At 36.9% G+C, this 72,089-nt stretch overlaps 3 protein-coding genes and 1 long non-coding RNA gene across 9 annotated transcripts; 2 read left to right on the forward strand and 2 right to left on the reverse strand.

The window, feature by feature from the left end:
• Positions 1–4,771: 4,771 nt before the first annotated feature.
• Positions 4,772–8,933, forward strand: LOC142549392 (uncharacterized). Of its 2 annotated transcripts, none has more exons than XR_012821204.1 (3): positions 4,772–7,325; positions 7,453–7,538; positions 8,376–8,933. It is a non-coding gene; the product is annotated as an uncharacterized LOC142549392 (long non-coding RNA). The 2 variants fall into 2 exon arrangements; XR_012821203.1 differs by lacking the exon at positions 8,376–8,933 and adding an exon at positions 7,905–8,214 and having other exon boundaries at positions 4,774–7,325.
• A 498-nt stretch (positions 8,934–9,431) lies between these two features.
• On the forward strand, positions 9,432–20,476 carry LOC142549391 (transcription factor GTE8). The gene is made up of 10 exons (XM_075658318.1): positions 9,432–11,288; positions 11,525–11,573; positions 11,681–11,803; positions 18,877–18,950; positions 19,102–19,162; positions 19,245–19,319; positions 19,398–19,513; positions 19,608–19,674; positions 19,805–19,935; positions 20,023–20,476. The coding sequence occupies exons 1-10, from the start codon at positions 10,035–10,037 to the stop codon at positions 20,290–20,292; spliced, it is 2,220 nt and encodes a 739-aa protein (XP_075514433.1). The 5' UTR covers positions 9,432–10,034; the 3' UTR covers positions 20,293–20,476.
• Positions 20,477–23,294: 2,818 nt separating this feature from the next.
• LOC142549393 (uncharacterized) lies at positions 23,295–28,902 on the reverse strand. 5 transcript variants are annotated; one of them, XM_075658321.1, is made up of 8 exons: positions 28,142–28,901; positions 26,142–26,294; positions 25,819–25,926; positions 25,581–25,682; positions 25,350–25,466; positions 24,470–24,589; positions 24,046–24,378; positions 23,295–23,588 (listed from the first exon to the last, which is right to left on the reverse strand). In XM_075658321.1, exons 1-8 carry the CDS (start codon positions 28,670–28,672, stop codon positions 23,340–23,342), a joined length of 1,713 nt encoding a protein of 570 aa, XP_075514436.1. In that variant the 5' UTR covers positions 28,673–28,901; the 3' UTR covers positions 23,295–23,339. The 5 variants fall into 5 exon arrangements, with proteins under 5 accessions (XP_075514436.1, XP_075514435.1, XP_075514434.1 ...); XM_075658320.1 differs by having other exon boundaries at positions 24,470–24,607; positions 25,819–25,917; positions 28,142–28,900; XM_075658319.1 differs by having other exon boundaries at positions 24,470–24,607; positions 28,142–28,900.
• A 7,123-nt stretch (positions 28,903–36,025) lies between these two features.
• On the reverse strand, positions 36,026–39,112 carry LOC142549395 (glyceraldehyde-3-phosphate dehydrogenase, cytosolic-like). Its single transcript, XM_075658324.1, has 12 exons — positions 39,014–39,112; positions 38,879–38,902; positions 38,691–38,791; positions 38,203–38,318; positions 38,007–38,106; positions 37,590–37,736; positions 37,440–37,500; positions 37,267–37,364; positions 36,996–37,138; positions 36,791–36,874; positions 36,556–36,645; positions 36,026–36,439 (listed from the first exon to the last, which is right to left on the reverse strand). The coding sequence occupies exons 1-12, from the start codon at positions 39,015–39,017 to the stop codon at positions 36,394–36,396; spliced, it is 1,014 nt and encodes a 337-aa protein (XP_075514439.1). The 5' UTR covers positions 39,018–39,112; the 3' UTR covers positions 36,026–36,393.
• Positions 39,113–72,089: the final 32,977 nt, after the last annotated feature.

Raw genomic sequence — 72,089 nt, forward strand, 5'->3', positions numbered from 1 at the left:
ACATCAAAAAACAAAACAAAAAAAAAATCAAAATGCACGTACACATTCTTCGTGAATCAAAAAAATCAAAAAACAAAAACATAAAAACCATGATTTTCGGTGCAAAACAAAAACTAAGAAGAAAGAATCAATAATATTTGGTTTGAGAGAAAATATACAAAGAAATAATGGGATACCAAAAGTCACCCTTTCAGCCGTTTATTTTCTGTGAATTGTGTGTGGAAAAAATGAGTGCAAGTCTAGAAGCATCCACATGTATATTGACTCGATTTAGGGTTTACTTAGTTGCGTTGGGCTACTTCAATATTTTGGGTTATTTATTTGTTGTCTTCAAAATTGTGAGAAAAATAAATGAGCTATTTGAATACAATGACACTTATATATAGATGTAAGTTTATTATAATAAAAAAATTTCATATATATTTTAGATGAACTGATTTTAAATTTTATTTAATTTTTTAGGTCTAATATATTTAATTCAATGATAGTATAAAATCATAATTTTCTCTTCAATTTATCAACTTTACTCTGATAACAAAAATTCACCAATTAATTTAGATGAATAAAAAATAATCATAAGTCATTATAATTGTATTTTTATAATTAGTTCCATTTATTTTAAATATTTTATGTTGTAGATATTTAAACAGAAAATATAGATTTGATAGTCAGAGTATCTCAACAATTTAGTTTATATGGTTCAGTCAAGATGCTTATTCCAATATCAATATCTCTGTTAAGTGATATTACAAATGGTATGATTTTTTTAATTCAATAAAGTACTTTTTTGGATTTTTTTTCTAATTTATAAATTATTGTATATAATATTTATCATTTCTTTGTGCACTTAATTTATCAAACCGAATGGTCAGAAATGCTTCTTTTGAAATACCTAGCAGCTCAATTACAAATCTCTCAGAGATCATTAATCTAACAAATGGTGATGATTTTCCAATTTCTTATGTTAGGATTTTTCATAAATTGAAGTATGTTCGTCAATGTAGATATTTAATGTGAATATTTTTTTAATAATGTTTATCTTTAATTAAAAAATGTGAAAATATACGTTAAGATGTTCTAATAATTAAATAAATTTTTTTGATTTTTAAAATTCACATTTTCATTCTACATATAATAATATTAGAATATTAAAATATAATTTTTAACATATTTATTGCATTATGTCAATAATATTTATTATTATTATTTTGCAGTTGAAAAATCTGGTTCAATTCATTTTAATTCAATTTCTATATTGGACAGTCAACACGGTTGCAATAATCATGACAAAAGAATCTCAATAACATCAATCATTATAGTTAAATTTTATGTTTTTATATAATTTTCAATGAGACTAATTTTAATTGACGAGGATGGATACCCAAGTTATAGACGCAAAGATAATGGGTGAACAATTATCAAGAATGGTGTTAATCTTGATAACATATTTGTTGTTCCCCATAATCGTTATTTGTTAATTCGGTACGGAGCCCATATGAATGTTGAATGGTGCAATCAATCTCGAGCTATCAAATATTTGGTCAAGTATATAAATAAAGGACATGATCGTGTGACTGCCTCATTCTATAAGAGCTTAGATGATGATAGTTTAGGGAAAAATGTTGATGAAGTTAATATGTACTACGACTGTTGATATATTTCACCTTGTGAGGATGCATGGAGAATTTTTGGATTTGGTATTCAATACAGAGATCCACCTGTCAAGCGTCTGAGCTTTCATCTTACGAACGAACAAAATATTATTTTTCAGATTCAGATGAAATCAGTACTATTCTCGATAGACCTATTATTAACTAGAGTATGTTTCTTGCTTGGATGGAAAATAATAAGAAATATTCAGAGGCAAGAGAATTAACATATGCTGAATTACCAATGAAGTTTGTTTGGAAGCAAGAAACACGAGAATTTCATTCCTAGAAAACAGAGATTTTCAATCGGACACATTTTTTGCGTTCCTCTTGGTTGTGGGGAAATGTACTATTTAAGATGTCTTCTCAATGTAAACTGTGGCGCCACTTGCTATGATGATATAACTTTTGTTAACGGTGTTCAATACCGTTCATTTCGCGATGCTTGATATGAATTAGGGTTGTTGAATGATGACAAGGAGCATATCGACGGCATTATTGAGGCAAATCATTGTGCTTCGGCACAATCTCTGAGAGTTTTAATTGCTACTCTGTTATCATCGAATTGTATCAGTCGACCTGAAGTTGTTTGGGAGTTATGTTGGACATATTTATCTGATGATATTTTATATAAACGACGTAACTTGCCGCAACACCAAGGTGTCCATGAACTAATAAATTTTTTATATATGTGTTTTTTAAATTTATATATATATATATATATATATATATATATATATATATATATATATATATATTTGTAGAATTGGAATTAAATGAGGATGAAATTAGAAGTTATGGATTGGTTGATATTGAAAAGCTATTGCAAAGCTATGGAAAGAGTTTACGTGAATTCCAATCAATACATTTTCCCAATGATCAATATTTTAGTCTTCGCCAAATAGACTAATATATGATGAGTTGCGGTTTGACATAATATCTTTGTCGCAAGAACATGATAAACTCATTAATAATTTGAACTCCGAGCAGTGTCGTGTATATGATCCAATAATGAAAGCAATTGTTTCAAATAAGGGATGAGTATTCTTTGTATATGGATATGGAGGTACTGGAAAAACATTTGTCTGGAAGACTCTGTCTGCATACTTGAGATCGAAGGGGGAAATTGTCTTGAATGTGGCATCCAGTGGTATAGCATCTCTTCTACTGCCTGGTGGAAGAACTGCTCATTCCCGTTTTGCAATTCCATTTAATCCCAATGAAGAATCAACATGCAATATCAAACAAGGGAGTCATCTTGCAGAGCTTATTGTAAAATATAAACTTATCATTTAGGATGAGGCTCCAATGACGCATAACTTTTGTTTTGAAGCTTTGGATAAAAGCATGAAAGATATAATGAGATTTGTCAATCGTTCAAACTTTCATTTGCCTTTTGGAGGCAAAACGGTTGTTTTTGTAGCGATTTTCGACAAATATTGCATGTTATTCCAAAAGACAGTTGGCAATATATTGTTCACACCACTATCAATTCTTCATATCTTTGGAGACATTGTATAGTTTTGAGATTGACGAAAAATATGCGATTACAGAATTTAGGTTATGATTAAGAATGTGCTAAAATCAAAAAAATTTCATATTGGATTGCTAATTTCGGAGATGGAAAAATTGGAGAACAGAATGACGGTTATGCGATAATAGATATTCCTGATGAACTTTTGATCAAAGATTGCAATGATTCTATTGCAGCAATAGTTGAGAGTACGTATCCGTCTTTAGACAACAATATCAACAATAAAGCATATTTTCAGCAAAGAGCTATTTTGTCACCAACACTTGATGTCGTTCAGTCCATAAATGAATACATGATATCTCTAAACCATTCAGAGAGAAGGTTGTATTTAAATTATGATATGACGTTTCAGTCAGATAGAAATGTTGATCTGCTGAATGTTGTGCATACCACTGAATTCTTAAATGGAATAAGATGTTCTGGAGTACCGAATCACGAGTTAAATTTGAAGGTTGGAACTCTGGTTATGTTGCTGCGAAACATAAATCATTATCTTGGATTATGCAATGACACTAGATTGATCGTGACAAGGCTCGGAAACCATGTTTTGGATGTACAAATTCTAACTGGAAGTTCGTAAAGTGCTTATTCCAAGAATGTCATTGACGCCTTCTGATCCAAGACTTCCTTTTAAATTTCAACTGAGACAATATCCTTTGATTGTATCATACGTAATGACAATAAACAAAAGTCAGGGGCAATCATTGTCTCATGTAGAACTTTTTTTGAAGAACCCTATTTTTAGTCATGATCAGTTGTATGTTGCTGTATCCAGAGTTACGAATCCTAAAGATCTAAAAAATTTGATATGTGATAGTGATAACAACCCGAAAAAATCAACGACAAATGTTGTATTTAAGGAAATTTTTCAAAATTTGTAATTTGTTTTTTAACTGTATGATCTATAATCCATTTAGTTTATTACTATTTTAATTTTAGTTATTTATTCAAATGTGCATTCTTAATAATTTCAATATTTAATTATATAAACTAACATCTCGTGCATCGCATATATATATACACAAGCAAATTTGTATGCTCAATTTAGTAAAATCCCCCAAAATGAATTTGCTAAATGAGAAAATTATATATAATGTAAGTATCCGTTTAACATATTAAATATTTAATAATTAATATATAATATATATGTTATTGGACCAATTCATAATGAATATGTTATCGTATCATGTCAATTCAATGACTTTTCAAATTTCAAATTAGAATATGATCCTTTATTGAAATTAAAACCACATTATTTTTATTACAGTTACTGTTTTGTACATAGTACATAAATTTATATGTGTATATGATATAATTGATAAAACATTATGCCATTCATTGACTAATACAAACGTGATATTATTTTTTTTTTAGCCGAAATACAAAAATGACTCTTTTATTCAGTGTTTCATTGTGAAGATATATATGTATATGAAAACAATATATATTTCAGTTTGATAAACAGTCATGTTATGGAGAAAGTGAAACAGATTATCGTACTTATCATTGATTAGAAAAAATAATTGTCAGTGCGATTCCAATCCATTGTGTTTTGCAACAAGTTCTATCCATTGTGTTTTGCATTAGAACTTGTTGCCTTGCTAATCGTTGTAAAGGTTCATCCAAAGTTCTTAAATTTTATTGATCTAATGGTTCGATCAGATATATGTTGGACAGACCCGAGTCAATACAAGTCAACGAAATACTTGGATAAAGTGCGCACTCAACCTTCAATCCATAATTGCAACTTCACGCACTTTTAGTTGAGGTGATTGCTGCTTAGTGCTTCCATCCATGAATGGGATTGTTCGAATGAATTAATTTGAGGTTGTGAGAGGTGATGCATAGATGATGAACTACGATCCTTTTATTGGCAAGCAGCTTATTGTTATTTTGTAAGAATTGCTTGTGAGCGTGTCTTTTGCTTCGATAGGAACTTATTAAATCGTACAATGAAGCTAGTTCCGGACCAAGTTCTGGGGTTTGTTTTTGTTTTTACTTATTATTGGATTAATCCCTTCGTTATTTTCTTTTAAGATTATGTGCAACGACTTAACTTTTTAATGTTGGTTGCGTTCTTGTATAATTTTATAACGTTGTTAAGATATTAATTTCCTCGTCCTTTTTACTCTCTGTGTTTTTTCCCCTGAGTTGATAAGGGCTTTTGGTCGCTCTTCCTAGAGTTGGTGTATCTATTGTGTACGACTAACTGAATATTCTCAAATGAAAAAATCCCTTGTCCCTAAAACTTAATCCATGAAATTTTCTGAAGCCATTAGTTTGGTTTGGTCAGTTTGGTCTCTGAGTAAAACTTCGGGTTTTGTTTTGCATACTTGAGGATGAAAATGTTGTTTGCAGAAAGAGTTGTCGGCATCTAAGAGTAGTTGCTTTTGACTTAAGTATTATTATCATAGATAACAGCTACGGGCTAAATACACGTGTAACAGATTATGTCTTTTGCAGTTGGTTCACTCGTCAATGTTCAAATCGTTTCTGCTATTCATAGGTTGTTTAAATTAACTACTACAATGTTGTTTTCCCGTCTGAATTTTGATGCAGATGTCTGGTTTATTCGGTCTTTGTGTTAGCATTTGTTTAGCAAATTTGGTAAATTTCGGGATTGTAAGTTCTCACTTCTCAGTGGTGTGTAAGTTTATCAATTCACTCCTCGCTGAATTCTTCTCACCATAATTTGGGGCCTATTTTTAGGCATGCTACTGGTCCAGGTTGGACAAGTTCTTAACTGGTTCCAGTGCATGGATGGAAGGAACATATTCGATCTTGATTCCCACTGGATCATACTGGTTCTAGTCAGCTGGACTGACTGGACAAACCATCTCGGTTTCTGCACCTGTCATGGATCAGTGTCAAACTGAGTCAAACCATTGTCTCAAGTATAAAATATGAACATTAGAATGGGAGAATGAAGAATTAAGATTGATACAATTTTCCATACAACCTTTTAAAGGGCATAAACCACTGGACATAGCACATGAAATTTGTTACCGGTATTTTGAATTGTTTACAAGTTGTACCATTTGAAAAATATAAATATTTAAACATCAACAAATCTGGCAGTTTTCTTTCTTCGTCGGATTGTGCTCCGTAATTCATTCCTGTGAAATGATCTCTTTTTGTTGTGAAATGATCTCTTTTGGTTGGGTCCGGATCAACACACCCTCTTCGTGAGCATCCCTATATGTTTTTACATATTCAGTATGTTGGTTTCATTACTCTGTGTTTGGATGCAAGTATTGTTGCTATTGTAGCGATCGAAATATAACTTTTGAGCTGCTGTAAAATTTTAAAAAATGAATTATCCATTACGACGAACTATAATTTTTGGTGGTGTTGTAAAATTTCAGTCGTGTGATTGATACATGAGAGGTGGCATATTCGATTCTTATGAGTTGCCTCTATTGTCATGTGTGGCTGTGTTTAGATGGCACGGTGAATCGTGCTGTTACCAGTATATTATATTTTTGGTATAATGACGTCCGTTTGGTCCTAAACTGCAGTCTTTTTGTAGTTTTATACATGCAAACTACCAAATTAGTATATCTACGCTCTTGTTATCTCTTTCGGTTTCATGAACAAACTATAAATTTTTTTTGCTTTACCCCACTTTATCCTATTTTTACTTCCTATCGAGGTATGATTCTTGGTGATATAGAGCATGAACTACCCGTCTTCCTAAAAGTCTTGATTCATTGCCAATTTACACCTCTATCAAATAGCATCCATCTCTACCCGTTGATGCTTAACGCAGCTGTATTGTCTGGCCATTTTAAAAACGGCCTTCCAAAGATCCTAATTTGCCATGCTCTTGTAATTGCCAAGAATCCAGTTAGTTCAATTTGATTCTCTCTAAATGACAATGATGTTCAATGACTATGCAGGTTGTCTACGTACTCAGCTATGGCTTCCTTCAAAGCATTTTTGAACAGCCCTGTTGGTCCAAAAACAACTAACTTTTGGGGCCCTGTAGCTAACTGGGGATTTTTCCTGCCGTATGCTTCTTTTACCACGGTTCAAATGTAAAATCAGTGCAACTTTTCTCTAAAATATTGGCAAACTGGTTTTGCAGGGGATGCTAGACATGAAGAAACCTCCAGAAATGATATCCGGCAACATGACTGGAGGTTAGAAGTGAAGTTTCATAAACTGATTATTTTTTAAAATTTCGGTTCTATCTTACTTTTTTGCTTTTATGATACCGCAATGTGTATATATTCTGCTTTGTTAATGAGGTTTGCATGGATGGTACAGCCTCGCAACTATCTGCTACTTGCCTGCCATGCCTCTAACGAGTCGGTTCAACTCTATCGATTATCTCGTTGGGCTAATGGTCAAGGGTAAGTTTCCTGAATTGTAATTTGCCAAGTCTTGTTCTTGTTTGCCCTCTGCATAATCTAAATGAATCTACCCATGTACGCACCAGTTTCTTGCTCCATTTAATCTTTTTACCGATACATTTTCTGCTTGGTTAGTTTCTTTGGTAATCTTAATGCATGGTGGAACTTTCACTTGTGGCACATGGTTCTATATCTCCAGATATTTAGAATACTCCAAACCCCTTTTGGTTCCCCGCCCGGTTTCCTTTTCATTTCATTCTGTTAATTTTTCATTACTTTTTTCCCTCGCTCAAGTTTCATCGTTTATGCAATAATGGTGAAACTCTGCAGAAGAAATTTAAGCAATTTTCTTTATATTCTCCTTAGGTAGTTGGGAGAAGAGAAGAAAGAAGCAGTTTCATCTACGTGGATGGACACACTGCATTTCTGTTTAATTTTTTGGAACAATGAAAACAAACGCCCGGTTACCCTGTCATTCAAATCGATTAACAGAACTGCACAAGTAGGCGCAGCGAACAGCTGTTGATCATCTTAGTCTCTGTTTGATAAAATTTTCACCCTCATTTTCTTATTTATATCCAGCTGTGTACAAAATGCTGTGTTGTTCTAAAGATTTTGCTCCTTGAGAACCAATGATATTTTGTATTGAAAAGCTCCTGGTTGTGGCACAAGTGCTCAGTAGTGTTAGAATATATTATTGTTAGCTCTCAAAAATAGATTAGTCATTTTACTCTTTTTGTGTTTACCTAGCTATATAAAGATATTTCTTTGTATTCTTTCTTAAGTTTTATTTACTGCGACTTGAGCTTTTCGTTCACTCTCTATTTCTTGAAGCAGGACATCCCCATCGAGAATCCCTACTCAGAACCAGAACCGGTGGAGCTAAGTGGTTTTTTTCCCCAAAATTTTCATATGGTTTTGGTAGTAACTTTCATGTTCAATTTTTCCTTTCAATTTCCGGCCTTATTTTTGTTTTCTCTACCTTTCTCCAACACATGGAGACAATTTTTGTTCTAGCTAAATGACACACGCGATGAATGTGCAAGATTATTATATTTTCAACCATAACATTCAAATTCAAATAATTAGTGATGTAATTAGCTTAAAATAAACGCATGTAATTAGCTAAATGAACAAATTCAGGTAATCTACCACGGTATATTTTTGTTAATTATTATTGGTTAAAATACAAAAGGTTTTGTTAATCCACACACTTAAAAATACAATAAGGCTGCGTTTGGTAGGAGGATAAAATAAACTAATGATTAGTACGTAAATGATAAAAAAAATGATTGTGATAGAAATGTGATATATGAGGTAAAATAATATTATATTTGATACGATTTTTAAGTATGAGATAATTTTGAATTTTATGATGAAATGACAAAATTGCCCTTTTCTTTGTTTTTTCTTCTTTAATATGGCGACGGCCCGGCAACGGAAGTGGTCCGACGGCCGGCGGCGGTCAGCGGGAGGCGGCCCGACGGCGGAGGTCGGCAAGTCGGCGTCGGGAGGTGGTCCGAACATTGGATTGGTTAAATAGGAGGGATTGAGTTGGTTAAATAAAAATCTAATCATTAATAGGAGGGATTGAGTTGGTTAAATAAAAATCATACCAAACATTAAATTATGTGATTTAAAAATCATAAACTCATCTAATCACTCCAACCAAATCAAATGCACCATAAAGGGTTAGTGTATTTAGTATTATATAAAATTATATAGTGAAATAAAATTTTAATTATCAGACGATTTTTATTTATTTATGGACTTGAATATTGTTTTTTTTAGATACTGGAATTATTTGACGCGATCAACGGTACCCGTTGGATTCAGCCGCAATCAGATCAACGGCTAGATTCAATGCAACATCGCCTTTAAAGTTGAGGAGATCCACCGAGGTCTGAGCGCATCACAGATCCCAACTCCAAAATCGTAAGCACTCTCCCTCTCCTCTCTCTATAGAAATTGTTTTGTATCCATAGATTTCGTAATTTCTAGGGTTTTGTTTTTTTGGGTTTCGTCTATTTGTTCCATGCGAAATCTGTCGGACCCACCGAACACTTTTTTCACACACTGTTTCGGCCCTGAGTACGTTGTTTGATCTCTATTCTAAACCCCAGCTTTTGGGATTTGGAGCCATTTTACTTGGTTACTTCCGTGATTTTTACTTTCTTGGGCTTCGTTGTGATGTTTTGTGTCCTCGAGTCAAACTAAGATAGTTGGATTTAGGGCTTGGTCTTGGCGTTTGTGTTGTCTTGATTTGATCAATCTTTTGCTGTTAATCTTGCATTCAGAAGGATTCCAAGTAATCTTTCTGGATACGAAATTAATCACTTTGTGGGTGACTGAAAAGCCGAAACCTTTACAAGTTTTTCGTTTTGAAATTTGAAATTATTGTACTTTGTGGAGTTCCTAAAGGTTGGTCTCTCGTTGGCACCGAGTGAGATATAACTTGAATTCTCAAAGAAGTATCCGAAGACTGTGTCAGCTGACATGAATGGGAATACATGGAAAATTTCCAAGGGTTATTCCTCCAGGCCCGTTTCAGATCATCGACAAGCAGTGGAGGCAGTGGCTGAATCAGAAGGCTTTGGTAGCTCAGGTCAGGTTGCTGGGGAGTTCACTGCATCAGAGGAGTCTTCTACTCCAAAAAGAAAACGCATAAACTTGAATATGGATCCTTGTGATAGGTTGGGTCTGCAAATGCAGGTGTTGTCGGTGTCTAAGATGTCTAGTTCGGAGAGGAAAGATTTGAAGGTGAGGCTGAAAAATGATCTTGAAAAAGTTAGGATGCTTCGGATGAAGATAGATTCGTATGGAATAGGTGCCATGGTTTATGAACCCAAAACTGATAACTATATTTATGAACGTGAGTCAGTTAGAAGTGCTACGGAGGAAAAAAAGCCATCCTCTATGAATGAAATGGTTATACCATCAGGGGAAAAAAAGGCACCTTCTGGTAAAAACGGTTTTCGCGCAAAAGGTGGAGCTGTGGCATCTGCAGGAAATGAGATAGCAAAGCAGGGTGTAACACAGAATACTAAATGCATTATGTTGATGAAACAGTGTGAGACATTGTTAAATCGTTTGATGGCACAAAAGCATGCATGGGTCTTCAATGAGCCAGTTGATGTTGTAAAACTGAATATACCTGATTATCGTAGTATTATCAAGCATCCTATGGATTTGGGTACAATAAAAGGCAAGTTGTGCGCTAATCAGTATTCCAGTCCAATGGAGTTTTCAGCAGATGTGAGGCTTACCTTCGCAAATGCTTTGATTTACAATGCACGTGGGACTGAAGTCCATCGTATGGCGGAGGAGCTGAGTATATTCTTTGAAATGAGGTGGAAAGCAATTGCGAAGAAAATTCCAGCCGCGGAAAGTGAATCCAGGGCTTCAAAATCCAGTGTTATGATTGAACTGCATGTGCCGGCTTCTAAGAAGCAGAAAACCACTTCTTTAAAAAACCAGGTCAATAAAGAAATTGATAGGCCATTAATGAGTAATCTTGAGAAACAAAAACTGGGTGCAGAGTTGGAGACCTTGTTGGCAGAACTGCCCGACAATATAATCGACTTCTTGAAAGAGAGTACGATGAATGGGAATCAAGTGAATGAGGATGAGATTGAAATTGACATTGACACTCTTAGTGATGAGACGCTATTCATGTTGAGGAAGCTTCTGGATGCTTATCTGCTACAGAAACAGAAAAATCAGGCAAAAGTAGAGCAATGTGAAATAGAGGTGCTTATGTACAAGTGCTTTTGCATCTGGATACAAGTTTTATAATCTGATGCACTTATTATTATCTCCACAATGCATGCATATGATTTGTTCTTGACCACTTTTAAGTGTATCATTACAAATGTACAAGTTCTTTTGCATCTGGGTACAAGTTTTATGATCTCATGCACTTATTATTATCTCCACAATGCATGAATATGATTTGTTCTTGACCACTTTTCAGTGTATCATTACAGATGCGCAACCATTCAGGATTTAGTGATTTATCTGTACAGCCGTGCAAGGGTAATTTTTCTTCTGGACAATGTTGCATTTGATCCTGGAGTTTAGCTTCATATATTCTTGGTTTAACATCATTGTTTTTTCCCTTTGCTTTCCCTAACAAATATCAGACAATGGGCCACCTTTGTCCAGTTCCCCTGCAATGGGGATTGATAAGGATGCTGCCAGAACCGATGTCAGTAGATACAGTAACTCAAGAAGCTCCAGTAGTGAGCTAGGCTCCTCATCCAGTGGTTTGTGCTATTATGAACCCTTTACACACTGTTTTATCCCATCAGTTTATAAGTTTTTTCTATCTTGTTTGGTGTCACATGAAATTTCAATGTCCGCCCTACTATTTTTGGATGCATCATGAATGATAGACATCATAATTTCCCTTCAGACAGCCGACAGGAGATCTTTTATACAACTTACTATTGGTGTATCTGTAATTTGAAATTAACATCTGCTGCATTTTATTATACCTTAAGGCCTGGAACTTGCATTGAGATTTTGGCGAAGAACACACCAGTGGACACACTCCCTTTCTCATATCCAATTGCTCAAAGGCCTTTTGAAAATGATGAACACAGTTGCATCCCTAGCATTGTAAGAGTGAATCTCGTTAATGGTCCTAAGGCTTTGATCATAGATTAGTATGTGGAAGAAAGAAGTAAAACCGATTAAACATGAGATAAGAATATAAAGCATCACGAGTCACTATGTTGGACTTTTATTGCTAAGCATATTGCGTATTATGGTAGTCAGTTTTTTTCACATTTAATCAGCACCTGTCTAACCACCTTAAAGATATTTTGTGCCATACCCGTGGAATGCTGAATTTCGACACTGCTGATTTTCCTTTAACAATCTTTAAAAGGTATTCGGCGCTTATCATGTTAAGAAGAGTGGTTTGCTATATGCTATTCATAGCTTTACCTGCAACTGTCAAGTAACTTTCTGATTTGGTATCTGATTGAAACATGTTTGGGAAAATGATTTTTAATGGACTTGCATTTTTTTTTGATAAGAAACTAGATATTATTAATAATAGAAGTTTTACAAAGCAAGCGGATGAGTAATCCGCACGATGACTAAGAACACAACATATTATGCACTATCCTAGTAAGATCATGCCCATACATAATTCCAATCCCTAATTAATTCAGAAATAGACAAATGTTGAAATTCTTTAATAATGATTGTCCAGCTCGCGATCCTGACCTTTATCTTCTCCCAGACTTCGTCTGTCGTGTCGGAATTTTCTTGAAAAATTCTTTTGTTTCTCTCCAACCATATAGACCAAAGCGTACAGTGTATGACAATTGGCACGAAGCTCTTAAATTTTCTGTTTGTAACTCCTCCCAGCTCCATGATTATCATATCTGCCGCGTTCCTCGGAAGTATCCACTGAAAACCCAACTCTATAAAGACTTTTGTCCAAATATCTCTTGCGAAAGAGCAATGCACCAGCAAGTGGTCTTGATTTTCTTCTTGTCTCTGACGTAACACGCACCACTGAGGACACAACATACATAGGGGCCATCTTCTTTGAATGGAATCACAAGTGGGGAGTTTCCCCAGAGCTACAATCCACGCGAAAACCCGTACTTTATGAGGGATCGGTTCTTTCCTGATTCTTTCAAAGTAAGGAAAATGAGGAACAGATGAACAAGGAAAGAATGAATTGTAAAATGATCGAACTGAGAACACTCCTGACTGGTCTTCCAACCAGAGTATAAAATCCCCCACACCCCTCTCTAGTCTAACAGAATCTAGAACCCCTAAAAGGTTAGTGAACTCACCCACTTCGACCTCATTTAACTCTCTTCTAAAACGAATGTCCCAATGAAAGATATGATTGGGTCCCTCAGAATGCGATGCAAGAAAGCTGTTAACCGGTTTGTTTGGAGTTGTGCAAATCCTATAAAGTGAAGGAAAACTCTCTGAAAATGACTCCCCCCCTCCCAAACATCTTCCCAAAATCGAATGATATTATCCTCTCTTAACACCGCCCCAACCAAAGGAAGAAAAGCCGGGTAAGATCGATAGATAAATTTCCACGGGCTTCTGAAAGTTGTGTTCCTTTCCAAACCCGCATCCCACCCATTTTCTTGAGTACCATAAATGCTTATTATCACTTTTTTCCATAACGTATCTCCTTCCAATGACCCTCTCCACCACCATTTCCCCAACAATGCTTGATTTCTTAAACCTATATTCCCCACACCCAATCCACCTCTGTCCTTAGGTTTAGTAACCTGTTTCCAGCCGACGATACGACAATGCTTATCCCCATCTGCACCATCCCACAAAAAATCCCTCATCAACTTTTCCATCAAGTTCTCAACCCTTCTTGGCACTTTAAATAAAGACGTAATATGATGGCAAAGCGCTCAACACTGACTGTATCAAAACCAATCTTCCCCTCTTGAGAGGAAGGCTTTTTTCCATGAAGCTAGTTTCCTTGCCATTTTTGATAAGACCGGTTCCCAAAAGTCTATCTTCGATGGATCACCACCCATTGGAACCCCTAGGTACTTTATTGGCGAGATATCTTTTTTACATCCACTTTCCTGTGCCAAAGCATCAATTTCATCATCCGGATAGTTAATTCCCACAACCGGACTTTTTTCCAAGTTTATTTTCAAACCCGATTGAAGACCGAAGCAATTAAGTATATCTACTAATGCGACTACATGCCTCTTCGACTGAACCAAAAATAGTGTATCATCCGCAAACTGAATGTGCGATATCTCCAATTTCCTTCTCCCAACTTCGAGTCCTTTTACTTCATTCAATCCGTTGGCCTTATCAACCATTCTACCCAAAACATCAAGTACTAAATTAAACAGGAAAGGGGACAATGGATCCCCCTGTCGAAGTCCTCGCTCCCCCTTGAATTTTCCCCTCGGCCTTCCATTAATGAAAATCGAAAAAGTCACACTCGAAACACATCCCCTAATCCACATCCTCCATCTTTCCCCAAACCCTTTCATATTCATGACATAATCCAGAAATCTCCAATCAACATTGTCATATGCTTTTTCCAAATCAACTTTGAGAATCCATCCATTTTTATGTTTCCTTCGATAGTCCTCCACCACCTCATTAGCAATTAGGCAACAATCCAGAATATGTCTCCCCTTAATAAAAGCACATTGTGTCTCCTTGACAGTTTTATCCAAGACTTTCTTAATTCTGTTAGTCAACACTTTTGCCACTATCTTGTACAAACTCGTCGTGAGACTAATTGGTCTGAAATCCTTCACCTTAATCGCGTCCCGTTTCTTTGGAATTAGGCAGATATATGTTTCGTTTGTGATGCCATTAACCACCCCTCTTTCATAAAATTCCTCGAACACTCTCATCAAGTCTGCCTTAACCGTTTCCCAATTATGTTGGAAAAAAGCCATTGTGAAACCGTCAGGGCCTGGCGCTTTCTCACCGTCACAGTCAAACACCGCTCTCCTAATCTCTTCCTCTGAAAAATCAATCTCCAACTCCTCCGCCTCCATCGACTCTAAGGGACACCATTCCACTCCATCGATCACCCCTACCCCAACCCCATCCGATTTTCTGTAAAGATTCTTATAAAAGTTAAGTATATGCTTCTCAATCTGTCTCTCCCCAGTGATCATTGTTCCATCCTCCAACATTAGTTTATCTATCGTAGCCTTGTTCTTTCTGTTTGTCAATACTGAGTGGAAAAATTTTGAATTTTGGTCCCCTTCCTTTAACCATTTAATTTTCGATCTTTGTTGATCCATTCGAAATCTTCTAATTCGCACCTCACTGTTTTTCTTTCCTCGTGTAAAACTTCCGACCACCCTCCCTCGGACTCTAGCACATCTAGCCTCTTTATCATCGATGTCAACTCCTTGTACCTAACACCCACATCTTCAAAAACATCTCGGTTCCATTTTGATGCCTCAACTTTTATTCCTTTCAATTTGAGCATGAACTTATACCCCTCCCACCCCTGACAGCCTACATTACTCCACCACATCCCAACCAAGTCTTTAAATGTATGGTGTGAAAGCCAAGCATTCTCAAATCTAAACGGAGTAGGACCCCACAACACCTTAGTAGTGTCAAGTATCACCGGACAATGGTCCGATGTAATTCTGGGTGGCACTGTATGCCTGAAATTGGGAACAATTCCCTCCATCCCCCGGCGAAAAGATATCTGTCTAGTCGACAACAAATCGGATGTACCCTTAAATTTTACCATGTATACTTTGCGTTCAAGAGCGGAGGGTCATGAAGTCCCAACTCCTCTATCAATCTGTCAAAACACATCATGCTCGTAGTAATCGAATTGCTATTCAGTTTTTCTCCTGCATTTCGGACCACATTGAAATCTCCTCCCAGGCACCAATTTGCCCCACAAATAGTGCTCAGTCCAGCTAATTCATCCCATAACATTTCTCTTTCTCTTGGTTTCACTGGTCCATAGATAGCAGAAAACCACCACTTATGCTCTTCACTTCCACTAATCTCAACCGAGACCGAATGATTCCCTATCAGATTGTTGCTCACCACCACCACCCTTGGATCCCACATAACGAGTATACCCCCCGAGCTCCCAACCGAAGGCAAATAAACCCAATCAACAAATCTGGCTTTCCACAAGCTGGCCACAAATCTTTTATCAATCAACTCTTGCTTAGTTTCCAAGATAACCACTAAATCCGGAGCTTCCTTACGAATGACCGCACGAACAAGCTCTCTCCTTTTTGCCGCCCCTCCTCCTCTTATATTCCAAGTGCATATTTTCATAACAAAGATAAAGACCCCTTCGAGGTTGTTCCTCGCTCATAATTAATTCACCACTTCAACCTGCTTAATTCTCTTCTTAAAATTCCGGTTGACTTCTTTACCTCATCCCAACAATTTCCTTCTGTATTTTTTCCCCCACTGTGAACTTTAGTATCAGAACTTGTATCCATGTTAGCCCGTAAGGAAATCTCTCTCTCGTTACCCGACGTTACATTGACCTTCCCTGCCCCCCTCCTAAGTAACCAGTAGACAACCCCAACACTGTGAAGGAAGAAGGTAATAAACAATGAAGAGAAAAAGAATGATTAAGAGAAGGGAAATGATTACCGGTTAGTACCTTTCCCACATTAGGTATTTCGTTAACGCGTGTAATTGGCTCAATGATAGGCGAAGTATCCTTCGACGGTGAGAGAAGTCCCTTCAGTAGCGCCTCATCCTCCACAATATTAATTGATTCCTCTGTTTTGAATGAGAGTTGACTATCGGAATCTGAAATATAAAGCTCATTCTGCAGTAAGTCGTCACTGGAGTCATCAAAATCTGCTTCTACACTGTCATCTAAATCATGAATCCCCAACCCTCGGCCATTAGCAGCACCAAGGAAATCTTCTTCAACTTTACCATTGGCTAGTAACTCCTCGTTATCTTTGAGTCTTCTGCTGTAAACCTTCTCGTAATTTGGCATCCTTAAGCACTTATCTGTACTGCCATCCGAGGTTGTTTTCTTTTCGTCCTCATCTTTACTCATAGAATGAATCGGTGACTGTGAATTTTTGTACATCTATTGCGACTACTTTTCCCATTATCTTGGACACTTTTCCTTCCAAAGCTGTACCCAATTTCTCATTACTTGTTGAGATTCTGTGATTGTTATCTCTTACCAAAGGAGTCCTCTTCGTGCATTGTTTAGTTAATCTCGTGTGGTCGTCGTAACCAGTTTTTTCCGGAATTTCTGATCCATTTTCTTTCCTGCAGCATCACATTTTGTTTTTGCCTCATTCATCATCATATTTCTTTGAACATTTGTGTTGCCCCAACCCGCAACTATTTTCTTGCCATTCACAAGTACTTGAGCATAAGTTTGACGCTCGTACTGCTCGTAAGCTTGTGAGTCAAAGGAATCTACACGAATTCTGATATCTAAGCTCCCTCCTCCCATCTGGATCTTCATTTTTTTAGTTATGAATCCTCCAGCAGTGCCCTTCACCTTTAACTTGGCTGATTCCAGATCGCGAAATTGCAAAGTTTCCTTGCTGATCTCCAACAGACCCCCACATCGATCCCCAATAATTGCGAAGGTTTCCCTCGAACATAGGTGCCACGGTATCCCATAAATACTCAGCCAACTGTTGCAGCATCTGTCAACCGAATCAGTAGTGTTAATGTCCGGCCTCCATTCATCGAAAATCAAAGACACCCCACCGTCGAAGAATCCTTTTTTGAGCTTCAAAAAATAAGAATACTCATCCGCATTTGATGGCCACCACACTGCTTTGTTTGCTTGAAAGGGAAATAATTCGACTACTTTGTTTGCAGGTTTTCCAAGGACCGTTCGAATCAAATCCCAAGCAATATTCGCCCTGTTTCTTATAACAATGAGTGCCTCATGCCACTTCAATACCGTTTTTTCCTTATCATTGTCTTCCTTATCTGCCATCAGTCCTTTTGTAGCATCCCTTCGTCTTGTGCTATCTTCATTCTCCATTGTGCTTCTTCGATAGATTTTGTGTTCTTGATGTACAATTGGTTGACGGTCCCTTCTGGTGTAGCTCCCTGATAGTAATCTGCCCAAAGCCTCTGAAATGTTCTTCCATCCCACTGATTTGAAACCGCTCGGCACTATTGTAATTTGCTTTCGTCCCCTCGAATCGAATTTGTTCACTTCAACAAAGCTTCCACGTAGCTTCCACGTTTGTTGTTAATTCTCTGTGCTGTGAATATCACATTCTTTCCCCTATATCGATGGAAGTCCACGCTTGAATAGGTATTGTTGATGAACTCCTTGAGTTTCGAGCTTAGCCATCTGGCCTCGTCACGATCGAAATCCAACATGTAGTTTGATTTCCTAGTTCTTTCCCCTATCATCTTAAATACGTTGCGGTTTTTTTATAAAACCTAGAATAGGAAGAAAAATAATATGCATGCTTTGGGACGTGAATTTAAGTATGAGCTAGAGTATTTGACTTTGTGAATTTATACCTTCACCCTTGGTTTGTCTAAAGCCTCATAGTTGTTCTCAGCACACTTGACGTAGCAGGCTGTTCAATTCTTGTTGGTAAACATTTGCTGAATCAGTTCACAATTTGAACAGTTATGATATGTTATGATGTTACGATGTGTCACCATGTAGTATTAACACAACTTTATAGAGGTTTGTGCTTTTAATTTCTACATCAAACTTAATTGTTAGAGGTACTATTTATACTAATGTTCTCTATGGAGGTAATTTACTCATGGTGACACATGCAATGGAAGGTAGAGAACAAAACGATGATGTGAATCTATTATGTATGAATCTAATATCTCTAGGTTTTTGTTCGTTCAGATACAGATTCTGAAAGCTCTGCTCCTGGTGAATTACATGTTGCAAAGGAAGCAATTCCTTCAAGTACTGCTAATGTTAGTTTTCAGTTGCCTGTGTATTCCAATTGCTTCCTTCTCCTGTTTTCCTTTTGTTTAATTTTTCTTGTAACTGCCATTATGATGCAGTTACCTTTTGAACTTTCATTGGCTTGTGACTTATTTTCTTCCTATCCATTCATAACCCCAGGAAAATGTAGAAGTGAATGTAGATGAGAAGGAAAACAACGTTGGTTTTCTCAACGATGGAGGTAGTCACTTTTGGGTTTTGAAAAATTTTCAATAAGTTCTGTTTTCATTCTAAATTTAACATATATTTTGAGTTATCTGCAGATTTTTCGGACAGGCAAAATGAGCATAACTTATGTTTGAGATCTTCCCCTACCGGGCCTAATTGTTTGCAAGAGGGTAAGCAATGAAAAACCATGAGGAAATGTATGCTATTACAGTGCAGCATCATCTCACCAACCAGCTGTATAATTTTAGGGGAGAGTGCTCCACCAGAGAGGCAAGTCTCCCCTGATAAGCTTTATCGTGCTGCTATATTGAGAAGCCGATTTGCTGACATTATTATTAAAGCCCAAGAGAATTCCATTGAAAAAGTATGCATGTGGATTTCATAGATTTGTGAAATTGCAGCCTGCTGCATTCTATCCATCTCCAGCAGTATTACTAATAGTAGCTAAAAATTTTCAGGGAGAAAAGCCAGATCCAGAGAAGCTAAAGCTTGAGAGGGAGGAGCTTGAGAGGCGTAGAAGAGAAGGTCAGAGTCAAAAAGCAATTATGTGAATGAATATATGTGATTGAGTTGTATTCTTGCTTGGTGCATGAAATTGGAATGTTGTCATTAAATTTGCTCATGAAATGGTGTTGTGGAGTTTTTGTATTACCAGAGAAAGCACGCTTGCAAGCTGAAGCTAAGGCTGCAGAATTGGCTCGAAGAAAAGCTGAAGCAGAAGCTGCTGCAGAAGCTAGAAAGAAAATAGAACTTGACAGGGAAGCTGCACGTCAGGCTCTGCAAAAGGTTATAGTAGATAGTTCCTCGTAATTGAAAAATTATGGAAAATCCACTGTTTCATATTCTTTTATTTAATCCTTGAGCTCTCAACAGATGGAGCGGACTGTTGAAATCAATGAGAATAGCCGGTTTATGGAAGATCTCGAAATGTTTAGGGCTGCACCTGACGAGCACCTGCAGAACTTTTTGGAGGAGAGCCCTGAAAATTCTGAAAACTGCCACGGTAGTTTCAAATTTCAGGCAAGTTGTAATCCATTGGAACAACTAGGATTGTACATGAAGAACGATGAAGAGGATGAAGAAGTTGAACCCCACAGCATTCCTGATAATCCAAACGATCCAGAAGAAGGAGAGATTGATTGATCAATTTTTTTGAATTATTCAGGGTTCGATCAGAGGAGTGAACTTGAACCTAAGCTCGGTATACATCAAAACCCTTGGATTTCATGAAAATTCATGTTGGTATGCAATATATAAACAAATGTGTCCTTGTTTCTGTTTCTGTCCAAGTTGGTGCTTAATTTACTAGATCACTTGATTTGCTATCTGTTCCGTTCCTCGCGATTCTTTTCATGAAAGATCACCATTGTGGATTGGCTCGTCGTCTTCGTGCACTGTATGCGCACAATGGGTAATGTAAATTTATCAGCTAACGCAGCGCACGTAGGTTGCAACTGGTTTTGGGTTATATTGTACGCGCTTTTGCGGAGCATGAGAGTAGACTTTTTATTCTGCATCACATTTGAAACAAAAACCATACGTATTTCTCCCAGCAAGAGAGATTAATTCGAAGCTCGATTATTTTTTCAAGTTCTTAAAATCGGATGCATTAAATTTTGTGAGTTGATTTTATCTTATGTGAGCATTGCAGGTTATAATCAATCATTGATAGTTAAAGAATTTGACTGCTACAAATTTCAATACCTATAAATATTTTGATGTCCTTTTGCCGAGAATTATAAAAGTTTAATTTAATAAACAATGGCTATATATATACATACAATTTGTAAAAACAATTTAGTAACATGCGGTATGGTTCTTTACATAATGTGTAATACATTAATTTATATTTTAATAAAAAATTAGTATGATTTAATGAATAATTATATTATAATATTTTGTTAATTTAATTTCAACTACATTCTAATTATGTTAGTGATCATGCGGAATAATGTATAGAAGTTACGAAGGGAAATTGACATATTTGGAATTGCAAATTTGACTAGTAATCTTAATCAAAGGCCAAAATTTATTAGATTAGGTCTTTTGTGAGACGGTCTCATGAATATTCATCTGTGAGACGGGTCAATCCTACCGATAGTCACAATAAAAAATAATACTCTTAGCATAAAAAATGATATTTTTCATGGATTACCCAAATAAGATATATGTCTCACAAAATACGATCCGTGAGACCGTCTCACACAAGTTTATGCCTACATCTTTAATATTTTTTTGGTTATGCATCTTTTGGATTGATTTTTTTTATAAAAATGTTAGTTTTATAATTATATTTTTGTCAAACAAAATTTATTATTTATATTTATTTTAGGCCATTCTGATAATAATTCTTGATTACCCACCTGACAATTACCAAGTAATATTATGTGTAATGTAGTTGGGAAAAAAATTAAAATAAGAATCAACTTTCAATGTAACTCAGGTTAAGGAATTTTCCCAAGCAAAAAGAGATTTAAAAAACACATAAAGGTGAAGTCGGCATCCATGTTTCAGGTTTGTAATGATATTATACACCATAATATTATGCATTGTATAAAAGTTATATATTCTTTCGAGAAAGATAAAGTTGACATGTATTCATATTAAATTAGCGAAACTCAAACTCAAAATTCTACAAATTGAAAGAGAATTAAAGTCAAGGGGTACAAAAAATTGAGAAACAAATGAGTGGATTAAGACATGCAAAAGCTACTTAAATGTAAAATTTCGATTCTTTTTATTGATCTCCATCTCAATTTGCTCCTAAACAAATGAACTTAACAAATAAAACGAGATACTGATTTTAAAAAAAAAATTTCTAGACTAAGAAACAAAATCGAATGGTGTTAAGGAAGACTTGAAAAAAGAAAATTAATAAAATCGATATAAAATATACAAAAAATATCTATATTTTCAAGAAAAGAACTTATAGTCTTTGGCTTACATTATGATCTGCCTCAACGCACCAATTGGAGCTAAAATCATCAATAAATACTGACCACAATACATATCTGAAAATTTAATTTAAAATGATCATAAATTAGTTTGAACATGCCAATCTTAAAAATATACTAAAAGTGAAAATTATTATATATATACTAAAAGTAATGAGAGGCATACCCAATTGATGCACCAAGACCTGCTAAATCTTTTAGGTTTGTGCACTGCAAGCCAAGTAATACAAGGAAGCGGCAATGCAATATCAGAAATAAGATTATTATTTTTGTAGAATTTCTTTATTTGATCGGTATTGGAAATTGAACCACCATAATTATCAGAGAAACAATTATTTTATTTGATCGAATTTCATAAAATTCAATTATAATGTATAGAAACAATATTTTTTTATTTTTGTATACAATAATAACAAGATTTGAGAAGCTTACATAGTAGGTAGTTGGAGCAAAAGCAAACCCCCCGAAGAATACTGGAAGTGCAACGAAGAAAGGGAATAAAATTCCCAAAGCCATAGTGAGAGATGTGAAATACGTATGCATCAAAATGTTGTGATTTTTGGATTAGGATCAAAAGAATTTGATTCATAAACTCTACCAAATGCGGATAAATTTTTACTCTAGACAATCAAAATGTAGTTTAAATATATCATGTACCTACGTAAGTCGTAAGAGTGACAATGCGTGAAAGTCATTCGAGGTTGAACTTCATTTTCTTTACCAGGAATGATTATACCATGTCAAACACCATCATAGCAAAAACCTATAAACTCGAGAGTGACCAAAAAATGACCCTTTTACGTTTAAAAAAAAAAAAAGCCAAGAAAAAAAACCTTTTAAATTTTTAGAAAGTATGACAACAAACACATCAGCCTCCATGATAAGCCATATGAGTTTTTCTAGAGATACGAGCACGTTGTCATCTACGTGGCTTCCGAAAACGGCGTAACCGACAAATGCAGCTGGGAACTATATCGTTAATGTATTGTGCTCGCTAATGCTGTGGATTGTATGTGGTAGAATTTTGGATATGATGATATTTTTTTACTTTATTTAAATAAATTACTTACAAGCAACTGTTAGTCTCAATTATCACTCGATACAATATTTTTTAAATGGACACCCAACTACTTGACAATCAAAAACAAGATCGAAACAAATATTCCAAAAACAAAAAAGAAGAGATTCTGATGGAAAAAATAAGAGAGGAATTATCCCAATCCAGAAGTCAAGTGTTTACAGAAGTTGAGTAGAACAAATAAATAGACAACCAGAATTGATTCTGTTTTGCTGTCTATACATTTCAAACAGAATTTCACTATTGGGAAGTTCATGATACTCGGCCATATCAAAGCGCGAGTCACCAACTTTTCTAGTTTTTCCTGTGTCACCTCTTTTATTCGTCAGCCCACCGAAAAGACGACCTGAGCTCCAACTTCCTTGACTGCTAGCAGAATGACTACCGGGATCATTTAAGACGACGTCCTGCATGAAACACTGATTTCGTTAAAATTGATGAAGGATGTAAAAAACATATCGATATCCAAAAAGACAAAAGGAAAAAAAACAGAAATTCACCTCAGCAGATTGAATCATTAAGTTAAAAAATTGAAATTTTACAAGAAACATTCATTTTTTTGTAAAGCTTAGGGCCAAAATGTCAATAGGGTAAAATCACCGCTTCACAACGTAGAGAATCAAAACCTTCCACTGGTTTAGTTGTTAATAGGCAAGGTAAGTTGGACCTTCAAAAAGAAGGTTTTCCAATTACATATATGTATAACACAACTAAAGTGTTCCATAATTCACGATACTACAATAATATATGTGTTTTGAATGACTGAGATCAGGTTAATGAAATTATGAAAGTACAACAGTGAGATGGATAAATTGAAATCAATAACACGATCAAAAAAATTAGTAGCAAGACACAAAAATTAACCTTTTCTGAGTTCCAATGCAGAATTTTTGGAGTAACAGGAGTCTGTGCCTTGTTCTTGCCTGAGTGAGAAGCATCATGACCGGTTTCCCACAGCAACCAAGGCAAATTAACACCATCCATTTCAACAGGACTATAAATAGATCCTACAGTACTATAAGGTCCATTCCTATTTATTGCGGCGTCTCTTTCCTTTCCTCCTAAAGTCGAACTTCCATCGCTTCTCTCTCCATCCAATGAAGATATGTCTGTATCGACATTAGAAATGAAGCCCTCAAAATATCTTTCTGCTTGTTCACTTAATTGATTTGACATCCAATTTCTGTCGCTACTCCTCTTTAACACCAAGAAAGCATGACCGTTATAAACAATACAATTAGACTAAAACCAAACAGTTTATAGGACTAAAACCGCATGACGGAAACACCTTTCTGGCTTGTAAATGTTGCTCTTCTACAGCTGAAGTCCTTGTAACATAAAGTTCTTTGACTATCTTATGGGCATCTCGATCTCGTTGCTCCTCGAACAACATTTCAGACGAAAGATTCTGTTTGCGTTTTTCCAACTATAAATTTGAGAGAATGCTTCAATCACTTGTTTTAGGATTTCAATGCAAAGTTATTCTGTCTCGCAATAATGAGTTATTAAATTTACAACTTTGACACACCCTACAGATAACAATGCTTTTATGTTAAAAACAAAGAGTATTTTGAACTCTAGTTCTTCAGGTTTGTCTAAAATTCATCAGAAGAGTTGATTCCAGGAAACAACCCTAAGAATTAGGTTCCTTCGTTTTTTTCCCAGAATTTTTAAGTAGTTAGTTCCAACAACGTACATCGCGAAATTTAACCACAAGTTTGCGAACCATCATTCTTCCATTTGAACAGAATATTTCATGAAACTACTGTCATTTGATTCTCTAGAATCCAATCACACAACCTGAGTGTTTGGATAAAAGGCTCCAAGGATTTGAAATTAAACTGTCAGACGGAACCAAATATTTTAATATCACACTTCCACCTAGTCTATTGGGTTTGGGGGCTCTCTTTGGAAGGCCTACATCCAAACAAGTCAATGGAGTGCTAAGAAAGCACACAAATGTACAACAGACAATCTGCTTTTAAGAAACTACAATTCACAGTGCAACTCATTTCAATGTTATGCGAGCCAAACCACTTCTAGATCTGTGTTCGATAGTTTCCAGAGCCAACTTCTGCATACCCATAATTTACAAGGTAGAGTAAAAAACACTTATCTAACAGGAACCTAACCAGAAAGAGTCTAAAGTAAAAAACGAGAGCTATCACCTGCTCAAATTTCGTTGCGTATATTTTTTTGAGAACAGACAAATCTGGAAGGGTCTCGGAATTGTCTGATTGTAAGGAGTCGCCACCAGTTAAAGCCGCTTGATTTCTTCCCATTGCCTTTACATAGACAAATAGTTAAATAAGAAGAACCGATTAGTGTTTTACCCTCACAAAACCATCTAAGAACAGATATTTTGAATTATTTCAGAAAATTGATTTCTTTTAGTCCACTTGATTTAGTTCTGTTCGGATTTCTTGAACAGCGTGTCTAACTTCTTTTCGCATTGCTTCATAAAGTCCACCATTTGGAACATCTTCTGTAGGGTGCTCAGCCTGAAGCAAGAACAAATATACAAGATCAAAATATTAAAAAAACATGATATAGAACTTCAATAGTCTACCATCTTACCCACAAAATTTATATCATAAATGTATAGCAATTAAATCGAACAAGAAAGGTTAAATCAACCTTTTTCTGAGCATAAACTGTGCGGATTATCTTCTCAATTCCGTTTCTCCCAAAACAAGTGTCCTTTGATTCATCATCAGTGAGGACAGAAGATTGACTCTGACAGATCTCGGTGTAAAGTCGTAATTGGAGTTTCAGTTTGATATAATAAATTTAACAAAGCTCAATTTGAAATGCAATCACAATAAAGGGAAAAAGAGGTCAAGATTGACAAGAAACGCTCACTGAAAAATACGTGAGAAAGAACAGATGTAGAGTAGCCATCACATTAACATAAGAAGCACAATAGCAAACAACATATATACAAGGGATAAAGATCTTACAGAGTAACCATCGTGTGATAGAGAAAGATCTTTGTGGCTCCGAGATCGTCCAAGTCGCCTGTTGCTTGAACTTAAATGCATTTGGTTGTTCCCATCAGTTGAAGCCTTCACATTAGAATGTTTTCTTGAACTCCGAGTATGATCAACCTCGCTCTGGCATTCAAATGCAACGGCAATTTATCTGACCCTTTTGAGAAAAAGAACCTCATACATATTTCAGGTATGAAAGTTCAAAAGAATATCTTGCATCGATGCCTTTATCCACGATATGAAGTGGCTGAGCAAATTGTTAAACAAGCCAGGCAACATTGGTCTCACACATTGTGATGGATGTTTTTAGTTCTCATGTCAGTATGTTTATTTTAACAATCTTTTGAATGTGGAATGTTGATGCTGTAAATGTTGTTAACCATGACTGGCATGGTGTTGATATAGGTACATGATGTATACCAAAATCATTATCCATTTGCTTGAGTTTTGTTGTACTTTGCTCAAGTCTTATAGAGCCAAGATCATGGAATGGACCTGACCACGGGATCAGGAAGAACAGTAAAAGTCACCAATTTTGATTTCTCATTATGTCCCTAATAACCACTCCCAAACCCTTGATGAAGAGGACTTTTTGTGTCTAATTGTCAGATTGTAGATGCAACCCATGTTTTTATTGATAGAAAGATGCAACCTATGTTTAACACATGAAATAATATTATGTTTTGTTTAGTGCTTTAAATTTTTTTGCATTAGTTATCACTTATCGCTACAGAGGTAAAAAATAAATATATGAAATGGCCGGACACAGAATAAAGGAAACAAATTTTGCACTTGTCAAGAGTGCTGGACAAGAGGATGAAAATCTTGGATTAGTCCGATGACAAGTAGCATGCTGGATAGACCCCACGTCAAAGGATTAAGCACGTCACACAAAAATTGAAGACATGCAGGGAACAACAAAATTGAGTAATACTGATGTTCAGGCAAATGCCCAACTGGAGGCCAGAAATAGCAGCTGAAATTTTGAATGTCTTGCACGGCCCGGGTGATGCGATTTATATAACGCAACAATTCCATTAGACATGGTTCTCCTAAACAAAATAGGACGAGGTTTTGGCCAACAAAGAGAACTTCCAATCACAGATATTACACATAGTAACAAAAATATATATATTAGTAGGATATAGCATTTCTTTTTACATTCTATAATATTCTTTAGGAGATCACATTCAAGTATGCTGAGGACAGGTTTACTACTATTTTCAACATGATTTTATCTCTCAACTGCTTTTTTCACTACATCCGTAAACAAATTTTTTTCACAAGTAAATCGATGTAACACATGCAACACTATATCTCTTGAATTAATGGCTCAATTAATTTGATTTCTAGGCTCATTTTCTTATTTAAATAGTACATTTATATATTGATCAGTCACCTCTAACATTGATTTACTGATTGTTTGAGACATGGTTGTAGTAGACATCGCTTGCTAAGCCGTGTTAGCCTTTTAAATAAATAAGTCAAATCCCAACACAGACATTAAACTATCATTGTTCGTCTGTTTTTGGTAATTTAAATATCTAACTAGACTAGACCTCAGACATGATTAATCAAATAAAAAAGGGTGACTTGGCAAAATTTAGACAAACTTGTAATAAAAATGAAAGACGAACAATAGAAATTCGATTGATATATTTAAATAACAAATAGAATTATAATGCACAATGAAATCAACTTCTTAAACATCTCACACTTGGTTTCTCTCAATGATTGATTCCTTGGTTATGTTTAGCTAAAGTTTTTGAATTTCCATTTAATTCAATTAATCGTTATATTGGCATCAGTAAACTTCAAAAAATTTGAGCTATCAAAATGAATTCCAAGTATGTCATCTCTCTTCATTTAATATTCAAATTTGAGCAACCAGTGCAGTACCAATATCTCATGCAATTCTGAGTTGAAACCATGCCAAAAAAAAAAACAAAAACATGAAAATGCAAAGTCACCTCTGAATCGCTAATCTGATGGCGAGCCACAGATAAAGACCTTCGACGACGAGAACCAGCATCGGAAGAAGAAACAATTGTGTTTCCCTCGAAAGCAGAGCTATTCAAAATACTATCCCCACGGCTCCTGGATACGGAACGCCCCCTTCTTCTGGACGACGCCGTATCACTCGCCCATCGTCCAACCGAACGGCCCTCCCTCTCCTTTCTCTCCCTCAACCCTCCTCCATCGCTCTCATTTTCAGTCCTCGAAGAAGAACCGAAGAACTCAAGAGCCAGATCATCTAAGCTGATCTCCGGAAACGCCGCCGACCCCCTCAGTGTGTTGACGAACTTCCCCCTAGGCCCGGTCGTCTTGTTGTAATCAGGCACAGGCCGTCCAGCCTCACACTCGGGATGAACCGGCCGGGAAAATCGGCTGAGACTCCGAGAACGGCGGAGAGAGCGACTACCGCTGCTGGAGTCTTCGGAGCTTGAGCTACCTCGTATCGGAGTTCTCTTGGTCGTTGATTTGAATGCTGAAGTCGCCATTGTTTCTTGTCAAAACGATTCACTGACCAAAAAACTCAGCTGCCATGATACTTACACAGACGTACGCACAAATCCCATCAACGAAATTGTAGGCTCTTGAGGAGAATTACTTCGAATTTTGAGAGGAATTTGGTACGGAGCACGAATGTGAGACAGGAAGATTGATTCCTGGAAAATGGGTTTAAGAAGGGAGAGAGGGAACTTTGGCGGAGGAATCGAAGACTTGGGAAATATTTAAATTAGATGTTGTAATTATAAATTTATTTCATTAAAAGATTTTCAAGAAAAGATAAAACAAGAAATTTGACCTTAAATTTTTTTTTTTTTAAGAAAAAATCTTCCACCGCACTTAAAATAAAACTAAACAAAGGCATGACCTTTTTTCCGCAGTAATAAATTCACTTGCAAAAACTTATATGAGATGATCTCACATGTATATTTTGTTATACGGATCTCTTATTTGGGTCATCCATGAAAAGTGCTAATTTTTATGTTAAGAGTATTATTTTTTATTGTGAATATCAGCATTGTTGACCCGTCTCACAGATAAAGATTCGTGAGACCGTCTCACAAGAGACCATCAAGGGGTTCAATAAAAACATTTTTATATACTAAAAAATGAATTTAAAAATATGGAATTCAATTACATTTAAATTGTGTGTGGATTCATTTCAGATGGGGAGTTTCATCCTAATTCCGCCTCTTCTTCTTGTCTCGTGACTCGGGGTTAATTTATTATTATTTCTCTCCGTGTTCTATTATTATTACATTTTGTGAGTCTCAATATTGATGATATAAGAATAGGGATGTAAATGAACCAAATCGTTTGTGAGCTATTCGAAACTCGATTCGATAAAAGCTCGTTTGAGCTCGTTTAATGAGGCTCGTTAAGATAAACGAACCAAGTTCAAGCTCTACAATATTCGTCTCGTTAGCTCGAGAACATGTTCGTTAGTAAATTCATAAGTAATATCTTAGATAAAAAATAGTAATTTTGATATTTAATTTATTGATTTAACACATTAATTATGAAGTATATAGAAAAATCTATTAAATTTATTTATTATAAAAAATTGACAAATTTTAATAAGAATAATATATATTTTTTTAAATGTATAATTTATCTTTTAATGAATTTAATGAATATTTAAATGTACAATTCGTATTTAGTGAGCTCATTTAGGTTCGATAAAAGCTTGAATAAACTCGTGAGCCATGAATATATTTGTTAAATAAAGCTCGAGCTCGGCTCGATTATAAACAAGCCAAGCTCAAACATTCAAGAGTTCGGCTCGGCTCTACTCGATTACATCCCTATCTAAGAACTGACGTTAGACTGAGATGAGAAATATCATAAAATAGTCCCGTGACTCGTCGGTTCAGTCGATGCTAGCTAAGGGGGCAATGCTCCATTCCATTAATTTCTTGACACGTGTCAATTCATTTTCTTTTTTTAATTGCACAAACCTTCTCAACCCCTTCCATTAATATTTTGACACGTGTCAATTAAATTTTTTTTTATTCCACAAACCATGGTTGGATGATTTCAAATCTTGGCTATTCTCTCCCTCTCTCAACCGTGCTTTTTCGTTTCGAAATCTTCAATTCTTCTCTCTTTCCCTCTTCTATCTCGACGTCTACTGTTCATCTTTCACAGCAGGGAAACGAGCTCCTCTCATTGAATCAGGCAAGATGAGGTTTTTCACGTCACTGCACAGTTGTTTTTGTATAATGGATATAAATGTGTTTGTTTCTTGTAATATGATATTTGGTGCTTCTTATTTCTGTGAAATTCAAGATATATGTATTTGTTCATGGTAATATGGGATTTGGTGCTTCTTATTTCTGTGAAATTCAAGATAATGGAAAATGATTCTTATTTTGTTTTGCCTAAAGATTTTATTATTTGACTCGAAAATGTGGAAATGTGGAAATGTCTTCTCTGGCTTAGTCAATATTCAATAATATAATAAGACAGCTGAATCTTGCAAGCATCAAGCAAATATTTGAAGAATACCAAGGTAACTAAAATGCTACATACAAAGCGATCAACCGGTTTTCCATTCCACAAACAGAATGAAAGTTGGTAACGCCTTTATACTATACTCATTTGAAAGGCTGGAATATTTCTCTGAGTCAACTTTCACCATTAGGATCTTACCCTCCATTTTAGAGCTGACTTGTTCTACAACAGGAACCATAAACTGGCAAGGACCACACATAAAAATTTCAAACACAGAATCATGACAATACTTATGACATAGAACATCTGAAGTTGAAAGTAACAAAGAGACATACCAACTGCACATTTGTTTTTGTATAATGGAGATAAATGTGTTTGTTTCTTGTAATATGGGATTTGGTGCTTCTTATTTCTGTGAAATTCAAGATATATGTTTTTGTTCATGGTAATATTGGATTTGGTGCTTCTTATTTCTGTGAAATTCAAGATAATGGAAAATGATTCTTATTTTGTTTTGCCTAAAGATTTTATTACTTGACTCGAAAATACTTAAATTCATCTTTTTTTTATTTAATTGATCCAGTTGGTTTCTTGCTTGAAAATAGAAGATAACAATCAACTGTCACTTGAAGATGTGGAAGGAGATAACAATCAACAAGCTGAAAATGTTGAGGTACCAAATGAAAACTCTTTTGTCCATGTTTTGGAGAGTAAATTGGAAGTGGGGCAGGTTGTGAACAGCGTTGAAGATGCTTATTTATTGTATTGTCAATATGCGCATGCCAAGGGATTTAGTGTGAGGAAGGGTGATCAACGATATTTTTCTCATACCAATGAACTTCAATCAAAAGAATTTCATTGTTCTTGTGAAGGTTTAAAAGATGAGAAATGTTCTAGTAAAAGGATTCCAGTTTATCAAAAGCCGGTCATTAGAACACAATGTAAAGGCAAATTGAAGATTACAAGGGAAAAAGGATGTGAATGACGGGTGAATAAATTTTTTGAAGAGCATAACCATGAGATGTTTGCACCTGATCAAACTCGCTTGCTAAGATCGGCACACAATATATCACTTGTAAAAAAGTCTACTCTAGAAGCTATGGTAAATACTGGAATATCCGTCTTTAATGCTGTTTCTTTTATGGAAAATGAAGCATGTGGGCCACAAAATTTAGGTTTTATTAGAAATGATGCATATGACCATTTGAGTCGGTTGAAGAAACATACCAAAGTTGAGAATGGAGATGTCACTGCACTTATTCAATATTTTATAAATAAGGCTAATAAGGAGAATTATTTTTACTTGAATGTTCAATTGGATGATGATGATAGGGTGATGAACTTTTTCTTTAGGGACTATAGATGCGAGGTTGATTATGAATATTTTGGTGATGTCATGTCGATTGATACAACATATAGAACAAATAAGTATAATTTAATATGTGCTACATTTGTTGGTATAAATCACCATATGCAGAATGTATTGTTTGGCTTGGCCTTTATGTCAGATGAAACTCAAAGTTCTTTTGAATGGTTGGTTGCAACATTTCTTTATTCTATGAATGGACGGCAACCACAAACTATCTTTTCAGACCAATGTCAAGCCATGATGAATGCCATTGAAATAATTTTTCCACTTTGATGGTGTTTAATTGTATGGATGTCACTGTTATACCTGAATTTTATATTTTGAAGAGGTGGATGAAGAATGTAAGAAATAGAGTTACCTTTGACTTTGACAAAAGTGGAAGGGGTGGTGCTGGTCATGTATCTGAAATGGTGTTTGTCAACGAAATAATGAGATCAACCTATGATCTAACTCAACTGAGCAAATCTCATGAGGAGGCAAGAAAAATATTATATGGATTGGTTGACACTGCAAAAGATGAAATCTCTAACCTTGTATCAAAGTTAAGTGTAGATGATGAGACACGATGTGATGATATTCGAAGTTATGGAGTTTGCATAGGTAACCCACTTACTGCTAAAGCCAAAGGAGTTACTAATGTTAATATTACACGACACTGGGATACTAAGGGCAAAAAAACAAAGGAAAAAGAAAGAAGAAAACAGAAGTTTCAAGTAAGTTTTCATATTTTCAATTAAGTGTGGATGGTCGAGTATATAGTTCAATTGAATTAATTGTTGTAACTTTGCATACTGTGTTTTACTTGAATTAATTGTTGTAACTTTGTTTGACTTGCTAGGTGCTAAAGGAGCAAAAAAAAAAAGGGACAAAGTTCACAAAAAACCACCAACACACGAGAAATGAGCTATGGAATTTCATCACAACAACAATCAAATTTCACATCATCGCAATTTCCTTCCACATTTGGACACACTCAACATTTTATTCAGTCGCCAAATATAATGGTAATTTTTTTAAAAGAAAAAAAAGATTCACTATTGAATATAAATATGTTTATATGTTTTATATTTTTTTCTGTTTAAGATACAGGAGGGTAATGCAAACATCTATTTAGGTGATCAAATGAATTTATTTCCTTATAAGTTTGGGGGTCCTCATTCATCACAAGTAAGACATTTTGTCTAAAAAAAAAATTAATTTTTTATAAATTGTTTCTCATTAATGTTTTAATATTGTTCAGGGACGTGGTAATTGATGGAAGACCTGTTGTGCTTGTACAATGTTTCGGTAGTGTCATCTTATGGTCCCAACTCCCATGTTCTTTTGTTTCTGTAACTGCACAGCAAGACAAGACAATAGTTTCAGTAGTATCATGTTGCAACTCATGGCCATGGCCATGTATTGTTTTCTGTATTCTCATGTCTATGTAACTGCACACCAAGACAATGTTTCTTAATATTTATGCAGACTCCAACGTAAAACTTGAAATATTTATGTTTCTTTTGGTGTGTTTTGTATTTGATAAGTGCAATTTGTGTACTTGAATTATCCTTATAATGCATTTAGATTATTAGTATTCTTGTGCACTTAAATCACATCGTCATATATTTATAACGATATATAAAGTTTGTTTATGCTTGTGGTCGAAATTGCTTGTTAGATCATATTTTGCAACTCCAACGTAAAAGCTGAAATTTCTAAAATGCTCTTGAAGTTGCTGATATTTGTCCGTGACTAGCATTGATGCTTGAAAGGTAATAATCTAATTCACAACTCTTCCAACTATTTCCAGCCAATAAAAAAAAGTACAAATCCAATTCACAACTCTACAAAAGTTTAGCAATGTTGTAAAAAAAATGAAAGTTGAGACCTTCATCTGTTGACCTCATCTCCAACTAATTGGACTTTTTATTGGAGCTAAATTTTAAAATCAAACATGTGGTAATTTCATCACATAAATCAATATCAGAGGCAAGAGAACTAAAAAACATTTTAGTGAAAAAATAACATCAGGATTTCCCCATACAGTACACAAGAAAAACACAACCATTCAAGTAGTTGTAAGATGTAAATGGGAGAATGTTGAATCTTTCATCGCATCAAACATAAATAAGGCTTGTTTTTCCCTGCCATTTGAAGCCATAGAACAAATAATTGCATTCCAAGTACATGTCTCTTTTACAGTCATCCAATCAAAAATTTTGATAGCATAATTTAAACCGCATGTTCATGTAATAACATAAAAATGTGATGGAGTGCTATTAACTAAATTTATCTACAGAATTTTAGCTCTAGCGGAAAATAATATAGTAGATCAAATTAAAAAGGGTGAGCAATCAAATTTAAGTAAAACGATTGGAAGTGTTGAGCAATCAAATTCAACCTCATTTCACATTCACGGCCATATTCTACTTTAAAAAGTGTGAGCAATCAAATTCAACCTCATTTCACATTCACGGCCATATTCCCAAACATCAAATACAGTTTCACAAAATTGATACAATTGGAAGTGTTGGAGTATCCAACAGATTTGTTGATTAATTTGCAGATGCTGTTTCCACGCCAAGATTTCTACTTTCATGCATAAATTAAAAAGGTTCGGCCCCCTTTCCCTCATTGCTGTTTTCTAATTATATAATTCCGTCTGTTATTTGGGGTGAATAACAGATGAACAAAGAGACAGTTTCTCGGTTTACCACATTTCCACATTTTCGAGTCAAATAATAAAATCTTTAGGCAAAACAAAATAAGAATCATTTTCCATTATCTTGAATTTCACAGAAATAAGAAGCACCAAATCTCGTATTACAAAAACATACACATTTATCTCTACTATACAAAAACAACTGTGCAGTGACGTGAAAAACCTCATCTTGCCTGATTCAATGAGAGGAGCATGTTTCCCTGCTGTTAAAGATGAACAGTAGATGCCGAGATAGAAGAGGGGAAGAGAGAATAATTGAAGATTTCGAAATGAAAAAGCACGGTTGAGAGGGAGAGAATAGCCAAGATTTGAAATCACCCAACCATGGTTTGTGGAATAAAAAAAATTTAATTGACACGTGTCAAAATATCAATGGAAGGTGTTGAGAAGGTTTGTGCAATTAACCCCATATCACATGTACATCTCTAGTTGAATGACTTGCATTTAATCAAAGTGGTTTGAATTTTGAATCTCATCTGGTTTAGGATAATTGGTATATGTACTAAAATCAATAAAAACAAAACAATAGTCTCAAAATTGTAAAGAATGAATTTGAATTCCATGCAAGTCAAAACTTCAATAAAACGGCAATTAATTTGACCCAATACTTGTCGATGGAAAAGATTGGCACTCAAAATTCAAAAATACGATCCGATAATAAATGAATAAAAAAATTACAAAAAATTAAACCAAGATAATCGGTTTTACACTAAAATTTTATTTCTGTTCTCTATGTTTATTTCCAAATTTAACCAATCCAAATATTTAAAAAAATCTTGAAAGTATTTTAATATTCATCTCACCGAACGGCCTAAAATAGTGTTTAAAATAGGCAGCCCGATAAAGTTCTCGAACACCAGGGGCCGGCATAGCTACGGATAAGATGACAAACGAACAAAATGAGGCCAAGCATAGCAATAATAAAGCACCTCAGCAACCAGTGCAGAAAATTTTTCAGAATTAAATCACTCCAATATTTTGCAAACCCAGGACTTGAAACATATATTTTCTCGGATGTTTAATCAAATATACAGATTCAAAAAACTTCCAGGGCTGTAGCAACAAAAGTAAAGTAAAAATGGTAGTAGTCTATGCCCACAAGATTTAAAAAACCAAGCTTTTATCTATATATGCTTAGCAACAGTCTGCAAGAGGGCCCGATAATAATAATAATCATAATAATAATAATAATAATAATTACTCAATTGTCCCCTTCCCCAACGTTGTCAGAAAGTAAGACCGCAACTTTATTAAAAAAAATGTAATCTTCAAAAAGACACTCGACAGCTGCCCGTTGATAAATGCAAATCACGAGAGTAACACACAATGGAAAAGTGACAATGACATAAAACTCGATGCACTGCGGCATCCGTCCAAACTAAAACAGCCTTATTATCGTCACCCTTTCGGACCATAAAGGGTCACAGAATCTAACCTACGCACAAAGTGGAGAACAATTTTATATCATAGAAGAAGCACGTACAATGGAGGAGGAAAAAACGAGTATTTTAACATTATTACACATCAGGACCAATCTATGATCACCACAAAATTCTTCAAAACATGAGAGGTAAAAACCAAGCAGGTGCACTAGTTGATAATAACTGATGCGAGCAGAGCTCATTTTATTAAAACTAGAATGACATGGTACCACCCCTAGCAAATGTGCCACCACGATATTGGAATTACTTAACGGACGCAATGTGCCTGATCAAATCGACCACCCGTGTGCTGCAGCAAAAGAGGAAACCAATCAGCCACGCAGAAGTGGCAAAAGTTACTCAAGAGATTGTTTGAATACATAGACGCCCTATGTGAACCACTGCAAAAGGGTGAATTAGAGTTACCTGTAACCCCATTCGTTGTCATACCAAGAGACGATCTTGACAAAGTTGTCGTTCAATGCAATCCCTGCTTGAGCATCAAAGATACTTGACCTGCAATTCAACAGTTACCAATGTTATTAGATTCTAAAAGCAAATCCAGATATATTTAACCGTTTGGTCACAGCAATAGCGAGTCCATAACATTCAAAATAGTAGATTGATAAGCCGCGTATGACTATGTGACTTTGAAGCCAACCTGCTGTCACCCACAAAGTCGGTCGATACAACTTGCTCATCAGTGTAGCCCAAGATCCCTTTCAAATTCCCCTCGGACTCCTCCCTAACAAAGTCACAGGCACAATTATTAAACCAGGCCAATGACTACACACTCAAGAAAAAATACAATATTATGAGCAGGAAAGCCTACAAATGCATACGCTTAATAAAGTTGATGTTCTTACTTAATAGCTGTCTTGATTTGCTCATACGTAGCCTTTTTCTCCAACCTCACGGTAAGATCAACCACAGAGACATCAACAGTTGGGACACGGAAAGACATGCCAGTCAATTTCCCGTTGAGAGCAGGAAGTACTTTGCCGACAGCCTTATAATAATTAAAAAAAATATAGCAAATGAGGTATTAATAGCTTTATGAGCGGAGAATAACCACTTCCTATTCATCCAAAGTAAGAACATAGCACAACTGCACAAGTAAGGCCAAAGGCTATATACCTTTGCTGCTCCAGTGCTGCTGGGAATGATGTTGAAAGAAGCAGCTCTCCCACCCCTCCAGTCCTTTGCAGATGGTCCATCAACAGTCTTTTGAGTGGCTAAGTGAAAGTCAAAGCACCATCAACAGCGAGAGACTTATTGAAAATTGAAAGAAAACAATTTATTGAACCAACCTGTAATAGCATGGACGGTGGTCATAAGACCTTCTACAATACCAAACCTATCATTAATAACCTGCAGGTTCATTTAGCACAAAATGTAAAACATGGTAGACATTTCAAAATAGAAACATGAAAACACGCCAAAAAACAGAGTCAACAAACCTTGGCCAAAGGAGCAAGACAGTTTGTGGTGCAGCTAGCATTGGAAACAATATTGAGATCTGGTGTGTATTCCTTCTCATTGACACCAACAACAAACATGGGTGCATCTTTGCTTGGAGCGGAAATAACAACTTTCTTTGCACCCCCCTGGTGAAACACAAATTTACAGGAGACATCACTATATGCGGCACTTTCTCGGATACATATCACTACTGCTTTTACATCTTCAACCAATTTGCAAGGGACTGTCACATCCTTATCCTTTACACCATCATATCCATATATATCAACCCGAATGACAGAAAAAAAATTGGAGGAGAATAATATAACGAACCAACATACAACAAAGTGACTTCAAGAATGACAAACACAAAAACTAACGGAGACGGCGGCGATGACTATCAAAGAATCTCATACCTTTAAATGGGCCGCAGCCTTGTCCTTGTCGGTGAATACTCCAGTTGACTCCACAACATACTCCGCACCACTGTCAGCCCAAGGAATCTCCTCAGGGTTCCTTCAATATCACCAAATTAAAATTTCAATTAGCAGTCTATACAAAATATAATAATCATCAACCAAATATACACAAACGAATAAGCGAGGGTCATACTTAATGCCATAAACTGCAACAGGCTTCCCCCCAAAGAGAAGGGTTTTCTCATCCTTAACAGCGATCTCGTTGTGTTTCCATTGTCCATGAACACTATCATACTTGAACATATAGGTCTGCAGTAACACAAACATTTCACATGTAACAAAGTGCAAATAAGCCCCGCATCCAGAAAGCCCACGTTTGAGAATTTCAACTCAGAAACAACGCAAAAAGAACACAACTCCTTTCCTAACGAACTCTTCCAACCACCCCATTTTCACAACTCTACACAAAGCCTTAAGCCTCAACACAAATGACATAACAAGAAGCATCAACGGTTCTAACATTCCTAACATCAAAGTAAAAGTTTCCACCTACTTCAAGCATAGAGGCACGCAAATACTGTCACATGCTAATTATCAAACAAAAATAATCCCTCCTCCACTGTCGAATCAGATCCAGAGAAAGAGAAAAATTAAATAATAAGAAAAATCAAATAAAAATACCATGTAGTCAATGGTGATAAAGGGATCGTTGACTGCAACAAGCTCAACATCGTCTCTCTGCAGAGCCACTCTGGCCACCAACCGGCCGATTCTTCCAAACCCTAAATCAGCAACAATACTCTTCCATCAATAACCAGAGAAAAAATCACTTTAATGAAAAACACAAAATCAAAAATCAGATCCAGTACCATTGATTCCAATCTTAATCTTGGCTGCACATGAAAAAAAAACAGAAAAGTAAAAATTAAGCTGCAGATCCATCAAACTGAAGCAAAAAAACGAAAAAACAACTACGATAAAATCATGGAAAGTGAAATCAATACCCATATTCTAGAGAGAGAGAATCGGAAATGCAGGGAAATAGGGTTTCGTGTCTGAAAAAAGAGTGCTTATTGAGTGCCTTGAAGGTGCGTCATTGGGGGGATTTTATATATAAAAATGGATTGAATTGAGAGCGTTGGATTGAAAAACTAATGTGTTTATTGGCTGTACGATTGTACGGTGGGGATTGTTTGGTTTGTGGAAGGTGTTTCTAAAATCTGAATCCCATGTGTATATTTACTAGCTAATTCACACAAGCATTTCATATATTTTTAAATTTATTAATTATTAAATTAATATTAGTTATTAATTTAATCATTGTTTTTTAATTAATTTAATGATAAAACCTAAATTATATAATTAGAAATAAAATTACATTAGATAGTAGTGAAATTAAGAATAATAATTTATTTTTGGATTGAGAGATAATTTATTAAAATTGGCTATCTATCAATCATCGATATATACGAACAAACTCTGATGTCACAATCCGTTTTTTTAATTCAATATCAAAATTTACTCTGGTTTTATTCAACATTTTTTATCAATAAAAAAATCTATTATCTTAAATTTTCGTCAAACAAATTTTTTTTAAAATCTTATATAAAATTTATCCAAATTTAAAGTAATCATGTCAGCTCTTGTTTATTAAGGAATAGTAGTTCTCTTGTGAGACGGTCTTACGAATTTTTATATGTGAGACGGTCAACTCTACCGATATTCACAATAAAAAATAATACTCTTAGCATAAAAGTAATAATTTTTCATGGATGACCCAAATAAGATATATGTCTCACAAAATACGACTTGTGTGACCATCTCGCACAAGTTTTTGTCATTAAAGAAATGATATATTGAAGAAAAAAAAATATTTTTTTGAATTTTATATAAATTTTGGCCAAAATCAAATTGATCCTCATTCAAAAATTATATAAATTTTTTTTAAAAAAAAACAGACTTTCTTTTAATCTCATATAAATTTTATCCATATTCATATCATCTTTCGAGTAAAAATTATATGTATTTAAAAAAAATACATAAAATCATATAATTTTGAGTTTAAATTAATTTTCAGAATTTTTAAATAAGAAATTTAAGTATGTTCAAGGACCAAGTATTATATTTATACGAACCCATTAAAGAAACGAGCACATATTGTTATCAAAAGAAATAATATAAATAAAAAATAAAAAATTACTCAAATGGAGGATTTCGTGTCTCTTATTGGTAGCCTTTGTGGGGCAGATACAAACTGACTCGCAACAAGTGGACAACATGTTTCTCGTCCCAAACTAATCATATTATATATATATATATATAAAATTTTCAATTCAATTATAGGTGAATATGTCGATGAAGTATCATCCAAAAAAAATATTGATGAGGTCTTGATCCAATAGATAAGATTGAGGTTCTGAGATTTAGTTGATCTCATATTCAATTCTCATCGATTACGGGTATTTTTCTTAATTTATTTAGATAGATTTAGTTGTTTTTTTGTACTTTTTTTGTCCGAGATAAGCAAGTATCGGGTTGACGCTCAAGTCCCGTCAGTAGTGTGAGCAGTTATATTATATCTTTGTAATATGGAACAATATCGTACTTGTGTTCTAAAAAAAATAAAAAAATATGTCGGTCGAATATGAGTTATCATCTCAATCAGATAAATTAGGAATCAATCAATCTGATATCGTGATTGTTGGACTTTGTACTTTTGTTTATCGGACTTTTTCCAATTTGTAAAGAAATTCGTTAAGCATCTTATGACCTTGATAAGTTGATGGTAAGCACGGAATGTAAAATGTTTCGCATTGAAAAATAATATTAGCATGAGTGAAGTTATATTGAATCACACTTTGTGAAAGTGTAAAATTATTGATCAAGAGACTCTCTCGCACGCGCTTGCAGAAGTGGTGCAGATCAGGGGTCCGATTTGCACTAAAAATGCTTGACTTGTGTGCAAGCGTGCAACCACGACCTAGGTGGCGTCGAATGTCAGACACCATTCAAGGCAAAATTCCCACCAAGGTTCAACTGCCATTTTCCTAAATTTTTATTTTCGAAAAAGTTATCTCCAGATCTTTCTAGATATGACTTTTCACTTGGCTTTACAAGCATCAGTTTGCTCTACTATTTTAGTTTTACTTCCTATATTTTTTCACGTCATTGTTCATTAGTTTATGTTCAGATTTTTGTATTTTTAAAAATTTATATAATATTTTATTTCTCTTTCTAGAACTATGATTATTGGTTAACAGTGATATCGTGTAGGATCGGTGTGATTTCATTACTCCACAATTTGAAACTGGTTTAATCCGATTTCATAACATGTTTGCCTATACACTACTGATACCCCATGGATGGGCCCACTACCCCTGGCCCATCCCAAGCCCAAATGGAAGACAGGCTCATCAAGGGCCCAGGTATTCTCCTATAAATACCAGGTTTGAGTGTTCAGTTAAAGGATTCCCAAGCCCAAATGGAAGACAGGCCCATCAAGGGCCCATGTATTCTCCTATAAATACCAGGTTTGAGTGTTCAGTTAAAGGATTCACTATATTGTTTTCAGCAGCACCTTTAGCTGTTCCCCCCATATATTCTCAGTCTCTGACTTGAGCGTCGGAGGGGCTACGCCAGGACACCCTCCTGGCCCCCTCATAACGATCTTATTTGTGATTTCAGGCTCAGGATAATTTCAAAACCTGCGTCTGGACTAGTGACACTCGCTGGAATCGGACCCTAAATTTCCCGTGAGTATCACTTGGCGCCGTCTGTGGAAAGCTTGAGTTGAGACGTATAGATGGTAGGCAAGAGAGGGAGTAGAAGAGCTACCTCAGCATCATCGCGTCCGTATAGGAGACCCGAACAATCTCATGTTGAGACAAGACAGGAACAACCGCGTCTTGAGATGAGACAGGAACAACCTCGTCAAGAGACAAGAGCTGAACAGCCCCTTCACGAGACGAGGGTCGTGCAAATTCTTCTCAATGAGAACGTGGGAAACTTGACCCTGGAGCAGTTGGGTCAATTTATCACCCGGACAGTGGATGAAGCCATGAAAAGGAATCAAGAGTCTGTGTTTGTAGAGGAATAGGCCACCCGTCAGGAGCATGAGGAAGATGCTGAGGGCCACCTGAGCAAGGTTGAAGAGCCACAGACCCACAAAAGGGGGGAGGTTAGTGATATGGGAGAAATGTGGAAGAAAATACAGATGTTGAGGCAGCAGTTGGGAAGCAGAGCGCCGACACCCAAGAGAGGAAGTCCTTTTTCACTAGCCATTTTAGAAGAAGGGCTTCCTCCAAATTTTCGACAGTCGAATGTGGGAGAGTACAATGGACATACTGACCCCGAGGAACACTTGGGGAGGTTTGAGAATGCGGCCCTGTTACATCAATATTCAGATGGGGTCAGGTGCAGGGTGTTTCTGGGCACGTTGGTGAGGTCAGCACAGCAATGGTTTAACACCTTGCAGCCCAACTCCATACGATCTTTCGAGGATTTTTCAGCTGCTTTCCTGCATAGATTTGCTAGCAGCAAAAAACACCAAAAAAACTATTTGAGCATGTTTGTGGTGAAACAACAAGAAGCTGAAACTTTGCGAGAGTTTGTCCAGCGTTTCAACAACACAGCGTTAGAGATACCAGCGGCCACTCCTGACATCATGATAAGTGCCTTTACCCAGGGACTTAGAGGAAGAGAGTTCTTTAAATCGTTAGTGAACAAACCTCCATCAAGTTATGATGATCTGTTATCTCGGGTAGAAAAATATGTAAATCTTGAAGATGCCCATCGGCATAAGAGGATGGAGCATCGACCTGGGGGAAGTAGGGTTGAGGGAGCGGAAAGAGGAAGTAGGAAGAGAGGCGCGGGCGAGAGGGAGGATGATAAGGCTAGAGGCAGAGGACAATTCTCATCCCATGTTCCTCTGGATGGGAGTCGGGACAAGGTGATGGAAGTGAGGGAGCCCGAGGGGAGGTGAGAGAAGTCGCAAAGGGTAGAGTGTAGTGCTAGATTGCTTTCGTGGGATAGACGAGAAGGATCCTCATCCAGGAGTCGACAGAGGTCTCGCTCTTCCCATAGGCGTGGACAAGGCCCTCCGTGGATAAATCAGAGGATCGAGGAGCAGAAAGGGGAAGGTCGATGTCAAGATGTCCCTCAGGAGCCCGTCGAACCGGGGAGGGGAATGAATGAGGATAACCACCTTACGAGAGGAATGATTCATATGATCTCGGGGGGTGCTAGCGATGGAGACTCGGGGCGAGCTCGGAAGGCACATGGGAGAAGGTTGGAAAACTTTGAGATATCTAGGGGTGCAGACTTACCACAAGACCTCGTAATCAGCTTTGGGCCGGAAGACCTCCGAGGCATTGTGACTCCACATAACGATGCCTTGGTGGTAACGACCACCATTGCCAATTATGATGTGGCGAGAATGTTTATTGATAATGGAAGCTCTGTGAACGTCTTGTTCAAAAGCACGTTGGATCAAATGAAGATGGAAGGATTTGAGTTTGAGCCGATATTCACCCCGCTGTATGGGTTTGCAGGACACGCCATCCCACCTTTGGGTCAGATTGTTCTTCCCCTATCCTTGGGGACTGATCCTCGGCGGGTAGCAAAGATGATAGCTTTCACTGTGGTAGATAACTCGTCAGCGTATAATGGAATTTTAGGATGGCCATCCCTGAAAGATTTTAGAGCCGTAGCTTCCACTTCTCATCAGAAGCTTAAGTTTTCTGTGGAAAAAGGAGTTGGAGTCTTATGCGGGGATCAAAAAACCGCGCGTCGATGTTATGAGGGGGTAGTGAGGGAGGAGGGGAAAAGAGCGCGTTTGGAGATTAACATGATTAGGAAAGGAAGAAGTGTGTGACTTGGTCTTGTTGAAGGTACAAGAAGAGCAGAGGGGAAATATGGATCCAGAGTGGGATGGTCTTTTCAGAGTGATTGAGAAATTTAATTCTGGAGCTTATTACTTGGAAAATGCTCAAAGCAAGGCTTTAAGAAGTCCCGGGAATTCTTACCACCTTAGGGAATATTATTCTGGATTTTATCGTTGATGTATTTCATCTTTGCATTTTCCTATGTAATCAGTTGGAATTCAATAAAATCAGGTTCTTCTTTTCAATTCATTAATGTTGGTGTATTATGAAAGTGGGAAAAATTTTATTTTCCTGCTAAGGCATCGCCTAGCAGAGGAGCAGAGTTAGGTAGGAGAGAAATTTTATTTTCCTGCTAAGGCATTGCCTAACAGAGGAGCATAGTTCGGGTGGAGAAAAAATTATTTTTCTGCTAAGGCATCGCCTAGCAGAGGAGCAGAGTTAGGGTGGAGGAAAAATTTATTTTCCTGCTAAGGCACCGCCTAGCAGATGAGCAGAGTTCGGGTGGAGAAAAATTTTATTTTCCTGCTAAGGCATCGCCTAGCAGAGGAGCAGAGTTCGAGTGTTGAATTTTTATTTTTCTGTTAAGATATCACCTAGCAGAGGAGTTAGAAGGTGGAAGTGTTGAATTTTATTTTCCTACTGAGGTATCACCTAGCAGAGGAGTTAGAAGGTGAAGGTGTTGAATTTTATTTGTCTGCTAAGGCGTCGCCTAGTAGAGGAGTTAGAGTATGAGGGTGGAGAATTTTTATTTTCCTGCAAAGGCACGGCTTAGCAGAGGAGTTAGAGGGTGGGGGTGTTGAATTTTTATTTTCCTGCTAAGGTATCACCTAGCAGAGGAGTTAGAAGGTGGAGGTGTTGAATTTTATTTTCCTGATAAGGTATCACCTAGCAAAGGAGTTAGAGGGTGGGGGTATTGAATTTTTATTTTCCTGCTAAGGTATCACCTAGCAGAGGAGTTAGAAGATGGATGTGTTGAATTTTATTTTCCTGCTAAGGTATCACCTAGCAGAGAAGTTAGAGGGTGGGGGTGTTGAATTTTTATTTTCCTGCTAAGGTATCACCTAGCAGAGGAGTTAGAGGGTGGGGGTGTTGAATTTTATTTGCCTGCTAAGGCGTCGCTTAGCAGAGGAGTTAGAGTATGAGGGTGGAGAATTTTTATTTTCCTGCAAAGGCCCGGCTTAGTAGAGGAGTTAGAGGGTGGGGGTGTTGAATTTTTAATTTCCTGCTAAGGTATCACCTAGCAGAGGAGTTAGAAGTTGGAGGTGTTGAATTTTATTTTTCTGCTAATGTATCACCTAGCTGAGGAGTTAGAGGGTGGGGGTGTAGAATTTTTATTTTCCTTCAAAGGCCCGGCTTAGCAGAGGAGTTAGAGGATGGGGGTGTTGAATTTTTATTTTCCTGCTAAGGTATCACCTAGCAGAGGAGTTAGAGGGTGGGGATGTTGAATTTTTATTTTCCTGCTAAGGTATCACCTAGCAGAGGAGTTAGAAGGTGGAGGTGTTGAATTTTATTTGCCTGCTAAGGCGTCGCCTAGCAGAGGAGTTAGAGTATGAGGGTGGAGAATTTTTATTTTCCTGCAAAGGCCTGGCTTAGCAGAGGAGTTATGAGATGATGAGGTAAGAGTTTTATTTTCCTGCTAAGGCATCAGCTAGCAGATGAGTTAGAAGGTGAAGAGGTTGAAGCTTTATTTTTCCTGCTAAGGACTATTTTAGCAGAGAAGTCAAGGGCGCGGGGAAGTGAGAACTATTTCCCTTCAGAAGCTTAGTAGAGGACTTTGAAGATGGGGGCGACGAGGGCATACTGTGTTAGAAAAATTTATTTCGTTTGTCGTTAACGAACAATGTTTGCCGCTGCGAAAATTACGGGGATCGACCTGCCCGGTCAGGTCGTGAGGGTTTGGGGGCAACGCCCCCAAAAGCTATTCAGAAATCACATAATCATTCGCAAGGGGCAGAGGGCGAGGCTGTGCAGGGCGAGCGCTCGACGTGCTGGGCGAGGCTGCACTCGGGCGAGCGTGCGGGCTGCTGTGGGCGAGTGTCCGTCTCGGGGGCGAGCAGGCGCCTCGGCGAGCTGGCGTGGCACATGCTGCTGTGGGCGTGCGCTCGTGGGCGAGAGCGTGTGGTGCGCATGCGCCTGGGCGAGCGTGCGGGCTGCTGTGAGCGAGCGCTCATGCGGGGCGTGACGCGCTGGGCGAGCGCCGGAGCGAGGGCGAGCGTCCGTCTCGGGGGCGAGCATGCGCCTCGGCGAGCTGGCGGGGGCGGCTGTTAGGGGTGTGCAGGTGAGCAGACGAGGGGCGAGGGTGTGTGTAGGCTGTGGGCGAGCGTCCGTCTCGGTGAGGGCGAGCGTCCGTCTCGGTGAGGGCGAGGCGAGCGTGTGATGCGCATGCGCCTAGGCGAGCTGGTGAGCCCTCGGGCGAGCGTGCGGGCTGCTGTGGGCGAGCGGTCATGCGGGGCGTGGCGCGCTGGGCGAGCGCTCGGGGGCGAGCAGGCGCCTCGGCGAGCTGGCGGGGGCGGCTGTTAGGGGTTGGCAGGTGAGCAGACGAGGGGCGAGGGTTTGTGTAGGCTGTGGGCGATCGTCCGTCTCGGCGAGGGCGAGGCGAGCGCTGGAGTGAGGCTGCTGTGGGCGAGCGTGCACTGTCACTAGGCGAGGTGAGTGATGGGAGGGGCGAGCGTGTGAAGGGGCAATCGTGTGAAGGGCTAGTGCGCGAGGAGAAAGCGAGGGCGTGCTTGGGCTAGGCGAGGTGATGACGGCACGGGCAAGAGCTTGTGCGGGGTAGGGCGAGGACATGCGTGGGGCTGATGAACACGTGGATGAGAGCTCGCGCGGGAAGGTGGGGAAGCTGGGCGGCGATGCAGGCGCACTGCTTGGGCGAGGCGGGGGATATGCGAGAGGGAGTGAGGTGATGGCATGGGTGATGGCGAGGTGATGGTGAAGCAACGCTAGGGTTAACGCGCAGGTGAGACGTAGACGGGGGAGAGCTGGTGAATTGAAGAAAAAATTCTGTGTGGGTGAAGTGAGAATGAAAGCAGGATTACGATTTGATTTGTTTCCAAATCTTTGGAGACTGACAAACGGCTGGAAGAAAATGCACAACTCGTACCCGATGACCCGAGGACAACACAACTAATCGAACTTCGAACCTGCGATTCAGTTCGACTCGGAAGGGGGAGACTGGTGATACCCCATGGATGGGCCCACTATCCCTGGTCCATCCCAAGCCCAAATGGAAGACAAGCCCGTCAAGGGCCCAGGTATTCTCCTATAAATACCAGGTTTGAGTGTTCAGTTAAAGGATTCCCAAGCCCAAATGGAAGACAGACCCATCAAGGGCCCATGTATTCTTCTATAAATACTAGGTTTGAGTGTTCAGTTAAAGGATTCACTATATTGTTTTCAGCAGCACCTTTAGCTGATCCCCCCATATATTCTAAGTCTCTGACTTGAGCGTCGGAGGGGCTACGCAAGGACACCCTCCTGGCCCCCTCCTAACGATCTTATTTGTGATTTTAGGCTCATGATAATTTCAAAACCTGCGTCTGGACTAGTGACACTCGCTGGAATTGGAATCTAAATTTCCCGTGAGTATCAACTACCAAATGGAAATTAAACAAGTTTTACATTTTTTTAGAAAATAAAATAATAATCAAATATTCTTCAAGATATTTGAAACGGGTTTCATCCACTACTATTTTTTTTAATTAATTTTATTTTTTTTAATGTTATTTGACTTTTTTTATTAAGAGTGCCTATAAACTCTAAAATAAAGTGATTATTTTATTTTTTTAAATTGGTAAAAAATAATAACAGTTTTTTTAAATTGGTAAAAAATAATAATTGTTATTTTTTAAAGGTTGCAAACACTATATTAGTACTATTTAAATTATTCGAAATTTTTTTAAGGTATTTTATAAAAAATTAAGTAATAAATTTAAATTAATAATAATGATGATAATAATAAATAAATCAATAATAATATTTATTCTAGCAAGAAGTTTGACATAGATAAATTATTTACATACACGTTAATTTACTTAATAGCTAAAAGAATTTGAATGAAATAAATAAACATGTATATAAATAATATTAATAATTTTATTATTCTACAAAAAAAATTAATATTGTATATTGTATATAAAAAACGCTAAAATATACTTCCAAAATAATATAACTTAAATAGATAAAACTTAATAAAATATTAATTAATTCAAATGGTCTATTGTTTATTAAATTTAACGGTTAATATGTTTCACCAATCTAGGTGAACACTTCAATATTATAAAAATATGTGTGTCCCAAGAAATGAGCTTGACACTTGTTAGAAGATACTGACTCACTCATTCCAATTTTTTTTTACTATAAATAGGTCTTATTTCAAAATTTTCATCAGATTAAGTGACCAAATTTTGTGGGTTTTTAGAGAGAAAATAGTGAAAAATAGAAGAAAACTAGGAAAAATTAGCCATTCATCTCCAAAAAATTCGAAAATTTGCACAATACCCCTTGTCTACCCAAAAACCAAAGTATAGAGGGCGTGTATTAATATCAGCAACCGATTTTACCCAGAAAATCAAGAATCACGAAAAACAGTTTCTGAAAAATTCTTAAAACTTGTGTTTCAGGTAGCCACTTCAAGCTCGATTTATCCCTTCTTCCTGAACAATTTTTTTAGGAATAAAAAGTGTTCAAAATATTTTATAGTTTACGTATGTGTGAGCCAATTATCCTAACTATTGAGAGAAGTGTTGTTTTTGGTTGTTCGAAACAAGCTTGATAGTCATTCTTGTTTTTCCAAATCTGTGATCGATGCATTCCGTATTTTAAAAAAAATCAACATGAAAATTGTAGGAAATTATAAGATACATCTTCTTTAAAATTTACCACCACGCGTAGTGGCTGGATCTTGGCCACTAGCCAGCAAGGCGGCGCGTGTCGACGAAAATCATGCAATTTCCTATTGCCGACTATTTCTATAATATTTTTAGGCATTTCTGCCAAGTTTAGTGATATTTGGACTTATATTTTAATTAATATGAATTTTTAAAACTTAATTTAAAATTACTAGGTACAAGTTTTGTAAAAAATGATTTTAAAGGTTTCAACGCCTTCCACCAATCCTAACCAATATAAAATAACTCAATTTTATATTCATAAGAAATTATATTTGATTGAGATTCAAATAAAGACGAAAAAGTAAGCTACCGAGTGTAGATTTCTTACCGGATCTTTTCAATAACAGAGTTAGGCATTTGACTTGGAATTTACAGTAAAGTTTCATAACTACCAATTTATTCATGTATTGTATCATATTGTGCATTTCTTAATTGATTAGTCATATCGTACTTTATATTGGATTTTTTGGTTCTTTAACTTGTCACCGACCGGCTACTAATGGTTGAATGATTGAATGAATGAAAGAATTGAGTTTGGACATCGGTCTGTATACCGGGCTGCTAGTCCACTGGACAACATGGCTTCAACCTGGAAATGTGAGTCCAATAAATAACAAGTTTAAAATCTGGTATATGGTTATCTAAACAACTTGACTTCGGTTCGGAAATTAATTCACATTGGCTCGTAAATGATCGATTGTACGGATCTTTCTTGAATACGTGAGGAAAAGTGCTACACCGAATGTTGGTGAGAGCCACCTCTTTACCTCACAATATTTATTTTAAAATCCTGAAGAGTCACTATATTTCACTTAATAAGATAAATCTATATCAATACGTATTGATATATATATATTCTTATATTGAATTACTGCATTGATATATTATCGTTTGATTTGTTAACTATATATAAACCAAATTTATTCCTTCAATAAGTCTTCAAAGACTCAACCTTTATTTTCATTCTATTTATTGTAAATTCCAAATACATGATTACAAGAATCTGAAAAGAATGAGAGTTGAGAATAAAAATGTTGGTTTAACAAGACCGTTACTTTTCGTTGAATTATGTTATATTTTGTAAAGTCAATGATTACATTTTCGCTATTGCAATAAGATATAACAATGATATTACGATTCAGAGCCCCACTATTAATACATATTATTTTAAAATAAAAGAAAGATAGAATAGGTATTAGAATATATTATTACTATTAATGCATTCTATTGATGTTCATCGATGAACTACCATATATATTCATTTGTTATGATTAGGTGCAGACTGCAGCATGGAAATGCCAATCTCCCCACTTTTTAACAAATGTCAAAGCATAAAGAAATTTGAAAATGGACATATTTTCCATTATCTTTATATTCATATATCATGTGACAGGTTATCGATATTCCTATATGTTGATTGTACTTCATTTTCTTTGTCTACGTTGGATATATCTTCTATCAATTATCAGCACGGGCTAAACACACGAGTAGGGATGTAAATTGAACTTCCATGTTTGCGAGCTCACGAGCCGAATATCCCCAAGTTTGAGTTTGATTTAATTGAATTGTCGAGCTCGAAATCAAGCTCGAGTTTGACTTGATATAATTAACAAATGAACTCAAACGAGCTTTTCATCGAGTCGAGCTCTGAATAACTTGGGAACGATTTAGTTCGTTTACATCGCTACCCACAAGGTCTTTACTTGGCTTCAAACAAAATATTTTTTAAAACAACGATGATCAATTGAATCCATTGATATGCCTTCGAGATAATTTGAACTCAACCTTTCTATTTAATCTCTTGATTTTTTTTTTAAATTTCTAAATATAGCAATTACTTAAGGGGTTGTGTAGTCATTTAAATTTTGATAAGTTTTTTTTGCCCCAAAGAGTTCGATTATTTTATTAATGATGTCATAACGCATGTGCCAAGCAATTTATTACAAATAAAACAAGAGGAAAGATTCAGAGTACTTTTTGCCTTTTTCACAAAAAAAAAAAAAAAAATCTAAACATGCTCTTCCATACAATAATATTATATATTATACAATAAAAGTTAATTTTCAATTTTTAAAGTGTTTTTTATTATTTACTAAAATATTATTACAATGAGTGTGTTTTATGACAACATCGACTTACAAGAGGCATGCGTTTGTGCGTCAAGCACGAAGCATCCGATTCATTGTCAACTTGAATAACATTAATTAAATGTTGAACTAATTTAAGTACTAATAATTGCTTTGACATGGGGCGAAATTTTTTTCACAACATTGTCAATTTGGTGAGGATTTTTTTTTTCTTCCATAAATTATTTTAAAGTCTCATTAAAAATAAAAAATAATAATTTTTTAAATTATAAAAAAAAACTCTTCCTAATTATAGTCTAATATAATACTAATTAGATCATAATCCAAAAGAATAACCTAAAACCGAGAACTAGTTTGTGAAAGGCCCGGCGAAATTTATTAATTAATCATTTTACAAATGGTCATGAAATCCATGTAGACTAATTTTTGAAAAGTAATTTACCATGATACCCAAAAAAAGGGTTAAGAGGTGGTTTTTTTTTTCTGGGGCAAAAACTTGTATGCGACGGTCTCACGGGTCGTATTTTGATTTGGGTCATCCATGAAAAAGTATTACTTTTTATGCTAAAAGTATTACTTTTATTGTGAATATCGGTAGGATTGACCTGTCTCACAGATAAAGATTCGTGAGACCGTCTCACAAGATACCTATTATTTTTCCGGATACATCTTCGTTATTTGCAAGGGTTTATGTCATGACAAAAACTTGTGTGAGACGGACGACGGTATTACATGTCGTATTTTGTGAGACAGATCTCTTATTTGGATGATCCATGAAAAATTATTATTTTTTATGTCAAGAATATTAATTTTTATTGTGAATATCGGTAAGTTTGACCTGTCTCACAAATAAAGATTCGTGAGACTGTCTTACAAGAGATCTACTCTTATGTCATTATATCACTAGAACGATAGTGGTTGATGACTGCTTTAAAAGTAGCTCACGATTAACAACGTTTGTCAAACTTTTAGGAAACTATTGACATTCCTATATAACTTACAGGGCTATCTTTTGGACCAAAATAGAGTCCTCTCACTTTGCACTAAATGTTGGTGCTGGAGTTTCCGTGCGCCTCTCCATTTATATTCTTTTGAGTCCAGCGGTATATGTCCATCAGTACTAATGCACTAAAATGAAGGAAAAAAGGCCAACAAACACAGCATCTTTCCATTTGACATATAAACTACAACTATAAATAAGAAAGGTCTCTTGAAATTTTCTATAGCCCATACAATACCTTGCATTTGAATATCACACAAGCAAATATCATTTGAACTTTCCATCCAATAAAGGTTGATCAAAAGGACACAGTCCAACTTGTGATTTCTGGTTTATATGGCCGTTGCCCTGCTGTTGATTCCCCAATCCAGCTTTCCCGAAACTGTTCCATTCCAGAGAGTAGAAAGAGTCACTGCCCTTTAACCGTTGTCCGAACCAAACTTCATTAATCTCAATCGACCCACATTCGGTAACTAGGACTAATGACTTGTACGAGCTTATGGTCAAATGGGTAATCCAAGCTTTTATCACTGATTTCTGTAGCTCTAAAGAGTCTTAACTTCTATGACACTTACTGTACCCTGCAGTATGATTTAAGAAGTGAATAAACCATTGTGTAGGGTAAAACATAACACAATACCAAAAGCATCTAATGTGGTCTCGAATCGATAAATCCTTAAATCACAGAAATCTCATAATGCCACCCACAGAAACTCAAGCGAATGCCGAAAAATAAACTCAAAATATGCAGGACACATCTTACTTTTCATCAAGCTTCTTCTATTCTCCTTGATTCTGGCATGCATCGAGTCAAGCACCATAGTCCAAATTAAACATCTCGTTAGCAACTCGAGTTCCGTAGACGGAGCAGCCATATTTCCAAAATCCTCATTTAAAATCCATAAGGAATCCAAGGTGATCATTAACGTTATTCAATTTAATTGCACTTCAAATATTAATTTTGTATCTGTCTTTTAATACAATTGTGCGTATGATGAATTCCTCTTTGGATTCTAAGAAATCGAGCAAGTGTATCATAGGATTTGCACCACAATATCTGTATTATAAATAGAAGAGTGCAAGCATGGAAAAAAATAAATCACATGGCTACCTATGTCAAGTCTCTCGAAGAGATAACTGGCTACATCTGAAAAGAATGTACAGGAGTGGCAAAACACTGATCTCCGGAATCTGAAAAAGGAGTTTGATTGATCCATTTGACGAAGTAGGGAATATATTAATGCTCTTCGGTTTTCATGTATATTTTGTAGATTCAAGAGCTCGAGAAGCTTGCAGTGCCATCACTGCATGGAGTTGCAGACACACCATAGCGAGCTGCATTTTAAAGCGAAAAATATGCTTATATGCACTGAAGGGACAAAAAAATAAATCCAATTCAGGCAGCCACATTCAGATCAAATCCTAGAAAACTAAGCTGACCGTAGAAGAGATTGAAGGTCTAAAGAAAGCAAACAATCAAAAAACCTGATAGGGATTATGGGATGAAAATGGAACCCAGATCAGTTAAAAATACAAAAAACAAGCTTCAAGAAAATCCATTAGAACAATCAACAACATTTTTTTGTGAAATAAAAATTGTAAGGATTAACAGGACCACCTCATGATTGCACTAGTCTTTTAACTGAGCACAAAAGATAGATGGGAAGAATGAGGATATGAAACTTCAGCTTCTAGGAAAAAGTCTTTTTCGCATACCGTGTAGCATTCTTTGTCTGTCTGATTCAGCCACCTGCACTGCCCAAGTCCGAACCCACTCAAGACCTTGAGAGATCTCAATATTTCCATCAACCAGGGCAGATGCAACAAATGATGGATGTGTTAGAGTAGATGCCCTGCAAGCCAACGGTTGGCTAGGGAATTTATTGACTCAAGTGAAATAAACAATCTTTATTTTAATATAATTTAACTTTTTATGGTCTTGTTATACTTTATATGTATACCCATGCAAACAGCATAGATAAAGTCCTTGATTATGCTTTAATACAAATGAATCGTAATTCGATGTTGAAACTCATTTGTAAACACTGCATATTCTAAATTCGTTCCTAGTCGATTCAGCCGCCTAAAACATGGATAAAGGTCGCTTGAGCTCGAGACTATCATCTGTGATGTTGTGTAATGCGTTTCTTGGTAAGGGCATAGAGATGTCCAAACATACAGATGGGTAGTCATATGATGATTATACCGAACAACCCTCCCTCGGACTTTCCAAGTGGTTATCATTCATCGAGAGGATAAGTCCGTGGTTATGATTGTACACCATTAGTCCTTACACTGAGGCTTTATATGCTAGGGCTGTGCTTTGACTCGTTTACCGGCTCCAGGAGAGTCATCAGATGGCGAGGTTGGGTACAGTTGCGACACATATAGGAGCCAGTGCATTGTAGTCGGGGATTCACCGCTCACCTACGGGTGTGGATATCCTATGTGATCTGATATAATAATAGTGCATGGAATCTCTGGCCAGAGTATGAGATGTACGTTGGAGAAGGAGTTCTCCAATATACACGCGATGCCACTATTATAGTTATCACATAGTTATCGAATTAATATGCAACCCTCGATGAGCCAATGGTTGCAGATTCGATCGGGTTATATGAGATGAAGGGACCGTACTGTAAGTTAATCATAATCGACTGGTTTTTGCAGGCACTATCAGTGATACATAGGGGATCATGGGGCGATGCTACTAGACGCTCTTACCATGATCCGATGGGTGCAATCAGAAATGAGTTCTGACATTCTTGATCAAAGTGTTGATGAAAAGAATGGGGCTAACTAGGGTAAGCCCGAATAAAGGATTATGTCCTGAATCACAAAGATTTGTGAACCCACGGCTAGCTGTATCCCTGAACCATTGAGGGTTACACAAGCACTGGATCGTTTGTTCCCATTGAGAGCATAAATTCAAGGAGTTGAATTTATATTATAATATAGTAAATTCAAGGAGTTGAATTTATGATAATTAAATTTTGAGAAAATAAATTCAAGGAGTTGAATTTATAAGATAGTAAATTCAAGAAGTTGAATTTATGAAATTTGGAAAGAATAAATTCAAGGAGTTGAATTTATAAAATTTGAGGATTTAATTTATTAAGCTCAAAAGTTGAGTTTATTGAATATTAAATTTTGGAGGTAATAAATTCAAGGAGTTGAATTTATAATTTAAATATTAAATTCAAATGTTGAATTTATAAGGGATTTAAATTAAATGTAATGGGTATATGTATAATGGACTTGTAGGAGTACAAGACCAAAATACATATTATTAAGGTTCTTAATTGAACTTTAAAATATTAATTAATTAATTAACTAGTTGGGCTATAATAATTAATTGATTAAGCCCATTAAGTTTTTAATTTATTAATGGGCCCTAAGCTTGTATATATGTGTATTAGGCTTAAGGTTAAGAATAATTCATTCACAATTTTGAAAAACCCTAGCCTCCCTCTCCATGGTGTTTTTCGAAAATTCCTCCATCTTTCTTCTCAAAAATCGGCCACCTCTCTTGAGAAAGAATTTTGAGCCGTCTCTCAAATATTTTTCTCCTACGCAAAAGTTCTTCTAAATTTCTAGTGCAATTTAGAAGAGGAACAAATATTCCAGTCGTGGACCGGCTGAGGAGATCGAAGAACGTTCATAAGGATTTACAACAAGAGGTACGTCCGCTAATACCGAAGTAGTTGGAACCATGTGATTTATTCACCAAAGGTATAACGATTCCAACGCCCTATATGAATGTTTATGATAAAATCATACGAGCGCCCAAAGCAAAACATATTTTGATTGTCAAAAACAACAAAATTTTAAAACTTCCGCTGCGTTTGGACGTGTAGAAAACCAAATCCAACAGTGGTATCAGAGCCAAGGTTTTTCTAGATCGTATGGCTTTGATATTGAATAATTTATTTCTAACCACACAAGAAAATTTTTCAGAAAATTGTAGCACCATAAAATTAACTTTTTCAAAAAAAAAAAATTATTTTTCGGATCTGCCTGGAACTGTTCCGGGCAGACCGCTGCGCACAGGCACCGCGCGCAGCGCGCGCGCGCGGCGGGCTGCCGCGCTGCGCGCGCGCGGCGTGCAGAGCGTCTGCACGCAGCGCGCCCACGGCGGGCAGGCGCGCTGCGCCGATGCGCGCGCGCGGCGTGCGGAACGTCCGCACTCGGCGCACGCAGGGCGTGCACGCGCAAGGCGTGCACGCGCAGCGGCGGAGCGTCCGCACGCTGCGCGCACAGGCTGCTGTCACTGCCCGAAACATTCGGGCAGCGGGTGGTCAGCGAGGGCGGCTGCCCGGGAGTGTCTCGGGAACCGTTCTGGATGATGGGCTTGAATTATTTGGGCCTAGGGTGCAATTTTCTGATTTTTCAAATTTTTAAGTAAAATTGATATTTTTGAAAATTGTTTCAATTTTTATTTTTGAAATTAATTTTTGGAAAATTAATAATTTTCTTGTGAAATAAATAATTAGAATATGATTTTAATTATTTATAGTAAAAATGAATTTTACAAGAAATCAATTATTATTGATTTAATTGGAAATTAAATAAAGTAGTTTATTTAATTTATTAAATTCTTTAATAATTGTGATGGTTAGTGATAAATTATTAGATATATGATTGATCAATTAATTAAATTGTTTAATTAAATTGATGTTAATATTTGATATTAAATGCATGAAGGATGATCGAAAGCCTTGACCAATGTGTTGGGTGTATGTTAGGATATTTTACTGTTTTTATTCATTTTGTTAATATTTGATATTATTAAAGTGGACTTGGTTTATGGCCCGTTCCCATCCCATGAGATGTATCCCTTTTGTGCCATGGCTATTTAAATGTAATTATTAGAAATAGTGGGAGATCAAGACTGGAAGATGGTGTGCCCGATGAACGAGATGAAGACATGTAAATATTGGAAGCTCTTGTAATAGTTGCATTTGCATCCCTGCATTCACCTAGGTTTTGGACCTGGATCCATGTATGGCTCACATGGATCTAAGAGTGTTGGTGATCGATCATCCTTATTTATTGTTGAATGACATATTATGATATATGCGATATATAGTAGTATGCATGTATGTATATTATTAGATAATATAGTTGCATGAATCCGGCAAACATAAAACATGGCACGCGGTTTTAAAATTAAAATGATGAGACAATTTTAAAATTAAAATCCCTCATTTTGAATAAGATTCAAAATTTATATCAAACCGAAAAAGTAAAAATTAAAAGAGTTTAATTTTTCCTTGCCTTCCATCAACCGTGGTTGCATGTTAATGCTACCCGCGGACAGTGTCTGGCTCATATTATTGGGGAGGCCTGGACGCCGGAAAGTTGTGACTTCCACCAGACATATGACGTGAATTGAGTGGAATTCTCATGACTTCGGCTCATATTATTGGGGGAACTCATGGCGACCGTCTACTACAATTCAATATTGATGGGTTGGTTTGACACGCGAAAATAAACGGCGTCATATTATTGGGACCTTATTAAACGTGAGGCAAAACACGCGGAGGTTGCATAGGGATGCAATTGGATTCTACCTTTTAGAAATTATAATTGGCTGATATTATTCGGGATTATAATTGGCTAATTGGACTCTACGTGCCCACTAAGAAAATACGATTTCCCTTTTACATCAGAGGGTGGTGGAAATGTCAAAATAGTGGGAGGGAGATTTATAAAATAAAAATCCATATTTTATATCTTAAAATTATTTTAAAATAACCAGCAACCATTATTCTGTTTCCATATCAGTATATTTTCGATTTCGTCACGTATTTCATTTTTGTTATTAACAAGCTAGCCGAATCTAATTTTCAAGACTGGTTGGGAAATTGTTCTGAATTCGGAGAAAATGACATACACACTAATGTCAGTCCTGTTGAATTGACAAGCATGCAAGATGGTAGGACCATAGTAGCAAGCTAAAGTGTAACATTCTCGCTTCTATGTCAAATGAACTGTAGGGACAATTTGAGAAAATGTTGAATGATGCTGACATTCGAATACACATGCAAGAGTTGCATGGTACATGAAACTCGTACATTGATGCACACCATTTTTAAAAGCTTATGACTACATGCATGCAAGATGGGGCTATGGCCCATGAGCATGGTGTACGTATGACTGTGCTTATTGAGAATGTGGTGGGCCTGGAATATTTGATTCCTAACGAGTTAATTGATAACATCAATTTGTTGTCTTTCTCTTCCTCATTTGATGGGATTATGGTGAACTTCAAGTTTAATAAGATATTTGATAGCCTTGAAGAGCTAGTCAATATGCTTATGACTTATGAGATCACCATAAAATAAGAAAAATTGTTGTTTTTATGGGTCTTTCGTCGGACGAAAAATGACCCACAAGGTAAGGGAAAGAAATGTTCTGCCCCTCATAAGAAAAACAATCTCAATAAGAGGCAAACTCTGAAAGACACTTAAAAGGCCTACAAAGCCCGATAAGTTAGAACATATTTATTTCAATGCATGAAGTCCGGACATAAGAAATTATATGTGCCAAAAATGTTCTGGAAATGATAAGTGAATGTCCAAGTAAACATGATTTCAACAACAAACAAAAGAAAGTTAGATGATCCAAATCCCACACAAATATGGCACGCTAGACTATGTCACATTTCCCAAAGAAGGATGCACAAACTAGTGGGAGAAGGCATGTTTGAATTGTCAAACATAAATTCTCTACTTACTTGTGAGTTCTGTCTAAAAGGAAAAATGATCAAGACTCCATTCGATGGAAACGTGGAACGTGCACATGGTCTATTGGATTTGATCCACACAGACATTTGTGGCCCGCTAAGTGTTAGCACAAAATATGGGCAATCCTACTTCATTACCTTTACTGATGACCATTCGAGGTATGAGTATGTTTATTTGATAAAACACAAATCTGAAGCATTTGAAAGGTTCAACAATTCAGATCTGAAGTAGAAAAACAGCTAGAAAGGAGTATTAAGACACTTCGATCTGATCGAGATGGTGAATACTTAAGTGCTGAATTTTTGGGTTATCTAAAAGAGAATGAGATTCTATCACAGTGGACTCCACCAGCAGCACCACAGTTGAATGGTGTTTCTGAACGTCGTAAGCGAACCTTGTTGGACATGGTTCGATCGATGATGGAATTCACTGAATTGCCTACATCGTTTTGGGGCTTTGCGCTTGAAACCGCAGCAATGTTGTTGAATAATGTCCATATTAAAGCAGTGGATAAAACACCATATAAGATATGGATGGGAAAAAATCCCAAATATTCTTACGAGAGAATATGTGGATGTCCTGCTTATGTGAAGCAGACAGTGGGAGACAAATTGGATAGTAGATCCACTTTGTGCTACTTTGTACGATATCCAAAGATTTCTGTTGGATATTATTTCTATCATCCCAATGAAGCAAAATATTTGTTTCAAGAAATGCCACCTTTTTGGAAGAGGAATTTCTATTAGATAGAAAAGGCAAGATGATAGAACTTGAAGAAATTCAAGATACTCCCTCAACTATAGAAGTTGAAGCCATTTCCCAAGAACCAGTAGTTGAAGTACAAGCTCCTAGAAGGTCTGATAGGGTTATTAGACCACCTGCAAGATTTCTTCATGAACAAGGTCATGATGAGCCTTGTGTTGGATGTGATCCAATGAACTTTAAAGAAGTAATATCTGATACTGATTCAACCAAATGGCTTGAAGCCATGCAGTCAAAAATGGACTCTATGTATTCAAACCAAGTCTGGACATTAGTGGATCCACCTGAGGGAATCGTTCCCACAGGATGCAAATGGATCTACAAAAGAAAGCTTAGGGCGGATGGGAAAGTAGTGACCTTCAAAGTAAGACTGCTTGCAAAAGATTATACTCAAAGGCAAGGAGTTGACTATGAGAAAATTTTTTCACCAGTTGCTATGTTTAAGTCCATTAGAATACTACTAGCCATAGCAACATAATATGACTATGAGATATGACAAATGGATGTAAAGACTGCATTCCTCAATGGAGACATCGAAGAGGAAATTGATATGTCTCAACCTGAGGGATACACATCAGTGGGAAGTGAGCATAATGTATGCAAACTTCAGAAATCAATATATGGTCTCAAGCAGGCATCAAGGAGTTGGAACCTCAGATTTGATAGCACTATCAAAGAGTTTGGTTTTGCTAAGAATCCTGAGGAACCGTGTGTGTACGAGAAAGTTAGTGGGAGTGCAGTGACATTCCTAGTACTTTATGTTGATGATATCCTGCTCATTGGGAATGATGTAGGATTACTGCCATCAACTAAAATATGGTTAGCCAGTAATTCTCCATGAAAGACATGGGTGAAGCATCCTACGTATTGGGAATACAAATCTATAGAGATAGATCAAAGAGGATGCTCGGACTCACCCAAGCCACTTATATCGATACCATTCTAAAGCAATTCTCTATGGAAGAGTCCAAGAGAGGATACTTATCAATGTGTCATGGTGTTACTCTATCTAAAACTTTGTGTCCCAAAACTGATGAAGAGATAGAGATGATGACACGTATTTCATATGCGTCAGCCATTGGTAGTATCATGTATGGTGTGATATAGACACGTCTTGACATTGCTTATGCTTTGAGTGTTACAAGCAGATATCAGGCGAACCCTGATCCACTACATTGGAAGGCCGTGAAAGATATTCTTAAGTACTTGAGAAGGACTAAGAACTTGTTCATGGTCTATGGGGGTGGAGAATTAAAATTGGAAGGCTACACTGATTCTAGCTTCCAATGTTACGTAGATGATTCGAAATCGACCTCTGGCTTTGTATTCATGCTTAATGGTGCGGCTGTCTCTTGGAAAGGTTCCAAGAAAGACACCGTTGCGGATTCCACTACTGAAGCTGAATACATTGTTGCATCTGATGCAACAAAAGAGGTAGTTTGGATGAGGAATTTTGTCCAAGAGTTGGATGTTATTCCTAATGGAGTTGATCCAGTCCCGTTGTACTGGGACAACACTGGTGCCATTGCGCAAGCAAAGGAACCAATGTCTCATCAGCGATCCAAACATGTACTGAGGAAGTTCCACATCATACGGGAGATTGTAGGAAGATGAGACATATCAGTCGAAAGAGTCCCCTCTGCAGATAATGTTGCTGATCCACTAACAAAGCCCTTGCCAGGACCATTGTTTGAGAAGCATCGCGAAGCAATGAGATTGGGTAGTTGGCTCTAGGGCAAGTGGGAGATTGTTAGAGTAGATGCCCTGCAAGCCAACGGTTGGCTAGGGAATTTATTGACTCAAGTGAAATAAACAATCTTTATTTTAATATAATTTAATTTTTTATGGTCTTGTTATACTTTATCTGTATACCCATGCAAACAGCATAGATAAAGTCCTTGTTTATGCTTTAATACAAATGAATCGTAATTCGATGTTGAAACTCATTTGTAAACACTGCATATTCTAAATTCGTTCCTAGTCGATTCAGCCGCCTAAAACATGGATAAAGGTCGCTTGAGCTCGAGACTAGCATCTGTGATGTTGTGTAATGCGTTTCTTGGTAAGGGCATAGAGATGTCCAAACATATAGATGGGTAGTCATATAATGATTATACCGAACAAACCCTCCCTCGGACTTTCCAAGTGGTTATCATTCATTGAGAGGATAAGTCCGTGGTTATGATTGTACACCATTAGTCCTTACACTGAGGCTTTATATGCTAGGGCTGTGCTTTGACTCGTTTACCGGCTCCAGGAGAGTCATCAGGTGGCGAGGTTGGGTACAGTTGCGACACATATAGGAGCCAGTGCATTGTAGTCGGGGATTCACCGCTCACATACGGGTGTGGATATCCTATGTGATCTGATGTAATAATAGTGCATGGAATCTCTGGCCAGAGTATGAGATGTACGTTGGAGAAGGAGTTCTCCAATAGTACACGCGATGCCACTATTATAGTTATCACATAGTTATCGAATTAATATGCAACCCTCGATGAGCCAATGGTTGCAGATTCGATCGGGTTATATGAGATGAAGGGACCGTACTGTACGTAATCATAATCGACTGTTTTTTGCAGGCACTATAAGTGATACCTAGGGGATAATGGGGCGATGCTACTAGACACTCTTACCATGATCCGATGGGTGCAATCAGAAATGAGTTCTGACATTCTTGATCAAAGTGTTGATGAAAAGAATGGGCTAACTAGGGTAAGCCCGAATAAAGGATTATGTCCTGAATCACAAAGAGTTGTGAACCCACGGCTAACTGTATCCCTGAACCATTGAGAGTTACACAAACACTGGATCGTTTGTTCCCGTTGAGAGAATAAAATTCAAGGAGTTGAATTTATATTATGATATAGTAAATTCAAGGAGTTGAATTTATGATAATTAAATTTTGAGAAAATAAATTCAGGAGTTGAATTTATAAGATAGTAAATTCAAGAAATTGAATTTATTAAATTTGGAGAATAAATTCAAAGGAGTTGAATTTATAAAATTTGAGGATTTAATTTATCAAGCTCAAAAGTTGAGTTATTGAATATTAAATTTTGGAGGGTAATAAATTCAAGGAGTTGAATTTATAATTTAAATATTGAATTTATAAGGATTTAAATTAAATGTAATGGGTATATGTATAATGGACTTGTAGGAGTACAAGACCAACATACATATTATTAAGGTTCTTAATTGAACTTTAAAATATTAATTAATTAATTAACTAGTTGGGCTATAATAATTAATTGATTAAGCCCATTAAGTTTTTAATTTATTAATGGGCCCTAAGCTTATATATATGTGTATTAGGCTTAAGGTTAAGAATAATTCATTCACAATTTTGAAAACCCTAGCCTCCCTCTCTATGGTGTTTTTCGAAATTCCTCCATCTTTCTTCTCAAAAATCGGCCACCTCTCTTGAGAAAGAATTTTGAGCCGTCTCTCAAATATTTTTCTCACTACGCAAAGTTCTTCTAAATTTCTAGTGCAATTTAGAAGAGGAACAAATATTCCAGTCGTGGACCGGATTAGGAGATCGAAGAACGTTCATAAGGATTTACAACAAGAGCTACGTCCGCTAATACCGGAGTAGTTGGAGCCATGTGATTTATTCACCAAAGGTATAACGATTCCAACGCCCTATGAATGTTTATGATAAAATCATACGAGCGCCCAAAGCAAAACATATTTTGATTGTCAAAAAATCAAAATTTTTAAACTTCCGCTGCGTTTGGGCGTGTAGAAAAACCAAGATCCAACAGGATGCAGGGCCAACAATACACACGAAGCAGTAAAAAGACAGATCTCCTTACATACGATTCTGCATGATGTGATACCCACCTGTTAAAGTAAGCCAGAGGTCTGAATCATAAGCATCCACCCTGAAAATTGTCGATTTAAATAATTTGATAAAAAATGAAATTGCCAAATTCTTTTAAAAATAATAATAACAGTGTGGAAAAATTTCCACCCAAATAAACACAAGTTAATTGGTAGTCAAACGGCCATACTCATGGCATTTGTTAAATGTCAATACCTGGATCGTAACATATCCAAGAGAGGGGATGCCAAAACAGAAGCTTTTGGATGCGTTGCTGCACACTTCATACATACACCAAGCATATGGATGAATTTCCCCAAGACAATAAAATCCCTCCCCAATAAATCGATACCGTGCCTCTTTTTGTCAAACCCCTGCATAGCTGGAAGCACAATTGTAGCTGCATGTTGTGGAAACCTGTTATGCGCAAGCTCTGTCTGGTTATCTTGAACTGCTGATCGAAGGCTCCAGCGGCGTGTCTTCCCTCTCTTGATCTGATGATGCTCTAACCAGCTTCTTGTTGGGAAATTACCCCGAAGCGATGCCGACCACGAAGATAATATAGTACCCAAATTGCGGAATAAAATAATCAATCAACAAGAACACAACGATTTACGTGGTTCACCCAAAATAGACTACGTCCACGGAGCTACTGCAGATCTTTTATAACAGGAGAAATAATACAACAAGTGTATACAACAATACACTAAATATCTCACACTCCCAACCCGAGTATAACCGAGAAAAAATATTTTCTCTAACTCACACAAGAGATACTCACAACTCTTTGTTTTCTAAAGCTTAAAAGCTTATGAATGGGATGATTAAACAATACGGAGGACGCACTTATTTATAGGTGCAATCCTCCGTATGAACAAAAGAAAATTTTTTCCTTTTCTGCTGGCCACCAATAGAGTTTTCAAATTTGACACGTTTAGTAATAAATACATTGGCCCCACTCACCTAACATTTCTCCCACTTGAAGACTTGATTTCAATCATGTCTTCACATCACGAGTGCAGCAGCTCATATCTTCTTTTTCATACTTGCAGTCCGACTGAAGTTGAACACAACTTCAGTTTGTCAATGGTTACCGTCTTTGTAAGCATATCAGCTGGATTTTTACTTCCAGGAATCTTCTCCAGCATCAAGACTCCATCTTCCAGCACTGATCTGATGAAATGGTACCTAACCTGTATATGCTTTGTCCTAGAATGATAAACAGGATTTTTTGCTAAATGAATAGCACTCTGACTGTCACAGTGTAACGTGCTATTTTCAATCTTCTGACCCAATTCTTCCAGAAAGGATCTCAACCATATCATCTCCTTGCTAGCTTCTGTAACTGCAACATACTCAGCCTCAGTAGTCGAAAGTGCAACAATCTTTTGCAGCTTAGACACCTAGCTTACAACTGTACCACCTAATGTGAACACATATCCAGTAGTACTTTTCCTGCCATCCAGGTCACCACCCATATCGGCATCGACAAAACCCTGTAAGCCCAATTTTGACCTCCTGAAGCATAAAAAACAACTAGCAGTACCTTTCAAATACCTGAGAATCCACTTAACTGCTTTCCAGTGTTGCTTTCCTGGATTACTCATAAACCTGCTCACGACTCCCACTGCATGTGCTATGTCTGGTCTTGTACACACCATTGCATACATGAGGCTTCTGACAGCAGAAGCATAAGGAACTTTATTCATATAAGCCTGCTCCTGCTCTGTCGATGGTGATTGTGCTTTGGTTAGTTTGAAATGACTAGCCAAAGGAGTACTCACATGTTTAGCATCATCCATGTTAAATCTGCTAACCACCTTTTTCACGTACTCTTCTTGAGACAACTTCAAGAATCCATTCACCCGGTCTCTTAAGATCCTCATTCCAAGGATTTGCTTTGCAGCACCCAAATCCTTCATGGCAAATTCCTTTGATAAATCTTTTTTCAGTTTATCAATTTCTTCCAGACAAGCTCCAGCTATCAGCATATCATCTACATATAGAAGTAGTATGATATAAGAACCGTCAAACTTTTTCACATAACAGCAGTGATCAGCTTGACACCTTAGGAAACCATTTTCACTCATGAATCCATCAAACTTCTTGTACCACTGTCTTGGAGCTTGTTTGAGACCGTACAAGCTCTTCTGAAGTTTGCACACCATTCTCTCTTTTCCCCGTACTTCAAAGCCCTGTGGCTGCTTCATATAAATTTCTTCATCTAGGTCACCGTGAAGAAACGCAGTCTTTACATCCAACTGCTCCAAATGTAAGTCTTCCTTCGCCACTAGTCCAAGTACTGTCCTGATAGTGGTTAATTTAACCACCGGAGAGAAAATTTCGGTGTAATCAATTCCTTCCCGTTGTTGGAAGCCTTTTACAACAAGTCTTGCCTTGTACCGCTTGCTACCATCATACTCTTCTTTTAAACCGGTACACCCACTTGTTATGTAACGCCTTTTTGCCTTGTGGAAGTTCTGTCAACTCCCACGTCTGATTGGATGACAGTGAATCCATCTCATCCTCCATGGCCAACTCCCACTTGGTTGAATCATCATTTTGCATTGCCTCTTCATAGGTCTCCGGTTCACCTTTGTCTGTCAGCAAAATATAGTGAAGTGCAGGGGAGTATCTCTCAGGTGGTCTGATGGTTCTCAAAGATCTCCTGAGTGCAATCACCGGAGTTTGTGGGTCATCGTCTTGTGCAGTTTCTTCTTCATCTTCCTGATTACTGGTTTTCAATTCATTCACAGGAATATATGTCAATGGCACTTCATCAGTCTTCTTGATTTCAGGACATTCATCTCCAGCTCCAATGTCTGACTTGTCCTTGTACAGAAGTTGCTCATTAAATATTACATCCCTGCTCCGAATGATCTTCCGATTTTGGTCATCCCAGAAACGATAACCAAACTCATTATCTCCATAACCAATAAAGAAGCACTTCTTTGATTTCGGATCAAGTTTTGTTCTGCTTGCTGAATCAATATGAATATAGGATAGACATCCAAACACTTTCAAGAAAGAAAAGGTTTACTTCTTTGCCGCTCCATACCTCTTCTGGTATTCTGCAGTCAAGCGGTATCGAAGGTCCTCTGTTGATCAGATATGCTGCAGTGTTAACAGCATCAGCCCAGAATGATTTTGGCAATCCAGAATGCAATCTCATGCTCCTTGCCCGTTCATTCAAGGTCCTGTTCATCCTTTCAGCTACACCATTCTGTTGAGGTGTACCAGGAATGGTTTTCTCCATCTTGATCCCGTTCTGTGCACAATATTTCTTGAACTCATCATCTTCATATTCCCCACCATTATCAGACCGTAAGCACTTCACCTTCAAGTTGGTCTCATTTTCCACCATAGCTTTCCACCTTTTAAAGGTCTCGTAAACATCAGATTTATTTTTCAGAAAATAAACCCAAACTTTTCTACTCGAATCGTCAATGAATGTGACATAGTATCTCGAGCCTCCAAGGGATGTCACAGGAGATGGTCCCCATACATCAGTATGAACCAGCTCCAACTTTGCTGCTTTCGGTTCTCTACCGTCTTTTGAAAAGCTCACCTTCTTCTGTTTTCCAAAGATACAGCTTTCACATAGTTGGTGTTCAACAGTCTTTAATTCTGGTAGCTTTCCTTTTGACACCAACATCTTCATTCCCTTCTCACTCATATGTCCAAGTCTATAATGCCATAGACTTGAATTGGCTCCAGCATCCACAGCTGCTAGTGTGTCTCTGCAACTGGAAGTCATATACAGTGTTCCAGTTTTCTTTCCTCGAGCAACAATCATGGCTCCTTTGTTCACTTTCCAGGAACCATCACCGAAAGTCACATTGTGGCCTTCATCATCGAGCTGTCCCACCGAGATCAGATTGCGTGTCAATTTTGGTACATGTCTGACTTTGTTGATTTTCCAGACAGATCCATTTGACATCTTCATTCGTACATCACCCATACCAACAATTTCCAAGGGTTTTCCATCAGCCAGGAAAAATTTTCCGTAATCTCCAGCGATGTAATTATCAAATACATCGCGATCACCAGTGGTATGAAACGAAGCTCCCGAGTCCATAATCCAAGAATCAACAGAGCTTTCCATGGATAATAGAAGAGCATCATGTACTTCCTCAGTGACAGCATTTGCATTATTCTTCGTTGATCTGCAGTTCTTTTTCAGGTGACCAGTCTCACCACAGCTCCAGCACTTCATATTCTTTTCAAAGATGTTTTTGTCTTTTCCATTTCTTGATTTGGATCTACCGCGCCATCGGTTGGAACTCCTTTCACCACTCCTGCCTCTTCCTCTGTTATCAAGATTTAGAGCAGATCTCGATGATGTTGCTTCACCCGAGTCTTTCCTGCGAACTTCTTCAACAAGGATTTGATCTCTAACATCATTGAGTTGTAGTTTCCCTTTTCCAACAGAGTTGCTAACCGCTGCCCGCATCGGTTCCCAAATGTCTGGTAAAGACGCCAGAAGAATAAGTGCCCGAATCTCATCATCAAATTTGATGTCCACTGATGTCAGCTGGGAGACAATCGTGTTGAATTCATTTATGTGTTTTGCCACCGAAGCACCTTCTCCCATCTTCAAGTTGAATAACTTTTTCATGAGATGTACTTTATTATTTGCCGATGGCTTTTCGTACATGTCCGACAAAATGGACATCATCTCCTCTGTGGTTTTGGCCTCCGCCACGTTATGCGCCACGTTCTTTGTTAGGGTCAATCGTATGACACCTAAAACCTGTCGGTCAAGGAGCTCCCAGTCATCATCCTCCATCTTTTCCGGTTTCTTTCCTGATAGAGGTTGATGCAGCTTCTTACTGTACAGATAATCTCTTATCTGTAACCGCCAGAACGAAAAATCTGTTCCATCGAACTTGTTGATACCCGGTCCCGATCCATCATCTCCGGCCATCACTTCTCTAGCCTTAGCAAAAAATCTAAAAAAAATCTTTTCTGATGTGCAAGATCAGACAAAGCTGCAACCACAGAGCATACTCAGAATTTTTAAGAATTTTTACAACAAGGCTCTGATACCAGTTGTTGGGAAATTACCCCGAAGCGATGCCGACCACGAAGATAATATAGTACCCAAATTGCGGAATAAAATAATCAATCAACAAGAACACAACGATTTACGTGGTTCACCCAAAATATGCTATGTCCACGGAGCTACTGCAGATCTTTTATAACAGGAGAAATATTACAACAAGTGTATACAACAATACACTAAATATCTCACACTCCCAACCCGAGTATAACCGAGAAAAAATATTTTCTCTAACTCACACAAGAGATACTCACAACTCTTTGTTTTCTAAAGCTTAAAAGCTTATGAATGAGATGATTAAACAATACGGAGGACGCACTTATTTATAGGTGCAATCCTCCGTATGAACAAAAGAAAATTTTTTCCTTTTCTGCTGGCCACCAATAGAGTTTTCAAATTTGACACGTTTAGTAATAAATAGATTGGCCCCACTCACCTAACACTTCTCAGCAACACTAAGGGCCTTCTCAACCTGCATATGGGTAAAAATTCTTCATTAAGGAATGTGCTTATGGAGCACTTCACAATTAACCCCATAAATAATTAGATATGATACTTGGAATAATACACATCAGACTTCTCCAAATAATAGACCAGTTCTTGGTGCATCGGGGGGTGAACATATCCTTGAACTTACACCCTCTGCATCATCTGATTTTCTTAGTGTTACGATCACATCAGCCAACTGCGAGAACTTTCTTGTCAAATCAGCGTCATCATCTGTTAAGTCATATGGTTTCAACGAGTCACTTGAGGTACCAGAATCCTCACTTCCGTTGTTCACTGTCATCTACGTCAAAGGCTGAATCATTATTTTAAGTCGCCGGATCAATAACTTAATCAGGGTCAACTAAATTAAATTGGACTCTGTTCTTTATAGCTATTGAGTTTTTATTGATTCCATTATCTTCATTCTTTTAAATTTCTTTTACAGGGATCATAGCACGAGGAGTTTCTCTATCAAAATTTTCATTCACTTCGAGCACTATTGCAGTCGGAGGCCCTTTGATTGGGGTTGCTTTCCCAAACTCCCAATCTATTGTCTCTTCCCAGCAACAATCGTCAGGATACAGAGTATTTTTGGGGCCTCTGACCTTAGAAAAGACAAAAGCAATACTGCTCGCCATTTTACGAACCAAATTCTCAGGGCTCTCCAGCCTACCTGTCAGCAACATGAATTTTAGTAGGATCACAATAGGTCACCCATTGACAAGCATTCCGATTGAAAGAAAAGACCCAAAACCTACAACTGATCCCCCGTAGAATTGTTGGCAGTGCATCCTTTGTAGCATCCAGATCTTCTTTACCCATCTTCTCCAGGCAAAGGCCTAAAGCAGCAGTTACATCTGTATCTCATGTTAAAGGAAATAATATGAACAATGTCACGACAGGAAATAAAAAGTACACTCTTTAACATCGTTTAGAAGAAAATGTCACTGAAGCATGTGCAATTCAATCATCAACTATCAAAGTGGGTCTTGAACTGAAGATAGAGTGGCCGATTCTATGAAGAAGTCAGATTTTTTACAAATTGCAGACTCCACAACGATCACCCTTTTGGTTAGTAGTCAATAATAGATTACAAGGATACAGACTTGTCGCTCAATTGGAGCTGATTGCACAAACCCACTTTTTGACCATGCTGCCACAAGATGCTGCACTGTCTCTGAGAGAACCCGAGTATTAAGAGATTTTATTGATAAAACATTATCAGGGGCACATTCAAATACAGCGAAGTGAAGAATCCATCCTAAGCAACAGGTAGGAAGCACTTTCCAAAATAAGAACTTCTCTTGAAAAGCAAACCTTAGAGCAGCAAAAGGTAGAAATATCATCACACCTTCGTGGATAAGCAGGAATCACGAGTCACTGGAAAAATGAAAACTATCTACAACGAAATTTTAATATTGAGCTGCATGATTGATGTTAAAGCATGCCCTTTCACATTCACCATGATCAGCTCAAAACAAGAGAAAGCAAACTTGTTTCTCATTGCATGATGTCCAAATTTCATTCAGGTTTTGTAAGAGTAATGTTAACACATATTAGTAATTTATCCTTCCTTGGTTCCTTGAAGTCAGTATATACCGTGACAAATCATGGGAGAAAGACAGAAACTGTAGTCCTGAAAACCAGTACACGTGCGTGATTTAATTTGTTAACTTATTTATTTAATTTAAAATGAGTTAAATGATTCATGTTGATGCTAAATGTTCATATGTTTATGCGAGATGAGACCGGAGACGATGTAGGTGATTTAATAAAATATTATATTTTTATTTTAAGCCAAGAAAATTTGTTATTTTAAATGATTTATGAATTTTAGCATTTTAAAATTCAATTTAAATTATTAGACGATTTAAAATTTGGGGATTTAATCCTTAAATTGGGTGTAAAATATTTTATAATGAATTTTATGCCTTAATTAATGTATTTAATTAGTATTTAAGTTAAAATCTATGTTGCATGGATACGGGTACGAGTATCGTATAGAATACGGCTACGCGTCAAATTTTGAAAATATTAGACACGATACGGCTAGGATACGACAATCATTAAAATATATATAAATATTATATATATTTATATTTATATAAATTTAGTATTGAAAAGTAAAAATTATAGAAATGAAATGAAAGAGACGGACAAATGAATTTAGGGATTTAAAAGCCCAGCCAAATTTATTTTAAATTATTTTTCTTTAGTCCCTTGAAATTTTAATTTTTTTTAATTAACCCCTAAAACTTTTAAATATTTGAAATTTTGCTCAAACGTATCCGAAAAACGTATCCATGTCGTATCCATGGCGTGTCTTCGCCGTGTCCAAAACGTATCCGGCTAGTCAACCATAAACAAAGTCAACGATACGGATTTTGAGGTATCCGAAACGCGTATCCGCATATCGTATACGTATCCGTGTTGTATCCGTATCCGATACTTCAAAAAAAAAAATTTAAGGTATCCGTGCTACATAGGTTAAAATAGCATTTTTAAGTACTCCTTTTGAATATTTTCGAAATTTGAAAATTTAATATTGAAAATTTGGTACTTAATTATTTTATCAAATTTTTGAGTAGGTTTAAATAATTAGATTAGTACCTGAAATCACAAAAAAGACCGTTAAAAGGGGGCCGGGAGGGTGTCTCGGCGTAACCCTCTCTGACGCTCAAGTCAAAGACTGAGTATATAATGAGAGAGCATCCAAGCTTGATGAACGGTACGGTTTAAGATTTCTTATGTTTATGAACTATTTGGTCAAGTTTAAGTATAGTTTTGATGTTAAGAATTTCGATTTGTGATTTAGGGTATTGTTGATTTTAGATAATGTGTAGTTATATTGTAGCGTCGTTACGATTAAATTCATAATAATTTGTATGTTGAGCCAATTGGTATGAGGCCAATCGGAGTAGTTAGATAAGACATAGAGGTGCAACTTTCATGTTGAGAGTGTTGCCAAATTATGAGGAGAGTTGACGTTACGATTCGATTTTTAGTTGTAAAGGATATTGTTGGCTACAGAGGAGAATGCACCCGCGCCAGGAAAGCTACCGCACCCGCGGTGTTTGGGCAGTAAGTCTATGAGTCTATCGCACCCGCGGTCCATTATGCAGCGCACCCGCGGTCGTTTTCTTCGGATTTTCGGAAGTGGTACAGACTACCTAGCGCACCCGCGGTGGAAGAGTTAGCGCACCTGCGGTGCGTGAACAGTAAAGTCGTGTTTTGGAGTTTTAAGTGATATAATACAAGGGTTTGGCTCATTTCTCTCATTCTTTCCTCATTTTCTCGGTTCTTCAGCTCAAGGGAGAGCTAGGGTTCTTAATTC

The sequence above is a fragment of the Primulina tabacum genome, chromosome 6 (genome assembly GCF_025594145.1).
Source record: "Primulina tabacum isolate GXHZ01 chromosome 6, ASM2559414v2, whole genome shotgun sequence".
In the NCBI taxonomy this organism is placed as follows: domain Eukaryota; kingdom Viridiplantae; phylum Streptophyta; class Magnoliopsida; order Lamiales; family Gesneriaceae; genus Primulina; species Primulina tabacum.

Bases quoted from the DNA above. Each gene is read 5' to 3' on its own strand.
- LOC142549395 (XM_075658324.1), bottom strand. The intron at 38,319-38,690 runs GTATTTTTATTT...GTGTTACTGCAG, and splicing joins TTATCACCATTGACTACATG to ACCTATATGTTCAAGTATGA. The intron at 38,107-38,202 runs GTATGACCCTCG...GTGATATTGAAG, and splicing joins GTTGCAGTTTATGGCATTAA to GAACCCTGAGGAGATTCCTT.
- LOC142549391 (XM_075658318.1), top strand. From the start codon at position 10,035: ATGAATGGGAATACATGGAAAATTTCCAAGGGTTATTCCTCCAGGCCC. The intron at 11,289-11,524 runs GTGCTTATGTAC...GTATCATTACAG, and splicing joins TAGAGCAATGTGAAATAGAG to ATGCGCAACCATTCAGGATT. The intron at 19,320-19,397 runs GTAAGCAATGAA...GTATAATTTTAG, and splicing joins GCCTAATTGTTTGCAAGAGG to GGGAGAGTGCTCCACCAGAG.
- LOC142549393 (XM_075658319.1), bottom strand. From the start codon at position 28,672: ATGGCGACTTCAGCATTCAAATCAACGACCAAGAGAACTCCGATACGA. The intron at 25,927-26,141 runs GTAAGATCTTTA...CTTTACACCGAG, and splicing joins TATCACACGATGGTTACTCT to ATCTGTCAGAGTCAATCTTC. The intron at 24,608-25,349 runs GTGATAGCTCTC...TCAAATTTATAG, and splicing joins ACGCAACGAAATTTGAGCAG to TTGGAAAAACGCAAACAGAA.